The sequence below is a fragment of the Phyllostomus discolor genome, chromosome 1 (genome assembly GCF_004126475.2).
Source record: "Phyllostomus discolor isolate MPI-MPIP mPhyDis1 chromosome 1, mPhyDis1.pri.v3, whole genome shotgun sequence".
NCBI lineage: Eukaryota > Metazoa > Chordata > Mammalia > Chiroptera > Phyllostomidae > Phyllostomus > Phyllostomus discolor.
Window position 1 is genome coordinate 46083230 of NC_040903.2, and position 65497 is coordinate 46148726.

Consider the following 65497-nt stretch of genomic DNA (forward strand, 5'->3'; position numbering starts at 1 on the left):
AGAAAGCAAAGAGAAACTTTCCTTCATGTGATAGATATTCATTAATGTATTCACTAGCACTGTTTAGGACCCCATGTGCCATAGGATTCACGAGGTGTTCAAATAAACCTTGGCCATGACTCTGCCTTCAAAAGCATACTGTCCAGTTGAGAAAGCAAGTCTACAGATGGGACAGAGGTGCAGACAATAACATATACAAGCCAGCCTGGATGTGTAAGTCCACCTCTGTGTCTTGGTGAGGGTTTATATCAAGTGGAGGTTGAGATCAAAATCCTTAATTAGGGTCTGAGAATTGAAAAATAAAGATCTTATTGCAACTTATATAGCACAAAACTAGAAACACCCTTAAAATCACCAATAAGATATAGGTTGGACAACTGTTAATGCCATAGAATGTCATACAGCCATTAAAGAAAATGGGACATAAGTACACTGAGGTGGCATGCAAGGATGGTGAAGACATACTTTTGAAAGACAAAAGCTGTATAATGACTCCATTTATATAAAAAGTTCTATGTCTATCTCTATGTACATATGTATATCCCTGTGTGTTCTGTGTGTCTACATATATGCATATGTGTATATGTAAATACAGACAGAATAGAACACTAAAGCCAAGTTATTATCAGTTGTTACCACTATAGAGTGGGAATGTGGAGTAATAGTAAAGAGAAACTTGCATGCTTTATCCCACATGCAGTGTATGAGTCTTTTACAATAAATTATGTATTTCTCTGTTAGACCAAAAAGAAAGGGAAAAATAACCATGCTGGCTCTTGCTTTGGGTCTATTCAAATGGCAGAAACAAGTAGTTTATTTTATAGCACAAAGGAGGATGAGTTTACTTCTACTTTCTAAATAAAATGATAAAAAACAATATATTTTGAAGACAGAAAAGTCCCCATAAACTAATATGCAAAGTGAGGTTTTGTTGGTAATTCATTTATGTTATCCACATACTGCAAACAAATCCCAACATTTATCAACAACCAGGAGAAGAGCATCTACTTTCCCAGGCAACTAGAAAAGGAAGATAATTCTCTTTTTACAGTCACATATTTATGTTTTCAGGTACTCATAAATTATCTATTAGGCCTCATATAAATTATATTATAGGGAAGGAGGGGCATATTACATAGTTACACAAAGAAAAGATATGTATTTCTGTCTAGTTCTCACATAAGTGCAGTGTTACATACGTGTAGGGGAGACAGTGCTATGAAATAATACATAAAGTGAAATTTAGCAGGAACTTTGACTTGCCTGGCATTTATCTGGGTTGAGCACAACTTAACCACCCTTATACATATATTACCACATGATCTCACTCCTCCCATGCCCCCACTGCCCACACCGCCAGTCCCTATCCTTTTTCTCTTTACTGGCCTTGAGGGAGTGTGTATAAAAGACATCAGGAGAGCGTGAAAAGCTACTTAGCTGCAGACTCCTTGGCAGCCATCCACCCTCACGCTGACGTCTCTTCACTTGGGAGCAACTCCAGCTCAGCTCTCTCCACCATGGGCTTCAGACCCAGCACCAGCTCCTCCTATGCCCATGCCAGCCCACTTCATGTTTTACAGGTGTTGCTGCCACTATCACTGCTCCTGATTGCGCTGGTTCCCTCCACCATTGGACAAAGTAAGAGAATTTTAGGGAAGGCTGACAGTGGAGTTCCTGCTTTCCCTGTGGCTGTGGCTGTTTCCACTGCAGCTGTGTCTGGGGGTGGGAAACTAACAGGTGAGCCTTGGACTGAGGAAGGAAATTATACTAATAACTCTAAATGGAGGGGCTAACATGTACCAGGCTTTCTGCTCGGGTACGTTATTGAAGGTTTCAGATCTTATTCTCAGTGGCCTTGTGAGAGAGCTACCATTCTCTAGGAAGGGGACTGAGGAATCAAGTCAATAGACAAGAGCCTTAAGGTAATCGTGACCACTAATGAGTACCTCCGTTTCTATCCCAGTTATGAGTGTGGATAAGGAGCTGTACATTGAACTTCGCTGCAGGTGTGTAAAAACCATCTCTAGCATTCATCCTAGTAACATCCAAAGTGTGAATGTGATCAAGTCAGGACCCCATTGCAACAGAGTTGAAGTGATGTAAGTTCCTGCTTCTGTATTATTAACTCATTAAGGAAGCCCTCTGCCTCTATGCCTTCAGCCCCATGGATCCCCTCTGAAAGGACAGGATACTCAAATAATTCTATTTTCCCTTGCAGAGCCATGTTGAAGAATGAGAAGAAAATCTGCCTAGATCCAGAAGCTCCCAGAATCAGGAAAATAGTCCAGAAAATTTTGGAAGGTGGTGGGTCAGCTGCTTGATCACTTTCTGTCATCCCTTTTTCTCTCCCAGGAAGAGTAAGGGTTTGAAGCATTAACTGTCTAGAGTTTTTATTTACTTGGAATGCTTTCCATTCTGTCTCAAAAAATTACATTTTATTCTGAGAAGGCTGGCTAATAGATAACAGAGAGAAGAATGGAAGTAAACAAACCTGGTTTCAAAATAAAATATATGGAATGCTCCCTAACTCATAGTTAAATGTCATATTGTACTTTGCATTTCTTTATTTAAAAGCTTCTGTCCTAATAGCTTTGTATTGACTTATCTTGCTCTACTTCACTGTTAAACTAGATATGCCCATGATGATTGATAGATTTCATAATGATCAATGATATTAGGATCACATAGAGCCCAGCATAGAGCACTTGCTCAATAGATGTTGTTCATATGTCTGGGGACTTAATGGAGTTTTTCATTGTCTTAGTCCTAAGTTGTCTTGTTTAAGAGAATTCTTTAAAAAAACATTTCTAATGTTTGTTTTAGCTTTCAAATCCTAAAATTAATAAAGTTGTAGAATATAAGTTTTTTAAACACTGGTTATTTACTTGAAAGTGAATATATTTAATACTAGTAAGCAAAAGAAAAATACATAAAAAAAATTAACAAGCTCTATCAAAACTTCCAGTATTTTTTACAACAAGAATAGTAATAATACAGAGTCTACCTGGTATAAAATATTTTACCTTGGCATGTTTGTACATATTTGATTTGCTCTGTATTTGCAAGGTTAAAATTTTAATATTAAAAGCAGCCTTCCAAATAAGTGCAATAATTAAAACTTCACCAGACTACTAATTATTATTTTATAATCAACAGAACTTTCATTTATTTCTTAATCCCTTAAATTTGCACCACACTATTCTTACAGAACTATTAGCATGAAATCAAAATTTGTTATTACTTTGTTATCACAGATTAATTTTAACAGAATTGTTGAGGGGAAGCCTTAATTATCCTTTTCTTCTTTTTTACACTTTTGTATTCACAATATGACCAACAAAAGGCACTAGCTGATAATCTGTTCCATTTTTAATGTACTATAATGATAGCTAAACTTTATGAACAACTTTTAATATGCCAGATATAATAAGTGTTTTACATGTAAGAAATAATTCTTACAAGACAGATATGACCTGATTGAATGTCCTCCAGAGAAAGAATATCTGGGTGACTCAGCTCTATCCCTTACTAGCTCTGCAACTTTGGGCAAGTGGCTTAACCTCTCTGTTCCTAAATTTCCTCTCTACAATGGGATAATAATATTGCTTATCTCATAGAGTTGATGTGACAAGTAAAAGTTAACATATTCAAGGTGTGAAAATACAGCATGTCACACAACTACCCACTTAGTAACATTAGTGATTATTTGTTAAATCAGCACTCTCCAGTATTACAGAGAAGAAAACTGAAGTTCAAAGAGGTTAGGAAATTCTCCCCAAGATCAGATAACTAAGTAGGTAACAGAGTAGAGATTTAGAACTGTGCTCTTAACCACCACACCACACCACTTCCCTTGATTCTGATTCTTCTTTCACTAATAAAGAGATTATATCATATATCACACGACATTTTTGACACAGAAAATAAGGCTTGTAACATAAATAGCCTACTGCACAGACTACAATAATTATAGGACAGTAAGTAAGTTCACCTATCCCAACTTGTACATGGAATTTCAGACACATTCATGTATTAAGCATTGTTACTTTACAAACTTGGCCTTGTTAAGGTCTCCTTTTGTAATCTTCTCATCATTATAAGGTCAATGCCTTAAAATGCTTTGTCCACAAAATAAATGCATTTATTAAGTAATAGTTAACTGAAAATATGCATAAATAAACTTGGGATTAAGCAGTAAATGAAGATTGTGGTCATTGTCAGTTTTTCTCTAATAATTCAAAATAGCTCAGCATCTCTTTCACTTCTCCAGTCGCCTGTTGCTGAAATCCAACAGGAGCAGCTCCTGAGACACACCATAGTGTTTGTGCTCTGCTGGCACCTCCTGAGATATAGATGTCTTTGATTTTTGTGTACACATATAGAATTGCTCTATTTAGATGCAGAAAAAAAGTGATTTGACACTTACTACTTCCTGGGTTCTTTAACACTTCCAATATTGAAATTGGAGGGTAAGGTTGTACAAATCCATTATGTTGCCCATCCTTCTCCAAAACCACTCTTCCTATTCATTCGCTTTGCCACTAACCTGACTTCAGAGTTTCAGTCTCATGAACATATTCTGTACCAGCCATTGTGTTGAATGCTGGATATTCAAAATCATGTAAGTCACAGAGAATTGCCCTTGAAAGGGATCACTGTCTGGTGGGAGAGGCAGAGTATTTGTCACATAAGCACAACTGCATGCAACACTTACTAATATAGGGCTATGCTCCAAATGCACGAGGAAACAGACACATGAACAAGTCAAAGCCTCATCGTCATTAGTTTCTACATTTATTATCTTCACTAACTGTGGTAACTTTATAGAGTCCCTGTAGTACACCAGTCTGACAGTGATAAACATTATGATTTCTCACCTCATACAGCATACACACACACACACACACACATACACATATCTGCACATAATATATGTGTGTGCATTCTCATGATGTGTGAGAAATAAGAAAAAGAGAGGGTGCCATAATGCACAACCACAGGGACACAATTAGCTTCAGCTGTCAGGGAAGGCCGTCTGAGGAAGTCATATTTAAGCTGACACCACAATATGAGTAAGACTTAGCCAGCCGAAAGGGCAGATGGTGTGAGAATAAGAGAAAGAACATTGCAGGTCCAGGAATTAAATTGCATGTTCCTGCAGAAGTCTGTTCCTGCTGAGCACTGAGAGGCAGCTGGCTCCATGCGGCGGGCTCCTGGTGGCCTGCACCACTGTTAATTAGTGTAGCAGAGAGCCTCTGGCTATGAGATGAGGGTGTACTTTGCCCTGATCAAGAACCAAAGCCATTCTTTTTCAGGGAGGGGAAGGTGGTCCATAATGATCTCTGGACCTTTCCTATGTGCAGGATTCTGATGTATATTCTCCACCCTCTCTCTCCCACACTACTCCCAGATGCTCAGTGTCCTGAGAGCTCCACTGGCCCTACTAACAATGCAGCCCAGCTCACGCTATCCCTGGGACTGGCCCAGGCCCCAGCAGGCGCTAGAAGATGTGCCCTGGAAATTCTCCTTCTTGACCACTCTTCTTGGCTGAGCAGATTGAAGAAACTTCCGGCACCACATTTTACAAAAAGAGTGCATTCAAATGCTACTTTTCACAGTTTTTTTCTCAGACTAAGAGGATCGATGAGGATGATAGACCTTGCTTCCTAGAGTATATTGGATGATGGGCTGGTAGAGCTGGTGGATCCCTTGCAAGAAACAGAGGAACCCTTTCACAATCAGGTGAAATTCAGAACTGAGTCGTTACCTAGAGACCGAATTCAACCTTTTGGTAGCAGAAAAAAAAGACAAACTATACACCTTTAACACAGAGAGACACTAAACTCAACCTAGTGGTAATCAACAAGATGGGGAGGGAGGAGCAGATGAGCAGTTCTTTTTAAGGCTACTGACTGGAAGATGGGGAGGGCACAGAAACTGTCTGTCCTGAAGGTACATGCTGTGTACATTGCAACGGGGTGGCTCCAGTGAAGTCTACTGTTACACATAACAAAGAACATGTCTTTTATAAGGTTCAAGTCCTGTTTCTAATTCCACAAATGTGCATGTATATGAAAACGGGTTGGGGTGTGGATCCTGCTACCGGCTTGCAGCCAAGACAGATGACCCAGGCTTTTTTTTCTGTTCCCCTAATCTTGGCTGGCCAGAGCCCAACTCTTGTGGGCTAATGCACGGCAGCTCCTCAGCCTCCACCCAGGCTTCCGGACTGGATGGACACTAGGGATAAAACAGGCCTGGAGAGTCTCAGGAGCACTGCTCTGCACAACGCCGGCTCGGACTGCCCTCGAACTCTGGTCTCCGGTTGGCACCTCGGCAACATGAGCCTCAGAATGGGTTCCTGTGCCTTCCCCATCCCCGGGCTGCTGCTTCTAGGACTGCTGCTCCTTCCAGCTGTGGTTGCCAGAACAAGCGGTGAGAACAGAAGCAAGATATGGAGGGCTGGGGTGGCGTTGGGGAGAGAGGCCGGGAACTCCCGGGGCTGTGGGAGAGTCTGTAAACACCCTTGATATCCATTCTGCTTCACTGAGCACAGTTGGGTGTGTGCGGGCACTGTGCCAAGCGCTGTTCCGAGCACTTCACCACCTAGACAATACTTCTTTCTGAGGTTTGTGGACAAGGAAATGAAGGCCGAACCCGGTGAGATCCCTAGGGAGCCATTCTAGGAGTCACCACTCCTCTGACTCCCATGGCTCCCCTCCCCCACTGCCCACTTCCTCTGCAGAACCTGAAGAAGGAGAGGGGGACCTGCAGTGCATGTGTGTGAACACCACCTCGCGAGTCCATCCCAAGCACATCATCAGCCTGGAGGTGATCCGAGCTGGACCCCACTGCCCCACCTCCCAAATGATGTGAGTCCTGAACTTACTCCTATGCCCACCCTCTGCCTCCACCTTGGCCTTTTGCCTCTCTACCCAGAGCCAAATCCTATGTTCAAACCCAGCAACTGAGGGGCTGTCTTCTTCTCCTTTCCCTGGCAGAGCCACGCTGAAGAAAGGGAAGAAAATTTGCCTGGACCCTCATGCCCCCATATACAGGAGAATAATCCAGAAACTTGCTGGAAGTAAACCACTAGCAGACTGAACCTGCACATTTACCGTATAGTGCATTTTGCTTCCTCCCCTCCATTTTCAATTTATCTGTGGAAAAAATCTGACGTTTTACTATCCTTCAAATTCTAAATAAAGAAAATCAACTGCATTATGGTAGAGTCAAAATATTTCCTAATTGAGCTAAGTATCATAGTATTACATAAGAAAAAATTCTCCAGAATTTTAAGCAAAAATATTTAGGAAGACTTGGTTTAATAAACACTGGTTTTGCTTGGTGTTGTGTGTTGACTCAGAGATATTTGCATATTTATGTGATTACATTACTTATGAGATGCTTATTTACATGTTAATGCTATAATTAGTTATATCAATAAATATTAATAGCACTTAAGCTTTACTGGGCTGCTTTGTAAAAAAATTAAATAAATCACACTCTGCTTTTATCTCCTTAAGTTTTATACTATAACCCTACCCAGCATTAGACAATTAATAAAAGTAAAACCAGAATCTCTACTACTTAATGGAAATATATCGATATTTTCCAGAGAATATTTTACAGTATTTTAGTGTTTAGTGATCCTTTGACAATGTTGACATTTCACAAAAATGAAATATTAAGAACAGTTCTCATGTCCACATTACTGCCTGCATTTGACAAACCTAGAGAATTGATTATATTCCAATTGTATACCATGAGCATTGCTCTAGGCATGCAAATGCTTTGCATAGCTTTTTTCCTCAGTATTCTCAGGTTCAGTGAAACCTTATTTTCATTTCTATGAATCCCTCAACACTGGAAATATTGAGATTATATGTCAAACAGCTGTGATAACCTGGAGAGACGTAAGGTTGTGTTTTCATTCATGCTTTGGGAAGATACTACTGTACTTTGAAGAGAAAGGATGGTGTTGCAAGACAGCTGTGTTAGTTTTCTATTGCTTCTGTAATCAATTACCACAAACTCAACAGCTTAAACAACAAAGATTTATTATCTTACAGTTGTGGAAGTCACGAGTCCAAATTTGGTCATGTGAGCTAAACTCAGTGTCCTCAGAGCTGCATTCCTTCTGGAAGCTCTAGAGGAAAATCTGTTTCCTTATCTTTTCAGCTTCTAGAGGTGACCTACAGTCCTCAGCTTGTGGCCCTGTAGGGTAAGTGGAGGCAGTCTGGCTTCCTCACCCAGGTATCTGGGTAACTAAGAGGAGCAGTATTCGCATAGCCTTGGAGGGGCCTGATAGCCAGTGTTCTCATGGCCTTGAGACTGGGTCTGATAAACTGTTCCCATAACACAAAATGAGCTCACATGCACAGAACATGTTATATTATGTTATGTTAGGTTAGGTTTTGGCAGTGTTCTGGCTTTGTTCCCCTCTGGTACTTACACAGGTAGGGGTTCCCACTAGAGAGGCACGCAGCTTGTGGCCTGAGTGGTTTCCCACTGGTAAATAAAGGCATGTCAAGCATCACCGCAGCTCCACGCATTTTCTTCTGTCTACCGGAGGCAAGAATGGATCTGCCCAGCCTTGATCAATTGCAGCACAGGCCCCTTCCTCTGTCTTTCCAACCTGTTGTCATTTATTTTTATACCCTGCCTGCTTCTTAAAAGCACTCTGGTGATTATGTTGGGCCCGCTGGCATGGTCCAGGATAATGTTCCCATCCTATGACTCTTAACACACATGAGAAGTCTTTTTTTTTGCCATACAAGGCAAAATTTTCACAGGTTCCAGGGATTACAGTGTGGAAAGCTCAGGGGGAGGGGTCATTATCCAGCAGAAAGGCAGAATCTAGTTGAGGCAGGAGAAAGCTGCAGACCCTCACTCATGAGCTAATGCCATGTCAACCGAATGTGGTAATGTTTGTGTAGAGGAAGGAACTGAACTGTTGAGAAAAAATGTAGAATGGTGCAATTTAGTTTCCATGGGAGGGGGAGAGAGAGGGCAAGGGGCAGGAGAGGCTTTGACAAACAACTTAAAGAAACATTATCTATAGAGACTTTGGAGTACCACAGTATCTATTGTCTAAATTTCCACACCCACTGTGCCTGGTAGGTAATATTATTCACATTGTAATGTTGAGATAATCTCAAAAGGTTAAGGACACTCCCAAGGCCACAGTTGTTAGAGGCTGCGTAGATTAGTCTGACCACCAACTCCCTGCTCTTGCTTCCACACTGCACTGGCTTTTTACATGGGCTAGTGGCACGTTAGCTAATTATTCGTAGAGAAACTATTCCTTAAACCAGCTCTTGAAGGTGGAGTAGGAATTTGCCAGGGAGACAAAAGAGGAGAATGGAACTGCTCCAAGATGAAAAATAAGCAGAAAGACACAAGATCAGCAAGTGCTCGGCACGGTTATTGTTCCTCTGAGTTGGAGTGTCTGTGGGGAGAGTGAGTGATCGTCTCCCAACTGGTTTTTGCCCATTTGATTTTTTCACTTTCAATTCACCTTATGCATAGTTATCTGAATTATCTTTTCAAGACACAGCTACTTCCCTGCATAAAACTTTCAAGGTCCAAAGTCCTGAGCATGACACTCAAGTCTGTGCCCCAACCACTTTGCTTCTGTGCCATAGTTTCCCCATCTGTAGAGTAGGGACATTATGAGTGCCTGCTTCAGAGATTACTGTGATTACTGAGATGATATGTGTGGAGCTCCTGGCATAGTTCCTCATACTCAGTCTGTGCTAGAAAGTAGCCTCTCTTAGTTATTATTATTGCTCTCAATCGCTCTCAATTCACCATTTTAGTCATTTTGGAGTATTGAATAAGTCATTTGACAGAGTAATTCTTGGTGATAAGTAGCAAAAAAGGTTGCAATGGCAATAAACTTTCCTCAAATCAAATGAACTTTGGGAGACAAAGCATGGAAAACAGAATGTGGGTGGTGAAATATTTTTCACTTATTTTCCTTTTACTGCCTGCCTCAAACAACACACCTCGGTGTGACTCAAACGGCCAAAGGACCAAAACAAACTTTTCCATGTCAACTTAATGCTGGTGCTTTGTAAGTAAATCCTCACTTCAGAATTACCTTGGCTAAAGAACACTTTCCAACTGCCACCTTTATCAGCAATGGGATCTGGAGAGGACATTCCTGCTGGGAAAGGGCCAAGTCAGACGTAGTTTACTGTAGCTGCCTGCTGTTATAAACATTTATGGAGTGATAAAGACTGAAGGTACTTCAACTTACTTATTTTTATTTTTTTGATGATGTGAAGTAGTTGGCAGAAAACATTCAGAAACTAGGCATTTAACTGCATAGTCGAGAACCCCATCAAAAACAAAACCACTGAAGGTTATTTTGTTCTTGGAAGCTGCACCTCACTTTTCTGCTTTTTGTTTTTTTCCCCCTTTCTTCAATGCATAGATCACTGAGGACTTAGCTGGTTTTAAAGATATATACTTTTGTTCTCATCATGAAAGACAAAAAATGCATGCTCATGATAGATAAAAATACAGTGAAAATAAGAAGCAAACTTTAAAAAATGAATTCCTCTACTCAAAAATATTCTTTGCCTTTTTGAAAATATTAGTCATTTAATATTGTTGGGGAGTGGGAGAGAATTCCCCCACTTTAATCTTCTTTAGTTCTTATGACTGGACCAGTGATAAAATAAGAAAATGGACAGAAGACTTGATTAACCGATGAAAAAAACAGTTTAATATGTGCACACGGGGGAATCACAGCTTGATGCTGACATCATGAAATGAGGCTCAAAGAAATGATTGAACTATGACCTTTTTATGCTTTCCAGACAAAGAAACAATAAATTAGTGAGAAATCAACAGGACAAAAAAAGCGCTCACTAGAAGGGAATTTATGCTGAACTGGGTGTTTGTTCGTAAGGAACCTACACAAAGCTTGGGTGTTAACCGTATTTGTTTAAACATGCATTTTTGACTCTGGATTTTATAACTTCTGTGATAAGGTTACCTCTCAGTTCTTCAGGAGCAGGGAGAACACCTGTTATAGAGATGTATTTCCTGTTTTTGAGGAGAGAGGGGAGAGCCAGAGAGCTCTTCATGCTTTTGCTGTTCTTCAAGTGACTTTAGTTCTAAATAATCAACATGCCATTGTGGGGTATTTTGGGTCAGCTTCCCCCGGGCCCTGACAATATGGTTTTCAGGTGAATTACTGATTTTCAGCAAAAATACTATCGTAAACCCTCATTAAGGACACACTTATTAATGACTTCATTGAATTGACATTAGTTAGGGAGCATTTCTTGTCCCAGGCTGGGGTAATAAAATAAGTTTTTCCATGGCCAGAGAAAGCATTTACTTACACACATATAGGTACAATGTATAGTTACTGTGTGTTTACGTATGTGTATATGCATGTATATATGTATTTATATGCACATACCTCCCAAACAAGCTCACAATACTTATACTTGCTTTGTACAGTGTGTTCTGATATTTTATTTTCTATATTATTAGCTTATCTTACTTTATCCACTTTTTAAAAAAAATGGCTACAAGCCTATACATTGATTTCATAACCCACTGTTGAATCACAACCTGTAGCTTGAAAACATTGCTCTAGTTCTTTCACTAAAGCATCAAGTATTAACATTCTGTGTTGCAGTCCACCCTCTAATTAGTGTTTCCCGGGATACTTAGGGAGTCCACAGGGGCAGGATGCTAAGGATCAACAGGATAGTTAAATCCCTCCTCCTGTAGTCTACCTTCAGTCTCAGCCTCGAGACTTGACCTGGGGTTGGAGCCTTTGAGAACCCCATGAAGAGCAGCTTTTGAAAGGAAAATGTAGCAGCAAGTAGGGTATTGTCTGGATTGCTGAGAATCTGTATCCGTTACTGGTTTGGGCTCTTGGTTATACTCACTGCCCACTCAGCTTCAGCCTTGCACACCCCAGTTTGGGGTTTCATACAAACTGATTTGAGGGTTGAAAATACATTGCTTCCTAGGAAGACTTGGAAAAAGCAAACACACTCAGTAAATTCAATGCATATTTTTATAATTATTTCTTCTTCCCCATATAGCTCTTTTCCTTATCCCTGTAGTTTCTGGCTTTAGCCCACTGGGTTATTGAATAAGATAATCTTGGGCCACATCTCACTTTTGACTCTGTGTGACCCTGAGTCTCCTCAGTTTCCCCATCTGCCAAACAAATGCAGTACTATCCACCTCACAGGGCTCTGGAAAGGAATAAATTTTTTATCATTGAACCCAGCATGGGTCTGACTCAGAATTAAAACCAAATAAATACAAGTTACTCTTCTTCCCTTTCTTCAGAGTTTTACCCCCAGAACACACATTTACAAACAGTGGTGGCCGCCATTCTTGAGCCAGGAAGCAATTCATTAAGGCCACAGCCAACAAGCCAGACTGTCCCTCTGCACAGAACCACAACCCAAAGCTTGGATGCTGATAACTAGTTAAGAAAGAAAAATGTTTACCATGATAGACACAAAGGCGTATTGTCCATTCATGGTAACAACTAAAAGAAAATCAAATAGCAAAACCACAATGTTTATCAACTGGCAAATCTATAAGCTTTTAAAAGCTTTCGGATTAGAAGCCTGGTGATTAGGAGCCTGGCTTAACTGTCTATCTATGGAAGAAAACAAGAAAAAGAAATAAACTTTGATGTAACGTTGTCAAATATTTATTTCATTGATGAAGCAGGCACAACATGGGGATTTCGCTACTGTTAGCTGCCTCCTTGTGGGGAGAGGCAGTGAAAGTGGGAAGCAGAGCAGTCATCAGGCAGAGGTGGAACGATCAGCTCTTACTGACCAGCTGTGTTTGGAGATTCAGTCTTTTTTACTTCAGTAAGCTAGAGATAAAAATAGACTCTACTGGGAAATAAAGAATAAAGCAATCTATACGTATCTTCGCAGAATATGATTAAACTGACCTGTAATTACTTGTTTGTTTTCCTCCTTTAGATCAGGGAACAAAGATCATGCCTATTAACCTCTTTTCATCCTGATTTCCAGAAAAAGGATGGACAAAGGAGGTGCTAAACAAATGTTGAATATTAACTGCATGGAAAGAAATGCTAATGTGGTTAGCTTATGAAGCAGTTGGGTGCTGGATACCGCACCTAGCCAACAGAAAGTTGGTTAACGATTGCATTCCCAACTCTTGGCCTTGTCAGGCTCAGAGACTGTGCTGAATTATTCATAGACATTATAATGCACTCATGCCATTTGCCCCATTAGTGATTTGTATGATTTTTAGTTGGAGTCACATCTGTAATGTTAAAGAATCTGTTAAGACTTTCCCTCACCTCTCCATTTCTCAGGCCCTGCTCCCTGGCAATCACACACATATGCTATAATATGTGCTCATTAAATGTTATTTGATTGTGGATAATTAACATTTGATGTGTAACATACATATATGTAAAATACACACGGCCAAGCCATTCTTTCTCCATTTTCAACATATCTAATTGGATTTCATATTTATTTAATGTCCTCAACTACTTTAGAAATGGCAGTCAATGTAGCTCAGTTATACCCTTGCAGAACTATCCCTTTGAAATAAATATCATTTCAAATTCTCTGCCTCTAAGATTACCTGAGTATATGGACAGAACCTAGAAAGAAAAAATGAAAACAAATATATTTCTGGTCAGAAAATTAAGGGGTAATTAGCATTAGAAAATACTGCTAACATTATGCTCAGTATCAAGCTTTCATGATTATTCATAATTTTTCTAGTTGAAATTTGTTTCTTTATGCTTTGCATTCTATTTTCTTCCATAGTTTACACTCATCTCTCAACTTCCTAAATTTTGTTCACATAATGTCATAATGCCATAATACTGTTTTCATCTCCAGTACAAATTTCTTATATGATTATTTCTAAGAAAAGTTTTTTTCCATTTCCTTATTTTTTTGCAATTTTGGCAATCCTAAATTTCTTGCTGTTACACTACATGGTCATGAGGTCATTTGTTTAGTGAGTACCACTTCTCAGAAAGTTCAGGAAACAATTTTAAGAAAATGGAGATGAAAAGCCATTTAAAAAAATATTTTTAAACACCAATAAAAATTTAAAGACACCTGCTCAGAGCTAATATAGCAAATGGTTCTCAATGTTAATTGAATAATTTAAAATATATGTAGGCTGATCATGTCATTATATCATGATGTTAGGAACAGAAAAATAAATAATCTAGCATCGCAGAAGAAAGTAAACAGGCTAAAGGAAGAATTTTATGTTAAATTTGGACTTTATCAAACTTATACCTCCTACTACACCTATCAGTTTGTGTTACTCACATGAGTAAATTTTTAAGAGGTATGGGATGAATAGCTATTAGCCCCTCTCTTTCTGTCCAGACCTTGTATCTAATTAGCTGGATTCTCCTATCTACCATGAGCCAGACAGTCCATAAAGGGAAAACGTGCTCCAACTCCATTTGTGGAAGTCAAGCAGGACTTTCTTTGTTTTATTCCTGACTCTGCTGCCATTTTGTTTTAGATCTGAGCACCTCAGGTACTCTGGCTTTGAGTATATGTATAGGTTACAGTTGTATTCTTTGAACTTGCTGGCAGACCTTGGCCTCAGAACTTTTTAAGGACCTCAGTTCAGACTCATTTCTCTGACTGACCCAGGTAGAATAGTCTTCCCCAGCTCTTACACACAATCCAAACTCTGGCTCATCTGGGTCCACCTATACTTGCTCAGAGGATTTATTCACGCTGAGTAGTAAAAATAGAAACAAGAAAGTAAGGACAGTTTAGGCTCTTGCAATCCTTCAAGGACAATTTCCTGGTGTCCTGGTCTCAGGACACATTGGTTGTAGGAAACAGTGGTCTGAAACGATTTGTTGTGGCATTATTCAACACACATATGTCGAATGCTTTGTATGAGCCAGGTACATCTAGGAGATGGGCAATGTAAATGAAGTGAGATATGTTATCTCCCTTGCAGAGTACATAATCCTGCATGAGAGTGTGTAAACCAATTGTCCTCCGCAATGGGATCTGTATCCAAGGGACAAGGTAACCACTGGGATGAAGTTATGGGCTTTCTGATAGACTTGGCACTTGAAATGGCTCCTGAGTAACAAGCAGGAGCTTCTTGTGACTGGGCCATGCCTGTCTTCCTGCTCTATCTCTCTATACTCCCTGCCTTAGTGTGAGACTCGGGTTAAAAAAATAAATGACTTACTTTTATTTCTGTGTCATACCACACTGCTTCTAGCTTTCATGCTTTTGTTCACTTGGTCTTGTTTTTCTGTAATGGGACCCCTTACCCACTTACCTTAGGTAGCATCCTGTTCCTGGTACACACTCATGTCCTTGGCTTATAGGGGTAGATTGACCCAAGAATTTAATGTCATGTTCCGAAATCTTCACTTTTATTCTCACAGAACAGAGTCATTAGAGCATTTTAGGGAAATAGAGATGAAAGTTGTGTGGGAATAAGTTCTTAGGGCCAGCTAGGGGTAGAGCAGAGCTCCACTGCCCATCCCTGCCTTCTGACAGTCAGCATGGCTAGTTCTCAGGGTGCAGCAGTGTCTTAGCCTAAGTGCCCTCAAAAGAGCAGATCCTAAGTCATCAGCCTGCCACACAGACATATTTATTTGGGAAAATGTCCCCGATGTACAGGATTGGAAAAGAGTGAAGTAGGAAAATAGAGTATGGTGACTGGGATTTAATCCTACTGGGTACCGTCTGAGAAATGCCTGAAACATGAAAGAAGAGGAAATATTTATTGATTGCCTCCTGTTACTTGTTGAGTCTCTCGTCCCGCAAGATACTTTCTGTGGTAATGACCGAGAGACTTTGGGGCAGAAAGATACCTGGCAGAGCTGAGGTGAGGAGTTGTAACTTGACCTTTGCACAAGGGTTGGTGGTTGCAGTAACGGTAGGGGTAAACGGTGGGTCCAGAAGATGTGATCATCCTGTATTGTACTAAAGCTGAATTCTGAAAGATTCAAAATGATTACAGGGGAAAGGGAATTTAATCTTCAAAGCTTCCATTTTAAAGATTCTTTCATGTCTTAAAGAGTCATTTATTGCATAGGTTCAAAGATTGTGCATAAAAACCTGGTGGTCAACTCTTGCAAAAGTCATTGTCTTGGAAAAACACTTGCTCAAACAAGAGAATAAACACTAGACTATTCATCCCTGTGCTTATAAATATTTGCAGATTTTGATTGATGAAGATTTAATGGATTCAAATGTCATGTTAGGAAGAAAATAACCATGATCCGAAAGAAAATTTTTATTTTTCTTTTATTTCTGAAAACAAGTGACTTTGATTAGGCCATTTCCAGAAATCAACTCTACACAATCCAAAAATGTTGAATGCTTCTGGACAGGCTTAATTTGCTTCATATTTTTGGCTGCTTCTGTACATAAAATGGAATGCTAATTTCCCTGTGTGCTCCTCATTTGCGTCAGTTATGGGTTGGATCTGTAGACCATTGCAGCAGACACTCTCTATTTCTTCAGTTCCAAGAAGTACATGACAGATTAAGACATCATGATTAATGCTGAAGACAAGCTATTTAAACCTATGAAACATGATGAAGTGTCCAAACTGGGGAAGTAGATATTTTGGATTGTCATATTTGAGCAAATATGAACTCAACAAAAATTCAATTTCCTTTCTAGGACGCCACCAGGTAAAGCACACATGTGCACTGATTCTGTTTCGGTGCTATTCGAAATTGATTGAGAAAGAGAAACTTTTTTTTAAAGAAACAAACTTTTCATTTTGAAATAATTTAAAATTCACAAAAGGTGCAAAATTGTACAGTTTCGGTGACCCTTTCATTGAGTTGCCATTTTGAACATGTTACATCACCATGGTAGATTATTTGTCAAAACTACGAAACCAACAATGGCACGTTACTATTCACAAAACTCCAGGCTTTGTGTGGGTTTCACCAGTTTTCCCATTTACTGTCCTCTTTCTGTTCCAGGATGTGGTTATTTGTCATGTCTTCATACTTTCTCCTGGACTGTGTCAGTTCCTTAGCCTTTCCCTATTTTTCATGCCTTGACACACTGAAGAGTACTTACTAGTCAGCTATTTAATATTCCTCAACTTAGTTTTGAAGAATGTTCTCATGGTTAGATTTGGCTTATAAACTTTTGGGAAAAAATACCAAAGAGGTGATATACCCTTATCATCATCATATCATACCAGGGGGTACATACCATCCACCTGACATCACACGGATGATATTAACCTTAATCATTTACTGAAGGGGAAAAATCTTTGCCAGATTTCTCCATGGGTATCTCCATAGTAGAATAACTATTACCATGATCACAACAGACACTATAAGAAAATCTAACAAACAAAACAATGGAAATGCATGCCTATTTTGCTGTGTTTGTATTTAGAATAAGCAAACATGAATCATACCACCCAGGGAGTAACAAACAGATTTTTAAAAATTATTTTTCTCTGAAAGTTCTTACTTGTACATCACAGAGCATTTTCATTGCAGCATAATGGTTACAAGTCATTCTCTCCAGTTTTGCAAACTAGTCTCAATGTTCTGTGACCTTAGAGAAGTTACTTAACTTTGCTGTGCCGCAGTTCTTTATCTGTAACCTTAAAGGCCCATAATATTTACTTTATAGGGAGCTTTGGAAGATTGAATGAGTCAATATTTATAAAACTGCTAGAAAAGCCCCTGGAACCTAGCACAAAATAAATGTGCTGCAGTTCGGGGTGAGTGCAGAGATTAGATAACTTGCCCATGCTCTGTGGCAATAAATAAAGAAAGTGACCAATTTTATATTTATGCAGAATTGTGGACTCTTATAACTTGTCAGCTATTATGTTTACTGAAGAAAAAAGAAAACTTCCTGGGACCAGTTAAAGTTTGTTCCATAAACAGAAGTTAAGAGAGATTAGAGGTAAAAAAAATTTCTTTACGCCTTTCTGACTTTTATAAACTTTATAAAATGAGTCTGTATTACATTTACAATTAGAAAAAAAACAATACATCTTTCAAGTTTTAAAGAATAGCTTTTGTACTTCTGGGCCAGTTTCCCATCAAATCCCAGAAACTGACTGATATCAAGAGGAATAACTACACAAACTCTTGATTACTCATGACCTAGTCACATATTTTATAAGCTTTAGATTATCTCTTGTTTCCTGCTGCTTAAGACAAATTTTAATGTCCCTTTAATTTCCCTAGTATTTCTCTCAGGAACATACTGATAAACACTAGAGTATTTTTAAAAATAGTCATTCATTTTGTAAGTGATTTCCAATAAATAAGATGAAGAGTCTTTAATTCAAACTCCCTTTTTGCATATAAAGTAGGACTGTGGTAGAAATCAATGATAGAAGTCAACAGTAAGAAAAAAAACAAGGTAAGTGCATCTCCTAGTAGAGTTCAGGCATGCCTTGCTCTGAGAAAGCCTGATGCAGAGAAATTTAAATGTGAGAAGAAAAATCAAGGAGTGAAAGATTCATTACATTGTTTTTTTCTTTATAGGATTCACACAGGTTGAGCTTCTGTTTAGGCAATGTTGCAAAGAGTTATTTCCATTTTATTTATTTAACACACATTTATAAGGCATTTAATCCATGCTGGCTCTCAAAAATGACTCATTTCTCATATCTGCATTGGGATAGGCAAAGAAATCTTTAACTCGTAGGTGAGAGGTGGCAACTAAATGCAGGCTGCTTCACTGCACCCCCAGGTGGCTGGCTGTGGGGTACAGGCTCTGATCCACGGAGCTGGGCTGCCTGGAGCGCTGTCCCCGGACATCCATCCTCAGGCCAGAAGCCATTCCTTTCTTCTCTCTCATCTCCCACCATATTCCGTGTCCCCTAGAAATCTGAATCCAATCTGGATCATTACACTTAAACCTTCTATACCTAATGTTGAATCAATCATTGTTTTACTATTTGGAAAACAGTAAAGGCATCAGGTTAAAAGATTGAAATTCTTGGTCAGAAAAGAGAGACCTGTCAATGTTTCTAAGGAAAGGGGACCAACACTGAAGGCCTCGCAGTTTCTGTGTGCTGTGGCTTTTCATATTTCATCCCCCCACAACCAGGGCAAGGGCGCAGCCGGTCCCTCCTCTCTAGTGCTCAGGACCTATTTTGTCCGAAGATAGTCTTGAAAGGCGAACCCATAAGTCTGCCCTACTAGCCCCTCTGCAGCTTCAGAGTGACCGCCAGTCGAGTGTGTCGTAGTTCAAACCCGAACCCCTCCCATGGGAAAGAAATCTCCCGGGAATTTTGGCAGTTCAACACGACAGAAAGAAGAAGGAATTTCAGCAGTGTACGAAAGAGGTCACACTGAGAGCCCTCAATTTTCATTGAAATTAACATTAGATTCAGCTTTTGACACTGCTCCCTCTTATCACCAAAAGGAAAATAAAACCAAGACAGTCGAGGTGTGATTTGAGAACATAAAGCAAGGGAGCCAGAGATAACTACGGTATATTTACAAAGAGCATTCACTTTGTATATACGGTATACATATAAATATTATACATAGATAGATGATAGATAGAAAGGGAAATAAAATGTATCCCCTCACCCCTCCTTGATTCCCCAGGTCTATTAATTAAAAGAGACAACTCTTTCTCGCTAAAGACGTGCCACCTTGCTGGCGTGGTTTCAGGGATCCGCCCCAGCCCCACCCCGCTCCGCGCACTGGGGTCACCGGGCGCCCACCGTCACCCCTCGCCCGCAGCAGCTCCTGCGTGGTGGAGACTCCCACCACCCTCTTTGAGGATTTGGGAGGAAAGAGAACTTCGCAGTCCGCCGAGTCACGCGGGAGGTCATCCTGGGCGGCACCCTCGGGTCCCCCACCCCAACTACCCTCAGGGGCAGGGCCACGCCTTCCTTTCCGACTAGGGAACGACCTGCAGGTCCGGGAATTTCCCTGGCCCGGGGGCTGCGAACTTCCCTCCCCTAAAGAGGATAAAAGGGGTTCGTCCGTCTCCGGGAGCCACAGATCGCTCTCAGCCAGCTCTCTTGCCAGCTCTCGCGCTCCAGGCACCGCTGCCCAGACCCACCGAGCTGAGCACCATGTCCCGCACCGCGAACGCCGCTGTCCCCGGACTCCTCCGAGCCGCGCTGCTGCTCCTGCTCCTGGTCACCTCCTGCCGGCACGCTGCAGGTGAGACTCAGCCCTGGGATCCCAAGGGCGGTAAGGGGGATGACAGCCAGGAGCCCTTGGGGACAGCTCCTCTCACCGAGTCTGTTGTCCCCACAGGGGCTCCCGTGGCCAATGAACTTCGCTGCCAGTGCTTGCAGACCTTGCAGAGAATTAATCCCAAGCTCATCCAGAGTGTGAAGGTGACAGTCCCAGGAGCCTCCTGCGACCAAACCGAAGTCGTGTAAGTGTTGCCTCCATGGTTCAGATGCTTCCACCCTGACCCGCATCCTGCCCACTTGTCTCACCTGCATTCTCCCTTCTCTCTGCAGAGCCACGCTCAAGAATGGACAGGCAGTTTGTCTCAACCCTGAAGCCCCCCCGGTTAAGAAAATAATCGAAAAGATGCTAAACAAGTGAGTTGTGTGAATAAAGTCATGGATGACAGATACTGACATCTGCCTTGTTATATGTAACACGGCAGAAGATTATACCAGGGAAACCCAGAGTTTAGTTGAAGGAGTGAAAAGTCATTATTTTACAATTAAATTTGCCATTAAGGTCATTAATCTGCTCTGGTTCAGAAGGATATTTCCAGGGCTCTCCATCCCCATTCATATGAATGGATTCATTAAAATTCTCCTTGGTGTTGGGCAGTTATGCTAAAACGCCTTCCGCCTGTTACAAAAAATAGGCATCCTCCCCACCACCCCGCCCCATTCTTTCTGGACTTCACATTGGAAAAGCAGAGCCCTTGTTTCTCTGCAACACAGGCCCTAAAGCTTGGTTAGTGGTGAAGAGCAGGAATCTTGTAGTGACACTGTGCTGAGTACAAATCTGGGCTTGACCACCTGTTAGCTATATAACTCAAGGACAATTCTTTAGCTCACCTGGACTCAGTAAAGGGTGGGGAACAATAGTAACCACCTGGGGTTGCTCTGAGGCTTACTAAGGCCTAATGTGACAGATGATCCAATGTCACTCCCCTTGGCACTTACTTGGCTGTTAGCAGCCAGTAATTCAATAAGGACCACAGAGAGCGCCCCACCACACACACCCCAGCATTCCTAAATCAGAGCATTCAAGAGCCAAAAGGTCTCAGCCACCTAGTCTAGAAGCAGCCACTTCACGCCAGGCTGGGGAAGCTAGATTCAGAAAGCTTTGGAATCTAGAGGGTGGGACAGGGGGCAAGAGCAATGCAGGTGGCTTTTCTGAGCAACTTCTAGAGACAACCTTTTTCTCATTATAGAGATAGCTCCAACTAACCAGAGGAAGCAGGAAGCTGATTGGTGTCATACCTGACACAGACCCTGCCTTACAAAAATCAAAGAGGAAAAAGAGGAATCATCATCAGCTCCCAGAGCCACCTGGATGGAGCTTCGAGTGCTTGAGCATCTCTTAGGAGAATTCTTCTACTTATTTATTTATTTATTGGTTGGTTTTCAAACATCTATGTTAATATTTTACATGTAAAATCTTTAAGGATTTGATTGACTCTACTTGTGCATTGTACTATTATTTTTATTGTTTATTTTATGTCAAACCCGTTAGTCCAGTTCTGCTTGGTATTTAATTTGAAAGTAAAATGTTTGCAAATGTTCTCTAGTCATTCAATTAATATTTCCAAGGAGTCCACAGTAATGCCAGCTGCTATGACAGGAGGTGGGGGATCCAAGCAATAGTGAGGTCATTGTCAGGGGAGGAGAGTGCATGTGGGCACCTATTGTAAGTGTTTAAGAGAATTTCAGTGGTTATTTATTGGGACAATTTCACAGTATGTGCTCAGCATTCCTAATGTTGAAGCTTTAAGAACTACGATGTTCTAAACATCCCTTGGACATTTCATGTCTTTTTTGTAAGGCATAATGCCTTCTTTAGTGTTAATTATGCCATGTTTGTGTCTTAAAACAAAGAAATTGATTTATTGATGCTTTTGCAAAAAGAAAAAGAAAATAAAGTATTTCAAAATAAACAATGTTTCTTTTTTCTGGGAAAAAAGCAACTATCTTTACTGGATAATTTGATGACTTACATCAATATTTCTCAACATTTTTTTTTCTCCTGGACATTCAATGGGCTACACATATAGATCAAACTATAAATTATGCTTAACTTCATCTGGTGATAGCTGTCAATCCCCTTGGCTCTCCCCTACCCAAGAATGTGGTTTTCCAACCGTGAGCTGTCCCCTCATTCAGTTCAAGAGTCACTGAAATACAGGGTGGACAAAAGCAGGCTTACAATTGTTTGTATAGAAAAAGACATTAATTAATAACAATAATATAAGAATAAACCCTATGTTTTGTGCCTTCCAAACTGTAAACCTACTACTTTTGCTCATCCCTCTATATTACTCTTTTTTATAAGGAACTCCATGCTAACTTGCCATTCAAATTTACCTCCTTAAAAACATTTATATTTTTATAGTTATCATAACAAGGATTTCCATTTCATTGTTTTTGCTGAATAGCTTTTCTAACAATTATTGACAGTTTAATGAAGCTGGCAGTGAAATGGTGGTAAAGTAGGACAGAGGAGAGTAATGGGGGGAAATGGGGACAACTGTAATTGAACAACAATAAAAAATAAAAAAGAAAAAGTAAAAAAAGAAATGGTGGTAAAGTGGATTTCTTCTTCAAAATGGAAATAATTTGCATTATCAGTAGAGGCAGAAAACATGAATGTCTGAGTATTTCATCTAGGAAAAGACCTGATTGATAGTTGGGTTCAATTTATAATCTTCATTTATAAGGAACTACAAGTGAGTTGAATGCTTATCTCAATCCTTTATGCCTATTTATCAAACAGAATGATTTTAAGCTATGAATGCATTAGTTCCACTTTTCCTAGTGCAGTTATTGGGGTACTTGATAGATTGTGGAGCTTGAGGACGTCCTCTGGAACTTGGCATTCAACACTGCCCCGTGTTGACTGCAGCACTCCAGGTTTCCAAGACAAACACCACTGCTATGTCAAAGAAGGAAAGACTCCTATAATCTATAAGAAATAGATTATAGGAGCACACTCCAAACCTTAAAAGCAGGGATATTTGTGGATGTGTGGGGTGTGTGCTTGTCTCTGATTCAGGACTCATTCAGGAAATCCTGAGCCCTAGGTAAAAGCTTTTAGCAGAGGCAAGAAGGCAGGACTAGCAGCCAGAACACTTGAGATCAGGTTCTGGCTTGTCCCAAGTCACTGGGTAAATGAGGGGTCTAAGTAGCAAGAAACAACCTCTGTGAGGTTTTCTTGGTTTCTTTTTTAATATTTTATTTATTAATTTTAGATATAGGGGAAGGTGGGGAGAAAGAGAGGGAGAGAAACATCAATGTGTAGTTGCAATCATATGCCCCCTACTGGGAACCTGGCCAGCAACTCAAGGAATGTGTCCTGACTGGGAATCAAACTGGTGACCCTTTGGTTTGCAGGCTAGCACTCAAACCACTGATCCACATCAGCTAGGGTGGGGTGGTTTTTTTTTTTTTTTTGCACTTAGAAGAGTTAAAAATAATAATCTCTTCATCACTCCAATGTTATTAGTTATAAATGAGAAGAAAATTTGTGAACTGTACAGAAATAAATAAATGCAAACCATTCTAGAAGCTCCATAAATGCCATTCATTCCCTAATCAAGAGTCAAAGGACACTAGAAAATATTTACAAGTAGTACTACAAGGGCTCTATAAGGCCCTCATATACCTAAGACCACTTCGTGCACTCAAACATTGTCTTGATCCTTCTGAACTGTCCACTTAGCTCTTGTTGATATGGAACATGGAGCATAAAGAGAAAGGAGATGTTTCTGTTTATATGATGGTTAAAGACAGGTTTCAAAGAATCAAATAAACTTTGGAGTAAATTTCTGCTCTCTTAGAACTTGTTGACCATGTGATCTTGGGCAAGTTTCTTGACTTCACCTAACCTCATTTCCTCCTCTGTAAGATGAATATAATAACAGAATACACTTTCTGAAGTTGTTGCTGGGATGGCTTCAGAAACATGCCATTGGTCCTCAGGCCAGCCCCACGGACATCATCTCAGTATCAGTCCTGCACTGACTAGTACAGTTTTCACACCAAGTTGCCCAGTCTTTACATGTACAATGCAGTCTCTCATCAATAGTATTATGTCAGGAAATGGGACACAAGGGTGTGTGAAGTGTGGTCATGGGGTGAAGGAAGTAAGAAAAGAATCCTATGTGACACATCACAGCTTTGTAGGTCATCAGCAGGAAAGAGCAAAGGAAACAATGACTGAGGTTTCCTGAGCGGTGTTACCCAAAGAGCTAGAGTCAGAAAGAAGGAGACATGGATGACCCTATTGTGCCCTTGTGAGTGCTTCTGGGTGAGATCTACTGAGATGTCTTCTCAGGATTTCCAGAAGTAACTACAGAGACACAGGGGGATGGCAGAGTTGGCAGACCAGCAATAGCATAATGGGGACAATTCAGAGTAACAGGTGATGCTGTTTCTCATTTTTTCTCTTTACCCACACAAAAAATAATGGGAAAGGCTAAGTCCTGTCTTCACCATGGATGCCCCACCCCATATCCCTCCTACATAACAATTAGTTCCACAGTTGCAATGAACAACATCATTCCTGCTGACAGCTTCTCAGCTGAGTCCCCTGCATCCTTCTGATTCTCTCCTTGAGGGCTCTCTTCTTTGGACTGGGGAAGGGGGAACTAGCAGAGAGAGCTTTCTCAGCCCACAGGCAGGAGGGCCTGTGATGTTATGCCCTTGGTGGCAACCCTCACTGAGGGGCAAGAGCCGGTGGATGAGTACTCTATTTTCCAGTCTCCATTGGTTGGACAGGTTTAGAAGTTATACTATGTATCTATTTCTATATCAATATCTATATCTAAATATATATCTATCTATATTTGTATCTATATCTACATCTATGCTTATGTCATCTACATATATCTGTATCTATCTATACACTTTCCAATTCATGTTAATTTTACATTCTCTTCTAAACCCTCGAACATATTTATAATAGTTATTTTAAAATTCTTGTTTACTGATTTGATCAGTCTATCATTTCTGAGTCTATTTCTCCTGATTAACTTTTTCCCCTGGTTATGGGTCACACTTTTCTATTTTTTGGCATATATAGTAATTTTTGGTTGGATGAAATCTTGATCTTGTGTTGATGAGTGTCAAGATTTTGTTTTTGTTTTTTGTATTTTTAAAAATATATTTTATTGATTATGCTATTATAGTTGTCCCATTTTCCCCCATTCACTCCCCTCCACCCTGTACACCCTCTCCCACCTATATCCCCGCCTTTAGTTCATGTCCATGTGTCATACTTATGAGTTCTTTAGCTTCTACATTTCCCATACTATTCTTACCCTTCCCCTATCTATTTTCAACCTACATTCTATGCTACTTATTCTCTGTACCTTTTCCCCCTCTCTCCTCCTCCCACTCCCCTGTTGCTAACCCTCCATGTGATCTCCATTTCTGTGGTTCTGTTCCTGTTCTAGTTGTTTGCTTAGTTTCTTTTGGTTTTGCTTTAGGTGTGGTTGTTAATAATTGTGAGTTTGCTGTCATTTTACTATACATGTTTTTTCTTTATCTTCTTTTCTTAGATAAGTCCCTTTAGCATTTCATAAAATAAGGGCTTGGTGGTGATGAACTCCTTTAACTTGACCTTATCTGAGAAGCACTTTATCTGCCCTTCCATTCTAAATGAGAGCTTTGCTGGATAGAGCAATCTGGGATGTAGGTCCTTGTCTTTCATGACTTGGAATATTTCTTTCCAGCCCCTTCTTGCCTGTAAGGTCTCTTTTGAGAAATCAGCTGACAGTCTGATGGGCACTCCTTTGTAGGTTACTCTCCCCTTATCTCTTGCTGCTTCTAGGATTCTCTCCTTCGTTTTTACCTTGGCTAATGTAATTATGATGTGCCTTGGTGTGTTTCTTCTTGGGTCCAACTTCTTTGGGGCTCTCTGTGCTTCCTGGATTTCTTGGAAGTCTATTCCCTTTGCAAGATTGGGGAAGTTCTCCTTCATTATTTGTTCAAATAACTTTTCCACTTGTTGCTTTTCCTCTTCTCCTTCTGGTACCCCTATAATTCGGATGTTGGAACATTTAAAGATGTCCTGGAGGCTCCTAAGCTTCTCCTCATTTTTTTGAATTCTTATTTTTTCATGCTTTCCTGCTTGGTTGTTTTTTGCTTCCTTCTGGTCCACTCCATTGTTTTGAGACCCAGTTTCCTTCCCATCCCTATTGGCTCTCCGCACATCTTCCTTCATCTCTTTTATGGTAACCTGCATTTTTTTCCTCTAATTTGTGCCCAAAATCAACCAATTCTGTGAGCTTCCTGATAACCAGTGTTTTGAACTGTGCATCTGATAGATTGGCTATTTCTTGGTCGCTCAAGAGGATGGGTCCTGGGGGACTGATCTGTTCCTCTGTTGGAGACATATCTCTCTCTGTCTCTCCTTTTTTGTTTGTTTGTTTGTTTTTCCCCTGTCTGGTAGCTCTTGTTACGGTGAGGGACGGAGCCTTAGGTGTTTACCTGGGCTGGGCACTCCAGTCGCTAGATTGTGACGTTGTATATGGGGACGGGTGCAGGGGCGGGAGGGAACAATGGCGGTAGTTCCTTTCTCCTGGGATCACAGTCCCTTCTCTGGGATCCTGGGTTGCGCGCTCTGCCCTGGTCCACAATCGCTGCTTCACTGGGTCCGCCAGCCGCTGCTTGCGTACTCAGGGTCCACTGCTGCGATCTTGCGCACCTGGGAGGGCTTACGCGCCAAGTTCACGCTGAGTCCTCCCCATCCCTTGCCCACCTGGCTCCACCCCTCCTACCAGTCTGGTTGACCGGGTCTACTTCTACTTCTTGGCTGTCCGACTTCCATTCAGATAAATTCTCTATCAGTTCTGGGTATTATTCTGGCTCTAAATTGTTGTTCTAATCTTGGTTGTACGTGGAGGTATAGGTGCGTCCACCTATGCCTCCATCTTGCTGGAAGTCTAAAAATGAAATCTTATGCACCTTGGTCTTAGAGATGTTATGCAAGATTTTGTTTTCTTACTTTAGAGTCCTGATTTCTGTTCCAGCAGACAAGTAAGTTACTGGAGCAGCAACTTGATATTTCTGAGGCTGTTTTTCAGCTTTCTTAGGGTGGTCGAGAGAGAATTCTTTGCCCTAGTGTTGCATTGCTAAGTCATATCCCGTCTATGTCTTTCTTGAAGGTCCTGAGTATTCACAAGTTCTCTCCACTCTAAAAAGTCAGACTTCAGTTATCTCCCTGACCCATGTGAGGCCTGAGAATTGCTCAGTTTCACCTTGTGCATATGTGACTTGGTATTGATCAGAGATCCAATGGAACCTTGATGCAGATTTTGGACCTCTATTTTTTCTGAATGGATGTCTCCTTTCTGCAACTCAACTCCATAACTTCAAGTCACCTCAGTTTCCCTGTGTCTCCTCAATTCCTCAAGACCTATTACCTTAAGGTCTTCCTCTTGGCTCAGTGCTCCGGAATTGCTTCGGCAAAAAGCTGGTGTAATCATGGACCTAAACTTCTTAGGTTTCTTTTCTTAGGGACCCTAGTCTTTCAATGACTGTTGTCTAATATCTAAAAACAATAGTTTCATATATTTGTTGCATTTTCTAGTTGTTTATGGCAGAAGGTTAAGACTCCCTTTTACTCCAGCATGGCTGGAAATGGAAGTCTTGGTGGAACAATTCTGAGGAACATTTCTCAGAGATGCCATGGCAAAATTAAGTTCTAGTTATCTATAGTGGTATCTCATTTATGACACAGACTTTATTAGCCTTTTTCTCCTTCTTATTCCACATCCCCCCACTTCCTCACTTGTTCTTCCTATAATCATTTTTGAGATAAACTACTGCATGCAAGGGTTTTTATCAGAATCTGCTTTTGGAGGAATCCAAATTAGATCCCTTGGAGTCCCTCAAAATTAAGTATGAGGGCTAAGACTGTTGTAGTATTTTATTAAGAAATATAATACCAGAGAATCTGGAGGGAGAACAGTGTGAAATGGGGCAGAGAAAAGTGATAACAGGAAAGTGCACAGCCATACCTACACTGACCATCATGAAGTACAACAAATTTCCTCACTTCCCAAGCAGATATTGTGTTTGTTTTCTTATTCTGAAGAAACTATAAAATTGACTCAAAATAAGAAGTAGGAGTGGCTAGATTTACATTAGAGCGTCATAGATCACCCAAGCAGCAGGGCATCAGCCTCTGATTCTTCTTTCTTGGCTGAAGTTGAAGTCAAACCCTAGAAGCCATATCTGTAAGGCCCTAAAGTGGATGTGGTTGGGGGAAGAGTTGACCAAACCTACACCCAGGACCCAATTTTTACCTGTGAAGAGGATGCTACTCCTATTGACATTTTGTTCTCCAAATTAAATGTGATTTTTTTAAAAAAAGTGAGAGGTAATTGCAATTGTGCCTTTTGCTTTCAACAGTTCGCTGAGGAAGAAATCACATAATTTGGAGAGCAAGAAACAAGTCAAATGTTAAAACCAGGAAGTGATCTTATAGCAGCCAGGCAGGGGCTTGTTCAGTTCAAATTCTAAGAGATCATACAGAAAAATGGTTCTTTCATTTTATAAATGGAACGGTAGAGGCTCAGAAACCACTAAGTAATTGCCAAATGTCACAGAACCATTTTATTTAAAAATGGACTAGAACTTAGCTTTCTGATATTTAGTACCAGGCTGTTTTTATTAACTAGATCATTCTGGTAATTGTCAAAGAGGATTATTATCTTGAAATCTTGATTCTAGGACTGGCTTTCTAAAATTTGGAGAACAAATCTCCGAGTGCTAATTAATAACCAACAGTTGATTCATACCACATGCTAATGTTGGGTAGTCTAAAAGAAATATGATGAATATTGTGGCCAAACAATTTAAAGTAAAAAGTGGGTTCAGCCACTTTGTGTGATCTGCTAAATTACTTTCTCAGTTATCTATTGTCTTCCCAAAATGTAGTGACTTAAAACAATAACCATTTTGTTCTTGCTCATGACCCCACAAGTCATCAGTTTAGGCTAGTTGATGCAAAAGTTGGGCTGGGATCACCTGGGTGGTTCTTCCGATAGTCTCTTCTGCAGTCACTCAAGTGGCTATAGTCATCTGGTGACTTAAGCAGGACTGCTTCACTTACATGGTGGTTGTTGCTAGCTGTTGGCCGGGCATCACGTTTCTATCAGATGAATTCTACTGCCTTCTTACAGTGACAGCAGCATTTCAAGAGGGCAGGAGTGGATGTTCCTAGGTTATTTGCATTTCTGACCTGGAGTATCCACATCACTTTTACCACATCCTATTGGCCACAGCAAGCCACTAAGTCAGCACAGAGCCAAGGCATTTGGGAAATAGATTCCACAGCTTTAGGTGAGTAGCTGCTAAGAATTTGTGGCTATTTTTAACCTTTTACAATTATTTAACATTTCTGAGACATTCAGCTTCCTCAACTATAAGAAACATGCCTTACAAAGTTTCTAGATAATATACAAAAAGTTCATAAAGGTTTATTGATGGAAAGCAAAGCTCAATAAATGATCATACTATTATCACATTATAATGTATCTCTATTAGTGTACATAAATATTTTTTGAGATAATCTCTTTTTGTATTTCTTTTTAAAATTTTATTTATTTATTTTTTGAGAGGGAAGGGAGGGAGAAAGAAAGAGAGAGAGAAACATCAATGTGTGGTTGCTGGGGGCTGTGGCCTGCAATCCAGGCATGTACCCTGACTGGGAATCGAACCTGTGACACTTTGGTTCGCAGCCCACATTCAATCCACTGAGCTACACCAGCCCGGGCTAGTGTACATAAATATTTTAAAGAATGGAACACAAGATTACAATTAAAAATAGGATTTTTTTAAGTGACTTACTCCTTTGTATAGGTCTCAGGCTTGTGAAAAATTCACCTAATAAAATACATTGTCTATAAAACCTTAGAAGTTGACAATCTGAGCATTTTAAACAATCTAGACCTAATTGTAAATTAATTCTGCTCCAGTTCTAGCATAGATTTTAGTAGGTCTAGAATTAGACCTACCCAGATCTTTTATAATCACCTGCTTAACAAACTTAACACCTACTATGATGTCATAAGCCCGTCTTTAAAGTTTTAAAAAATGAAATTATTTTGGGTCTTTCTACATTGCTTATCCTATCTTTGTATACTTCCATATTACCATCATGATATTTACACATGCTGCTGATAGCATTCATGACCTCTACTTAGTACAAAAGAATAATGAGACTCAGAGAAATTAAGGTTATATCTGAATAGTGTTTCTAACTGACTTGCAGCTTTTGGGTTTATAAAAAGGCCAAGACCTGATCAGTCAATTGAATGTTGGCAAGTTATATTAAAATGGACCTCATTTTGAGACTGAAGTAACTTTTTTCCCTTCCTTGGCATGCCAAGACCATTGCCTTAGTCTGTAACTGCTGCTATAACACAATACCCTGGACTGGATAGCTTCTATAAACAACAGAAATTTATTTCTCCTAGTTCTGGAGGCTGGAAGTCCAAGATCAGGGTGCCAGCATCGCAAACTAGCCCTCATGCCATTACAGAATGGAAGGGTGTAGAGGGCTCTGTGGCAGCTCTGTGACCAGGGCACTGTTCCCATTCCTGTGGACTCCACCCTCACGAGCCTGCAACCACCTCCCAAAGGCTCTGCCTCCTAACACTGTGGCTTTTGGGGTTAGGATTCCAACATGTGAATTTGGGGGAGACAAACATTGAGACCATAGCAACTCTTAACAAACCTGTGCCTCTTTGCACATTTCTCTGTCTGGAATGTTTATCAGCCTTCTGTTACAACAGGCATCCTTTCGTTTCTAACCATTCCAATGTTACCTGTAGAGTCTTCCCTCCCCTCCTCCTCTGGCCAAGTCTAACCTCCTCTGCCTCAGGGTGCTTCAGGTGCCTAACTAGTATAATACAGATCACCTTTTGTGTTTAATTTGCTTACATCTGTCTTTCCAAACAGGCTGTGAACTTCTCAAGAGGAGAAACTCAATTTTTATTCTTTAAATGATGCGGACCCAAGCTCAAGGGGTCTGCCACATTGTGGATAAGGCACAAGAAATCCACACACACTACTGAGTCCCTTTACAGAAAACAAAGGAGATGCTGCTGCTAATCACATTACAGAAGAAGGATATTTGCAAATGCAAAGGGAAAAGTGGTTGAACCAGTTACATTCATCCTTGGAAGGTTTAGCATGGATTTTAGGAGGTTACTTTGCAGTAAATGTTTGCTGCCTCAATTCAGGGCAAAGGAGTTTTAGCAAAAGCAAATCTCATAGCAGTCTAGGTACAATGCAGGCCTGATTCCCCATGGGAGAACCTATCCATGGGCGTGGGTCCTATGCATCTCCAAGTGGGAGCTGGGCCCATGCCATGCAGAATGGTCTCCTGTATTTAAATATCTAGTTCCCAGCAGGTATTTAAGGGCCCTGCCATGTAAGAAATGCTCAATGAGAATTGGAAAATGTATCGTATTATTCAAGTTGGGTTTATCTTTGGACTATTACTAATTCTTCAGTTAAATGCTATTATGAGTTGAATTATGTTCCCCTCCCAAATTCATCAGTGAAAGTCTTAACCCCTAGTACCTCATTTGGAAACAGGGTCTTCACAGATGTAACCAAATGAAAGTGAGGTCATTTGGGTGGGTCCTAATCCAACATGACTCATCTTCTTATGAAAAAGGGAAATTCAGGGACAGACATATGTACACAGTGAGAACACCATGTCAAGCTGAAGATGACTATCTACCACTGAGGAGAGAGGCTTGAAACAGCCCCCTGTCTCACTCACAGCCCTAAGAACATATCAGCTTTGCCAATACCTTGATCTTGGACTTCTACCCTCTATAACTGTGAGACAGCTTCTGTTTTTAAGCCACCTAGTCTGTGGTACTTTGTTATGGTAGCACTAGGAAATAAATACAAACACTTTAGTGTTTGATTTGCTAATGCGAAAAAATGTATTAAGTATGGTATAATTAAGGTCTCATATATCTTAAGGAACAAAAATTGAAGCTCATAGTTCCCTGTTAGATAATTCAGTTTCATGTGTGTTGAAACTGCTGCCTTCAAACCAAAAGTTAACTGTACTTTGCTGTTTGGAGGACAAGGGTTAGTATAGTCTGAACTTCAGTTTCTTTGCAGATTATTCATAGTGCACATATAGTTAGAGTTTGTAGGTGATTTTATGACTGAGTTGGATTATGCAAATAAGCATAAAAGCCAAAAGCAAGTACTTGCTGTGGAAAAGCATCTTAATTTCCTACTTTGTACAAGTATAACCTTTGAAACCTATATAGATATTCTTGTGATTCCATCCTGCAAGTCACCATTAACTGCAACTGGACCTGAGCCCTTAACAATTGCAAAGTTTCATTACTTTCAGAAACAATAGGTTCCTTGTTCTACTCAACAAATTCACCTCAACCTACCCCAACCCCCAAATTAAACAAAACTTGAAAAACAAACCCTGCTTCCTTTTTGGCTTGTAAGTGGCACTTACAAAGTGTCACTTTGCAAACGTGGCACTTGGAAATTGCTTCTTTCATTCTTCAATGGAAAGAGAGAATGCAAGAAGCACAAAAAATTCCCAGGGCTACAGAGAGCACATAAAAGGGGGCTGTAGTGTTGATTCCACCATTTAGACAAGGATCAAGGTCAAGCACAGACATGGCTGCTGAGAGCTCACGAACATACCTACTTCTGGCGGTCCTTGTCCTGGGTATCTTTGGTAAGCCAATCGTGTCTTTTGTCCTTTCTGTCTAGGCAGTAGAAAACTTCAGAGACAATATCAGATCTAAGAGATTGTGTTTGGCATCAGGCAAAATGTAGAAACTGAAATCAATTCCTAAGCAGAATGTATATTTAGGTTTCAGAGTGTCATGAAATTTATTCAATTAACTTAATTTTTAAAAATCTGTTTAACTTCCTAGAAATATATGACCTAATGGTCTGTGTTTTTCTTATTAGAGATGACAGCAAGAACATTACTGCAAATAGGTTTAGGATGTTCATTTAATGATGGTAGGCAAATAGAAATCACTACCTTTAAATAATAGAATTCACACAAAATCCTTATGTTTACATCTCTTCATAGAAGGAAATCAAGTTGACTTTACTATTAAATAAGTTTTTTATATTTTTAAGCAATGAATTATTGATCTAGTGTAATTACCAGTTTCTCAAACATAGTAGATGCCCAATAAATGTTCATTGGTCAGCAGCACAGCAGATGATTAGCTGTATGATTGTCTCCCTAGATATTTCTATCAGTACTTATTTTGTGTGTTGACTACCCTGCTGCATTGATTTCAAATTTCAGGTAAAGAATTAAGCATCATGGCTATCTTTGTTCTTACTTAGGGTTTTGTTTTGCTTTTCTCCAACAGCTGATCCCTGTGAGAGCCAAGAGTTGCGATGTCAGTGTATTCAGACCCATTCTTCTTTTATTCCTGTCAAATTCATCTCAAAAGTTCAGCTGATCCTTGAAGGTGCCTCCTGCAGCAGAAAAGAAATTATGTAAGTAGTGAAGATATGGGGAGAATAGAAGCCTCTAATACCAGACTTTCCTTTTTTTAACTTTTCCCCAGTTGTTTTGAGATATAAGTGATATACATCATACATTTAAGGTGCACAACATTATGGTTTGAGATGGTATATTGTGAAAAGATTATTGCAATAAGTTTAGTGTCCATCAATTCATATAGATACAATCAAATACATATAGTTACATATAGATGTAATAAAAAGAGAAAGTAAAAAAAGAAAAAATGTATTCTTCTTGTGTTTCTGACTTAAGAGAGTAAATCTTAAGAATTCACATACATCTGAAACATTTATCTGTCTATCTATAACCTCACATCTTCTTTATATATTCATCCATCAGTGGACACTTAGGTTGTCTCTGTGTCTTGGCTATTGGAAATAATGCTGATATGAACATGGTAGAGCAGTTACCCAAGTATAGTGGGTTTTTTCCTCCTTTTGATATATTTCCAGAAGTGGAATTGCCAAATCACATGTAGTTTTACTTTTAACATTTTGAAGATCCTCCACCCTGTTCTCCATAGTGGCTGTGCCAACTTATATTCCCACCAGCAGAACACAGGGTTCCTTTCCCCACATCCTCGCCGGCACTTGTTTTCTCTCATCTCCTTGATGACAGCCACTCTAGCAGGTGTGAAGGGGTACCTCACTGGGGTTTTCATTTGCATTTCTCTAATGATGAGAGATATTGAACACTTTCTCATGTCTGTGGACCATGTGTATATCTTTGGAAAGAATGTCTATTTGGGTATTTTGTAGTACTGTGCTTTTCAAAGTGGGCATGCACTGACAAATGTACTAAATTGAGAGTATAGGAGACCAGGCTCTGAACGTTATCCCTGCACAGTGTGGGGAGATAATTGCCCAGTGTTTATGCTCTCATTTCTAAAAAAATCATGTACCTGCTCCAGAAATAAAAGGCTCTCTAGTGGGAACATGATTAGGATATGAATTCTTCTAAGTGGATGTTGAAGTCCATGAACATGAACAATAAGCAAAGATACATGGTCTTCTGTAAGGATACATGGATAATCTTGACTGTTTGAAAATCTCTCCGTTACACGTTGAAACACACAACAAGTCCAATATGGTCTAATGGCTCTGGAGGTCAGCTTGACAACCTTTCTGAAGTATCAGCCTACAATTACAGAGCTTAGCGCCTGTGGGAAACACTTCTGTATTTTATCAAAACTTTTTTTTATTGTGAACTATACCATGCATACTGTTTTAGTTGTTCTTTGCTTAGTAACACTTTGCCATGACTTGGTGACTTAAAATAAATCTATTTATTATCTCATTGTTCTGTAGGTCAGCAGTCCAAGTGGCTTCACCTCTACCATGTCACACAATTATCATGTTTTTTTGTTGTTGTGAGAACTCTTAGGGTTTCATAAGGGGCTAAAGTCAAGGTGTCAGCAGGGCTGAAGTCCCATGTGGAGGCTCTGGGTGGGAATCCATGTATAGGATTATTTATGTGGTTGGCTGATTTCAGCTCCTTGAAGTTGTAGGACTAAGTGTCCCTATTCTTGGTCCAGGGTTGCTCTCAGCTCCCAGAAGCTGCTTTCAAATCTGTCTCTTGAATGTGTCTCATGCTTCTAATCTCTCTCACTTCTGCAGAGACAACTCCCTGCTTTTAGGGACCATGCATTAGGCCCACCTGAATAATCACACTTTGTTTTAATTCAGTCAACTGCGTAGAAACCTTAACTATATCTGCAAGATCCCTTTTGGTATGTAATGTGACATAGTTGTGGGTTTGATATCCCGTCGAGCTCACCTTCCTGGCAATTAGGGAGAGAAACTCAGTGGGCCTTCTTAGGATTCTACTTAAGCATAGATGCAAAAGAGTGTATGAATACATATCTATAAAGTTTAAAGAGTAACAATACCCCACTCACTTGCCACGCAGGCAAAAATCTAGAACATAATTATTACATATAAAAGATCCACATGTGATCTCATGTTATGGGCTGAATTTTGTCCTTTGCAAATTTTTATGTTGAAGTCCTAATCTTCAATACCTCAGAATATGACTGTTTGGAGGTAGAGCTTTTCAAAAATTAAGTTTAAGTGGGGTCATAAAGATGGAACCTAATTCAATATGACTGGTGTCCTTTTAAGAAGATGAAGAAACACCAGAAATGTGTGTACAGGGAGAAAAGGCCTTATGAGTACACAGAAGACAGCCATCTGCAAGTCAAGGCAAGGGGCCTCAGAAGAAACCAAATCTGCCAACATCCTGATCCATAGCCTCCATCACTGTGAGAAAACAAATTTCTATATTTTAAGGCACCCAGCCTGTGTTATATTGTTATGATAGTAAACTAATACAACTCTCAAATCATATACTTACCCCAAGCCAAAAAGTAACTGCTGTTTTAAACTATGATATTTCTTGCATTTAAAAATCTTTTTAACACCAGTGTATAAAACATAAAACAGCCGTGGCTGGTGTGTCTCAGTGGATTGATCACTGGTCTGTGAACCAAAGGGTCGCTGGTTTGATTCCCAGTCAGGGCACATGTCTGGGTTGTTGGCCAGGTCCCTGGTGGGGGATGTGGGAGAGGCAGCCACACACTGATGTTTCTCTCCCTCTCTTTCTCCCTGCCTTCCCCTCCAGCTAAATAAATAAATAATCAAAAAGAAAATTAAAAATAAAAACCTAAAACAATTACTATTTATTTTGTCTGTGTTATGGACTGAATGTGTTCCCACACCCCACATTAGTATGTTGAAATCCTAACCCCTAATGTGGTGATATTAGGAGCCTTTGGAAGGTGGTTAGGTCATGGAGGTGGAACCCTCATGAATGGGATTAGAACCCTTACAAAAGAGACCATAGACAGCTCTTTTACCCTGCCACAGTGGGAGGACACAGCAAGAAGATGGTCATTCATGAACTAGAAAGTAGATTTTCACCAGACACTAAAAGTGCCTGAACTTTGACCTTGAACTTCCCAACCTCCAGAATTGTGAGAAATAAAACAAATATTTGTTGTTTAAGTCAATACTTTTGTAATAGGAGCGGAAATGGACTAAGGCTGCTTTTGAAGTTTAGGTCAAAGAAATCACACCAAATGTATTTTTTTTTGTGACTTGCTTCTATTATTCAATATTATATTCTTCAATACACACATTTTGATGTGCTTAGATGTAGTTAATTCAATGTCAGTGATATTCATTGTAGGAATATTAAATCGATAAATACAAAATTCTTTTATCCAATCCACAATTGGTGCACATTTGGGGTTTTTCCAGGTTTTTCCTATTATCCACATTTTATATCTCCTGATTCATGTATATGAGAATATCTGAAAACTATTGCTGGGTTTAGGGTGTTCACATCTTCAACCTTACTAGGTATTGCCATACTATTACAGCTGACACACTTTCCTGCATTTAATCATCTGGTGCATCACATACTGGCCAATAACTGGTTCTGGCAATTTGATGGGTAGAAATTGCTATCTTTTATTTTCCCATTAACATGTATCTATTATTAATGAGGTTGAAAAATTTTTCATATATTTTGTGCATTTGTGTCCGTGAAATTACTATCAACTTCTTTGCTACTTTTGCTGTTTGGATATTATCGTTTCCTCCATTGACTCACAGGTTTTCTTTACGTAGTCTGGATATTAATCCTGTGTCAGATATTTATATTAAAAAAACTCTCTTTTCATTTTGGGATTCATAGGTTCATTCTTCATATGGAATTTTCTTAATTAACATAAATGTACATTTAACAATATGCTCTTTTCTGGTTAGCAGATTTAGTATTTTGTCTCAAAAAAACTTCCTGTCACAGAGTTTATAAAAATATACTTCTGTTTCTTTCTTCTAAAATTTTTACAGTTTGGGGGGTATTTAAAAATTTAACAAACCCAGAATTGATTTTTGTATATGATGTGATGAAATTATCAAAGTTTTATATTCTATATAGTTTATCAATAGTTCCAACACTATTTATTAAAATATCATCATTTGCCCACTGATCTACAATGCTACTTCTGCTATAAGTTGAGTTCTCCTAGTGTGTAAGGGTGGTTCTGACCTCTTTATTGTCTCATTAATTGATTTGTCTATACTTGTACATCATCTTTATTATTAATACTTTATAGTAATTCTTAACATCAGGAAAGGAAAATTCCCCCATCTTCTTCAGAGTGGCTCTTCTTTTCTTGGACTTTTGCTCTTCCTCATCAATCTCAGAAGCAGCTTGCAAATTTGCACTAATTAAGTGCAAATTGTGTATAATTGTGAGTATAATTTCTTTGAAATTATAGATTAATTTGCAAATTATTTATATCTTCATGAGTCTGAGCTTTCTATTTCAAGAACATAGGGTAGCCCCCATTTATGGGGGTCTTTTATAATGTCTTCAAAGTTTTACGATTTTTCTCTACAAAAACCTTTTATTCTTATTATTAAAAAACATCAACTGTTTACTTGGGTAGTCACATCTTTTGGGATTAATGACAATTTAATTTTCCTCTTTTGAAAAAACTTGTACTTTTTATTTGCCTTTCTAGCTTGGCAGAAATGGCCATGATAGTAGTAGGCACCCTGTCTTGTTTCCGCATTCAAAGGGAATACTTCCAAGTTTTTACCACTCTTCATGATGCTTTGTGGCTATCTTTGTATTGGTAATTTGCTAAGGAGCTACTATTATATTATCATCATTATGTTTTTATAATTGAGTATTAAATTGTGTTATTTACTTAAACGCTCAGTGTAGTAAGATGATCTGTTCTTCATGTGATGAACTTCAAGGGAGTCAAGCTTTGTGGTTCTGTAAAGTGCAGTTGAAAACTACAGAATTAATTTAAATAAGCCAAATAAGCAAAGTATGTTCTGTCTCTTCCAGCAATAAAGGAGACTTATTGTGAGACTAAAAACTAAAAAAATTAACATATATATAATTGTAAAATACACAGTAAGGGGTTGATGACTGGCAGCCTAGAAGGTATTATATTTATGCAGATTTTCCAGAGTTTAGCTCCGTACCTTGTACATCCTAAAACCAATAAATGTTTGCTGATTAATTCATATCTAAAAAATCTCTATGAAAAGATACTATTTCAGTTGATTAAAAGTAATTTAGTTGTACATACTGATGTGATTAAAAGTCATATTCTAATAATATGATTAATATATTTTGAGAAAATTGTGTGCTTATTTTAAACATATGCATTAACTTTTGCAGATATTCTAATGAATAAATTTAAAGCATTATTGAGTACAGTTATTATTTAAATAAAACACTCTTTTCTTTCCAGAGTCACACTGAAAAGTGGAAAATTAGTTTGTTTGGATCCTGAAGCTGAATGGGTGAAGACCATTATCAAAAAGATTTTAGACAGGTACAATTAATACCAGGGATACCCTCATTCATATCCATGCTCTCTATTTTCTTTTAATTAAATATGTATTTAGAAAACATACAAGCTCTTCTATACATTAGAATAAAATTACAATAAGATTAGAATAAGTCTATACTACAGAATCCAAAAGTGTGGTCCCTAGACCAGCAACATAAGTGTCACCTGACAATTTGTTAGAGATGCAAATTCTTAGCTCTTATCTCCAACCTACGGGATCAGAAACTCTGAGGTTGGGCCAAACAGTCTATTTCTTATTGTTGTTCAGTTACAGTTGTCCCCATTTTTCCCCCATTACTCTCCCCTGCCCTACCCACCCCCCACTTCCCACATTCAGTCCTAATCCCAACCCACACTCCTCCCTAGCCCCCCCCACACACACTTGTCTTTGTCCTTGGGTCCTTTATACATGTTCCTTCATTTGACCCTTCCCCTTTTTTACCTTGTTATCCTCTTCCTCCCTCCCCTCTGGTTACTGTCAGTTCTTTATTTCCATGTCTCTGGTTCTATTTTGCTCACTTGTTTGTTTTGTTGATTAGGTTCCACTTATAGGTGAGATCATATGGTATTTGTCTTTCATTACCTGGCTTATTTCACATAGCATAATACTCTCCAGCCTACAGTCTATTTTAACAAGCTCTCTAGGTGATTCTGATGCATGCTCAAGTTTAAGAGCCACTACTCCACACCTTCTATTTAACATAATACCCAAATACCCTCCTTGAATGTGAAAGTGATTGGAAATTATTAGAAGCTGTCTTATGCAGCCCAGCTAGGCAGATGATAGACCAATTTGATAAAAGAAATATAAGAGAAAAAAATTCCCCCCTTTGAAAAAAATGTATTTCTGACAGCAGTTCTAGAAACGAAACCCCAAGTGGAATTTGCAAACTGATGGTCGGAGCAGGTGTCATGGGGACTGGCAGGTGATGATCAGAGCGCATTTGGATTAATTTATGAAAAAAAGTTCGGTTTTTTTGAAGTTTATTATTTTTTTAAATTTTAATTGTTGTTCAAATACAGTTTTCTGCCTTTACCTCCATCCCAGCCCACCCCCTGCCCTTCCTTGTTTTGTTTTGTTTTGCTTTTTTAGATTTTTAAGTCATAGCAGTGGCATAAAGAAAGAGGTGATTGATCATGATGAAAAACAGCCTAAATTTTGTCATTTTAAAATTGAAAAATAAAATGGAAAACAAATTAAGGGTTTGTGAAGCTTATGATTCACCTGAGGGTCCTCTTAGTAGTTGAATGATGTCAACTGCTAAGGGGGGAGGACCTTGAGCTTTTTGATCCTGTAGCCAGGGTTCAGTGTTCCAGATCCACCAGCTGTAAGTTGTGTCATTCTGGATAATTCACTTAACACTGGGGATTTACATACTTTAATTTTGTTCTTATTTTGAGCTATCATGGGAGAAATGGAGATAATACACATAAAGTATCTAATTGTGGCCATTATTAATTTTCAATCTACCAAATACATGGACTTTTTTCTTTATGTTTTTTCTTACAAACGACTACACATGAGTCATCCTGTATGTCTGTATAGTGACACGTCACTCTGCTTATATTATAGAACCTCTAACTGATGGTCAGCACAAGGAGCATCATATCCCATGGATATCAAGAGCCCTTGGTTTCATCGTGAGCTTGGACATCCTTCAGAATTTTCTTTAAACTCGCACCAATTTATGCCAATTTAGGACTATAATGAACTGCCTTCTCTATGCTGCAGACCTAAAGGTTGTTTTCAATCAGGTGATTGGCTATGTGACAGGAGAATAATGGAAGGAAAGGCCATGTAATTTCTGTTATGCAGGAAAGGTAGTCCCCAAAACTCATAGAGTTGGTACAAGGTTTCTCTGCTAGGCTCAATATTTTACCTCTCCACACAGCTCCCCTACAACCCTTTGGTCCACTTAATTTCCTAGCTAACTCTGGCATTTTACTACTGGTTTTCTCTCTACCCCATCTTTTGATATCAACCTTAATAACATCAGTAAGTTTTTTACAATTAATTTATCAACACTCCAGTCTCAATGCTCAACCTTTTGAGCCCCAAAGATCTTAACCTCCACCCCATTGTAGTCACCCACAACTTTGGATCTCAGTATAAAGTAAGATTACTTATCTACAGTGTTCAAAACTAAAATACTTCTTTTAGAGGAATTTTTCATTCATTATAAGATCTAAAATAGACTTCATTAAGAAGAAAATGAGATGTCATACAGCTTTACATAAAATTTCCTTAACTTTTGACAATTCACTTTTAAATTAAGCAAGCTTAATAGATAACATCAGCCAAGAGTAGAAGTGATCCACCCTAGGAAATGTAAGGAGGAGGGGGATGAAATTCATGACCACCAAGACCCAGGAAAGATCACGGAAGGAAGAGATGGGAAACACAGAGTTAAAATAATGGTCTAATTATTGAACTTCTTAAAATTTCTGCATATGTGACACCATATTAAGTCAAAAACCATAATTTTTTCTTACTGTTTCAAGAGAAATGTGTAAGCGGATGAGTGATATTTTCATGAAGTCAATGAATAAGAATGCTTCTTCAGAAACTGTCTTTGTTATTTAGGGTTACTATAACAAATCATCATGGACTGGGTGGCTTAAACAACAAACATTTATTTCTCACAGTCTGGAAGCTGGAAATCTGAGGTCAGAGTGCCAGTGTGGTCAGGTTTCTGGTGAAGGTCTTCTTCCTGTCCATCTTCTTGCTGTCTTCTTGTGGTGGAAAAAGAGAGAGCTAGCTCTCTTGTTTTTCCTTTTAAGGACACCAATATTATTCATGAGAGTTCCACTCTATGACTTAATTTCTTTCCAAAGGCCCCACTTTCACATACCATCACAAAGAGATTAGGATTTAACATATGAACTTTGGAGGGACACAGATATTGACTATGTAGCAGAAATGGATTCAGCACATAAGCACTAGAACCCTCAGAAATTTTCTTAACATCTGTTATGTCTTTGCCTCTCTCTGCTGGCTCAAGTTTTCCCCCCCTTTCTTTCTGCTCTCCTAATCTCTATAGCAAGTTGTCCATGAATGTTGCTTTCCCTAAGGTTCAATTTCCAACTCTTAGGATAGAAGACCTTATTGGCCATAATAATTAAGGTATCCACACAGGTCCAATCAACTGTGGCCAAGGGACCATGGTTACATGGTGCTAACAAGGCTACCTGGGACCCACTGCTGTAGAATGCAGAAACATTTTCCAGAGAAGTGAGAGCTTTTTAATGAATGAATTGGGCAGGTGCCTCCACAGGGTTCTATCACTGCATACATGCATCTGCATATGCAAGGGGGAAAACAAAGCCAGCTAAGCTGAAATAGAGCCCTAGGCAAGAAAAGATTTGGGCTGTATGATTCTGAGCAAGTATCCAAACATCTCTATACTCAGTTGTGAATACGAACACATGGAAAAACAATACTAACCAAGGTATCTCTATCCCTTGTAGGATTGCTAAAAGGAGATAATAAATTAAAGCTGCTTTGGAAGTTAGCATAAAATATTATAAAGTGTTGCCATTGTTATAAAGCCAGTTTTATGGTACCTGTTCACATTGTCTTATCCAAAATATACAGACCAAGTCACTGAAGCAGGTGGCAAGTTTTATTGCTGTGGATCATGGCAAAAATAATAATTATGTTATTCAGCTGCACACTAACTATTAGCTCTAAGGTTGAACTTAATAAAAGAACTATCTTGGAACCACAAGTAGATGTTTCAGAGTATTTTAAAATACAAAATTCCACATTTCAAGAGGAAACTATCCAGTTAACACAATTGAGTCATGCAACCACTTCTGGTTTAGACACCTGTAAACACACTACCGAGACACGGCCACCAGGAGCCACCCCAGGGCTAGGCAGGCGATTTCCAGAGTAGCTGGAAGAGTACTCAGGGGCCTCTCTACAACTCTGAGAGCACTCTTCTCAAAACTAAGGGAAGTTTAAATGAGTACGGTACTTCAGGTTCCAGAAGGTGCTTTTTTATTAATTAAAACATTTTGCTTGTTTGTTTGGACAAAATAATCTAGAAACCCTTATACTACAAATCACCTAGAAATACTAGATGAGATAAAATATAAGTCTTTTCAGATGAATAGCTTAATTCTCCAGAAAGTGGGGGGGGGGGGGAATCCTTCAGGATCTTCCCCAAGGCCCTTTGAAAATGAAAGAGATAGAAGAGAGGACATTTCATAGATAAGTGAGTTAAGTTGTGCAGGGTGAGGACTGGAGGTAGTGTGATCAATAACCTAGATGTTGACATTTTAATCTTACATTAGGACAGATGACATGATTGTGCATTTTGGTAAGATAGAGTTGTAACAAAGATCGTTGCATAAAATCAGAACCTTCAATAAAAATCATAGGTTTGTGATAAGGAAACATGTCTGCCTCAATACAAACAATGATTGGGGAAAAAAAAACAATTTTCCCCCTGAAAAGTCTCTACAGCTGAATCTAATCCACAGTTGCTTTTAAATGCATCCAGGATGCAGCAGAGATAAAAATACAGATGATACAAAAAGGAAGTTAAGAGACTTCAAGACTAGTTAGTATAAGAATATCCAACTTATCTCTCAAAGGAGTTCAGACAGTGAAGAGAAAGAGAACGGGCAAGAGGTAATTAATATTTGAAATGTTAACGATTGCAATGAAACGCCCATACTCAGGAAGCCCAGTAGAATCTAAGCAGGGCAGAAAAATAAAATTCGTACCCAACTACATTTTAGTCAACTGACAAGAGCCAAAATACAAACAAAAGACCATGGAATGAATAAGCATGACCTACTATGTGGCCAACGCTCCAAAAAGTGAACTCAAAAATCGGTCTTATCTGAAGCTGGCCTCCAGAAATATATACATGGTTTTGCTAAGATGGAATTGCTCTTGGTGAATTAGTTGTAGAAGAAAATCATATTGCTTTGTTTTTTTTGTACATTTGTAATAAATAATCAGGGCTACCAAATCTTATCTGTGTTAATTATGCTTTAATATGAGACAGTTTCTAAAGGATATCATAAATTACTAAGACAAAACAAGGGTTAGTGACTCATTGATCTCTTTGACTGTTTTGACAAGCAAATTTTGCTTCCTTATGTTTCTGGTTCAAACATTATATAGCTAATAACCCACACATATTACATTTGTTTTTCACTGTAATTTTTGTTTGTTTGTTTAGGTTGAGGCTTTCAAAATGTAACCTGCCAGATACATTGAGAAAAGTATGCTTTCATTACTACTGTACCCACTCACCCATCTAAATATATTAATGTAGGGAATTGATAAAATCAATAGTTAAAACATGATTTGGAGCACACAGACCCCACTAGTTTGTCTACTTATAAGATATGTGATTTCAACCAAGTAACCGTTCTGAATTTCAGTTTCTTCTTTTATATGTGAACATTAATATCTACTTTAAAGGATGATTGCAGGGACTGAAGAAGTACATTTCTTTCACCTATTTATGCTCTAGAAGTCATATCCTATTACTTAATAGTCTTCCTGAAGGTATTATTCTATTTCTTGGCTTAAAGCTTTTATTCATACTGTTTCCTCTACTTGGACCTGTTCCCCTCACGCTGCTTTCTTACCTTTCCTTCAGCTAACCGAACACTTAAAGGAACTAAGATCTGAAAAATGATTTTAGTTTTTATACCACCTCCTCCATGGAGCCCTCCACACCCCTCAAAATCTGGTGCATTTTCTCCTTGACTGTACAGGCTGTCAAAATTACAATTGCTTCACATTTTACCCTTTTTTCACAGAGGATTAAGGTAACACAAATTTAAATGACTTGTCAAGGATCATAACACCAGCTAATGGCAGAAACAAGGTGTGATGCCAAGATTGTTGTCTCCATTTTCTTCCACTGCTGCCGCTCTAGCCAGCTCCACCCTGGTTGCACCCAGCCTCTGTGGAGTGCTGAGGCATAGAACTTCCAGAAAGAGACCCTCTGTGTATTTCTGAGTGAGGTGCATTTCTTTCCCATGACGTGGTAATTCATCAGGCTAAGACATCCTGACTGCTACTCTTTGCCAGCTCTACCAGCCGCCCTTCACTGGTCATCTGGTGCTTTAATCTTAGTCAGGACCAATGCCTGTCTTCTGCAGTTTCTTCTTGGCAAAAACAAAAATGTTATCTTTTAAATTTAGCCAAATCTCCTTCCAGAATTCATCATTCATGTGGAGATTTTTCTCTTCTTTTGAGGCTCAATAATTGTCACTGCTGAAAAGAATTGTCTCCCAACCTCTCACCACCACGCCCCACCTGAAGCACACACATTTGTTCCTGACTATGCTCAATCCCATGGGCTATGGAGCTCAAGAAGGAGGTACATTCATTATCTTCACCAAATCTACTGTTCCACTGTTTCCATATTTTTTTACATGACAGTTCATCCAGTTGCCTAAGTCAGGCCATTGAAGATTAACCCTCTCCCTCTACCCCACAACCAGCCAGGTTTGAGGTCCTGCCATTTCTCCCTCTACCCCACAACCAGCCAGGTTTGAGGTCCTGAAGGGGTCCACCCTTTCAACCCTCATGTAATCCTCTTCTCTCTTTCTTCTACCACCAACTTAGTTCTGGCCTTCTCAGACTTTTACCTGTATCCCTGAGATCCCTGTATCTCCTAACCAGTTTCCATGACTCCAGTATGTCCCTACTTTAGTCATTCTTGGTCCCTCACTGCAAAGTTATTATTCTCATATGCTAATCTCACCAGGTGAGATGGGTCCCTAATCTACAAGATGGATCAATCAATAATTAAGAAAGACAACTAATTAGATCCTTTATGAAAATTATTTGTTATTCTTTAGATTTGTCTCAAAACACATTGGTTAAAGCTCAACTATAACCCAGATCTCTTGGAGTCATTCAAAGTAAGATACTCCTGGGACAAGCTGGTCAAAAAAGATATCCATGCTCCTACTATCACATCATTTTATTTAATTTGCTACTTTTTTGCAGATTTTGTTACTATTCTTATTAATACGCTTACCCTTTGAATTGAGGTATCATGTGCACACAGCATTTTGTGTGTGATACATATAAAGTTCAATGAATTTTTTTGACAAATTTAAAACATGTATTTAAAATACAATTTATAAAATGCTTAATCTGCCAACTTAGGAGCCTGCGGTGTGGGGTGTGGTGGGAAGCTGCCCACTAGACCAGCAGAGCAGGACTGCAGGGGTGCGGCCCTCCCTCCCATGCCGTTCTGTTTAGATACCCAAGGGGCCCGTGTGCACCCTTGGGGTCACGTGGCCAGGAAACAGGAACCCATAGGTTTCCAGAGTCTCTGCTTACCAGGAGGCTAGAGCAGCCCTACTGGCCCATCCCTGAGCAGAGCATCCCCTGATCGGGTAGAGCAGGGTATGGCTGGATACCCTGCCATACAGGGTATGGCAGGACAGGGCATGGCGGGGCAATGGGCTCTGGAAGGGGCTGATGGTAGCAGATAGGATGTTGCCTCCTGCCTGCAGGGGGAGAGCACCCCCTGATTGAGTGGGCTGAGAAGGGTTGGTCACCAGGCCCAGACCCCCAGCTCCTTTGGTTATAGGCTGACAACAGAGTAGTGGCTCATGGGAAACAGTTAGCTGGGAGGTCTGAGGCCTGGCTCATGGGGTCAGGGAAGGGCTGGGGGAAGGGGACAGAACCATGAAGGCAGATAAAGGGGCAGCAGCCTCCAGTTTTCCAAGCCAAAGCCTGCAGCTTACTTTAAAAAAAAGTTTAAAAAAAAGCACTTAAGGAAAGTTTCAGACAACTACCCCCCAAAAAGAAAAAAACAACACACACACAAAATCCAAACTGTTCTCCCATTACCCCTCCAACCTCCCCCAATAGTTTCCTGTTTTCATTTCTTTAAAAATGAAAAACTTGCCTGCTACCTCTCCATCTGGGAAACCAAGGATATGACTGCTAGTGGGTGGTGACAGGCACACAGTGGGCAGAGCCCCATCTTTGGCCAGAGGGAGGTGGGAACACCAGTCCCTACTACATCCTCAATCCACAACCACCCATCAGCCAGTCTTCCCTCTGGCTCCATTAGGGGAGGGTGAGAAGGGCAAGAACACGTGTCCCAATGGCTGGGCAATCTGCACTTCTGGCCTTCCACCTGGCCTACCTCTGTACCTTTCTCCAGCTGAAAGGACAGTCTCACTTTGGGCTAGAAATCACCATTACATGAGGGATGGACACTATACATTTAGAATGAGGAAACTTGGTCAGGGCAGTGGAACTGTAAAAACAGCAGCCAACCTTCTCCCTCGCCTGTTCCTGGGGGTAATTCCCCCAGGCTCTGGGCGTAACTCAACACCCTGTAGGTTCTTACCAACTGAAGCTCTGTTCCAGCGCTACTACTCACAGATGATTTCCTGGCTTCACACAGCTGTACGACTGCACTATAGACTAGTTGCTGATTCAATGGGCAGCTGGCCCTTCTAAGGGGAAGATGTGATGGGATGAGGCTTACTGAGCCTGGCCTACCTTCCCACAGGGCAAGGCCGAGAGCCAGGTGAACCAAAGGTGGAGTGAGCCCCCGAGACCTAGTTTGTCACCGTGGGCACTACAAGCTGCTCTAGTCACAAATACGTCACACCAGCCACTCCAAACTCATTCACTGAGTGGGGAGGCTGTCTGGCTGGCTGAGGGATAAGGCACAGTGCAATAGAAGAGAGCAGACAGAGCCCCAGAGGAGCCAGACTGCACACACCCAGCTGCTCTGGGCGGCTGCCCTTGCAGTCTCTTCCTCCTCAAGGAGCCGAAGCAAGTCTCTAGGCTCCAGGGACAGAGGGGAGACTGCCTTCATTCCAGGCCCTCACTCTAGAAAAAGAGTGAAGGGTAGCCTAGGTCTATGGGGAACTAGTCTGTTATCACCAACCTTTGCAACGCACAGCTTGTCCTTTCCCATATGTATTCAGAACAGTCGGTTCCCAAGATAGTGATTTCACAAAGGAGATGTACCAGCTATAGTTACCCAGCTGATGCCATCAACCGAGATGGCCCTCCACAGACCCCTTCTGATTCTGACACCCTCCTGACACACTAGGCAGGAAGCTGACTCCTGGAGCAAGACTCTCTCCTGGCTTCCTTGTGCTGACAGCAACATAGTGAGCAAGTCTCCCATCCCTTCCTTCCAATCTCAGGAGTGCAGTCTCACTCCCCGCTCTCTTCTAGAGGTAGCAAGCCTGGCTGGTAGGGAACCACCCTGAGGGGAATGGGAAGGGAAAGTCTGTTTACTTTCCCCATCTCCCAAAATACTAGAGGTGGGGTTGGCACCCTCTCCAGGCTCTCTGAGCCTATAGAACTAGCCCAGTCTCCAGGCAGGGCCATGATGCCCTGGGACTTAGCTGGGGGAGGGAGGTACAGGCATGGGGTGTTCAACTGTCCTGGGGGCTACAGACCCCTGCCCCTTTTCTGGGCGGCAGTAGGAATACAGAAGCTAAGCTCACCAAAACCTACTGGTTAATGTTTCTAGTGAATTTCCCAGAAACATTTTTAAGTAGACTACCAAACTACCCTTTCTTAATTAAAAATTCATTAAACTGCTAAAACCCCTCCCATGCACTTTTTCCTGAAAATCCAATATTTGTATAAACAAAAATAGGAACAAAATGAAAGGATATTTTCCAAATGGAACTTGCTGTTAAGTGATGAAGACATGCACTTGGGGGTGTGTGGACGGGAGTTCTCATTTGTTTTAAAATCCCAAATTAATGAACATGATAAACTGTTATTGCTGCCACTAGCTTTACCCCAAGTGGCCAAGTGGCACTGTCTTGACTCTCTACTCTTAAATCCGCTAATCCCGATCCTTTCCCTTTCCATTGACTTGGGACAGCCCTTGTAGACATGCCAATCACAGTGGGAAGGGGGGGAAAGAGGGAGGTCACAGTGCATGGGGTTCAAGGTCACAGTGGGCGGAGCAAAGGGGATCGCTTTGCAAGTAAATCAGGTCCTTCCCTCTGCTCAAGTCCGGCTGTCTGCCACAGGAGTGCAACCCATGGTTGGACAACCCAGGAGGCGATAACGGTGGCAGCAGTGGCATCCTCTCTTGCTCGCATTTATTGGCACTGTTTGAAGCCTTGTGACCCATCAGGACCCAAAGGCTGTCTTACCACATTATTGGGCTGCCTGCTGTCTTCTGGTTGGGAGATCCTGGTTGGCCTGTCGAGGATAGGTTTCTCTTGCTCCTCCTTGGGGGCTGGTGCTGCCTAGGATTCACTTACCAGCTTCTGAGTACTTTGCCTCCCGCTGTGCCAGGGACTTGACCAGAAGGGCTGGCCTGCTGGTGGAGTTGGGGCTGTTGACCACTCCGTTGCTGGTGGGCCTCTTGAGGATGCGGGTCTGGGGGGTGGGGCGGGTGTGGGAAAGCTATCATCCTGAATCACAATGGGCACTTGGGGAGGAGATTTGGATTTCCTGCTCTCCTCTTGTGTGATCTTCAGTTTTTTTTCCAACTGTCTGTTTCCCCGCTGTCTGCTGCCTCCTCCCAGCTCTCAGCAACCTCCTCATCTTCCATCTTACTCGCCGCTTACCCTCTTCCCCCCTCAATGAACCTTTGTAATCGAATTTATTGTGGTTACATTGGTTAATAAAATCATATAGGTTTCAAGTGTAAAATGCTATGATACATTATCTGTGCTTATCACCCAAAGTCAATTTCTTGCCCATTGGCCAAAACTTACAACATCAAATGGGTACATGTGTTATATTTATTGAAAAAAGAACATTTGCATAATAAAAATTCAAACAATGTAAGGAGTTATATGGGTTTGGTTTTTTTTTTTTGAGAAAAAAGAAGAAATAAATTTTCCTTTCACCTCAAATCCTGAGTTGTCTAACTTACAATAGGAATAATGATTTTTACCAATAATTCAATATATTCCCAGAAATGTTCTTTGCATGCATCAGCATATTTATGACATAATAGGAGCATGGTTTTATTTCAGTCCTTCTCCTTCCCTCCTTCCTTCCTTTTTTTCTTTCTTTACTTACTCATTCAAGACATGGGATGGGAGTAGGGTATTTTATTGCAAATACGTACCGTTGTTAGTTTACCAGTTTATTCTGATGGATGTTTAGGTGATTCCCAATTTTTTATACAATAAATAAAGTTTTAGTAAATATTTATATATTTATTTTTGTGTACATTTTATGCAAGTACATCTGTAGGATAAATGCATAGAACAGAAATTTCTGAGTCAAAGAGATGTGCTTTTTACAGTTTAATAATAATTGCTAAAACTTTTCCAAAGAATTTGTACTAATTTAAATTCCCTCTATTAGACTGTGACAATGCCTATTTCTGAGCATCCTAGTGATAATGCTGCATGTTAAGTTTTTTGATCTTTGTCAGAGTGCTAGGTGAAAACTACTATTTTGTTGTTTAAATTTGGATGTCTCTAGTGAGAGATGTTGGGATTCTTTTCAATTTTTTGCAGCCACTTATATTTTACTTTCTGAGAATTTTTTTCTATTGATTATTGGTCTTATCATTTATTTGTAATAGATATTTATGTACAAAACAAATATTTTTTCTGCAAAATAAATCACAAAATATTTATTTTGTACTTTGCATTTGTATTTTAATTTTGTTTCAGTTTTTCCCCACCAAAGATATTATTTTTCAGTATTGTTAATTCATGAAATTATTTATTAATGACATCTCTTTGTGTTTTGTTTCCGTAGCACTTTCCCATTCCAAAATTCATTTTTTTCCAAAATGTAGATGTTTCAGCCATCTGGAAATCATTTTGGTCTAAGGAGTCAGATAACAGTTAGCTTTATGTTTTTCTCAGATGGTTAACCATTTGTTCCCAGCTCCATTATTTGCTCATCTTTTTCCCCGATGGCTTTAAATGCCTTCTTTAGCATATATTTAATCTCTCTGTGAATTTAGTTCATTATGTCATTCACCTGAAGCCTATATAATGTTATAAACCAATGCTATCTAAATAAAAATAAATTAAAAGAAAAAAACAGCAATGTTACCAGATATATAGGTGATTATTATGTGACTATTTAGGAGTGGCATCAACATATTTGTGGCCTTAATCATATTAAAAAGTAGAATTGCAGCATAAATACTACAGAAAGAAACAAAAATTTTTATCCCTTTATAGTCTTCAGTGTTTGGTGGCCTTCACCCTCCTCTTGTGACTCTCCGTTTTCAGTGGCTCCACGGCATCTTCCCCAGTGTTTGTTTTCCGTGTGAACTTCAGGATTGCTTTGCCGAATTCCAATGAGAATGAAAAGATTTGTATTATTGAAGCTATACATATAGACATTAATATAGATTAATAGATTAATATAGTAATGTAATTTATATTCTAGGTTAATTTGAACAAAACTTATATAATATAATATTGACTCTTTCAGTCTAAGAATTGAGTATATCTTTCCCTTAATTCAAGTATGTGTGCATGTGTGTGCACATGTGCACCTTGGTAGCACTACTAAACCTCTCTGAGACTCAGTTTCTCCCTCTGTAAAATAAGAAGAAAAATAATAGCCACCCCGACACCACCACTGACAAGATTGCTATAACAGATACATATAAAGTGCTAACATAAGCACCTGGCATATAATAAGCTTTTAGTAAATGGTAGTGATTATTGGTTGTTATTACTATTATTTTTCATACAAATATTGTTAAAACTCATCCTTTTACTCCTTTTGGTTAAATGCATATATCATTTATCTTTGTATACATCTGAACAATTTGCAAAGCTTAATTCCTATTATTCTTATTGTCTTCATCATTATACATTAAATAATGCCTTATTGTTGTTTGGCAGGGTTGTGTTGGAAAGTAAGTTACAGTTTTCCTTTTCCCAGGAAAACCACCTTAAGCCTGATAACTCAATTTTCAAAAGACTTTCTATAGTCATCTTTTTATCTTATCAAAAAATCCTGCTGGATTCCCTTTACCTACCAAAAATATGCTAAATAGGAATGTATTGAGATAAGGAAAAATAAAGCTGTCTCCTACTGTCCACCCCTCTCCTAAACATACATCCTCTAGTTTCTGGTTTTGGAGTGCTGGAACAAAGACTTCTCAATGAGTGGGTCACATATGTCATATTTAAGAATAATGAATCCTCATTTAAAAGATCTTTCAACCTGGAATGTTTTAAAGTAGTTCATGTTTTAAAGTGGATTAATATATTATGGAAGTGTCATCTGGGAAGAATAAATGTAACTTTAAACTTTAAACATAGGTATATGTGTGTGTGTTTATTATACACATTTATGTTTGTGTATGTATATATTAAGTAAATACCAAATATAATATTTTCATACTAAATACATCTATGTACCTTAATATTTTGTATTTTATACAAAAAGACCATGTACATACTTGTATCGTATACCAAATATATACAATACGATATCGTATATTGTATACCAAATATATGATATGCATTTGTATACAAAAATGCTATATGCCTATAGTTTTTCACTGAAAAAGACCTTTAGCCACATTATAAGATATTTTAGATAATAGATGAGAAAATAATTACTTAAGTCAAAGTATATTAATATAACTACTGCCATCATTTTAGTATATCTCCTTCCAGTCTGTTTTACCATGCAAAAATTTTTACTTATAATGGCATAAGTCATCTTTAAGAGGCATTACAAAGGGCTCTCCTGTTAGATCAAGAAAACAGCAGCAGAAGGAAGCGGCGGTAGAGTGCCATGAGGAGAGAAGTTAGGGGGAGGGTCTCATAAGAAGTAAGGTGGAGTCTGCATCCCCACCCCCCGCCGTTCTACCAAGGAATAGAATGGTGCAGAGTATTTTGTGTAAGAATATTTGGAGAAGTAACCAACATGCTCATGAAAAATTAATGTGCAGCCGCTGTAAAATAATGCTACCAACCAGTATTAACCCAGAAAGAACGACAAAAGCACCAATTAAGTAAAAAGAAAAAAAATTACTCTCTTTCTCTGTAATCTCTACTACTGTTCTAATTCTAGAAAATACAGGAACAGCAGAATGAGAAGAGAAGAGGAAATTAAAAGCAGAGGAACAGAAAAAGAATAAATCTTGATTTCATCCAGTGTCCTGTCTTTAAATATCATCTATGGCTCTATCACTCCCAAACTTATAACTCCATCCTTGAACCCTCTCCTGAACTCCATGCTTGTATATCTAACTTCCTACTCCACATCTCTGTTTGAATATCTAATAGATGTCTCAGACTTAACATGTACAACACCCTGATCTGCCTACATTGCTCTCCCAAATGGTCAACACCAACTTCATCTTTTCAATTGCTCAGGCCAAAAATTTTGAAGGTTTTCTCGACTTCTCTTTACTCACATATTGCATATTATTTTTGTCAGGAAACCCTGAGGTATCTACCTTTAAAAATATGTAGAATCTGACCACCTTCAGCTTTTCACTACTATTTCCCTGGTTTAAGCTACCATCATCAACTATAAGCAATTGTAAAAATCCCTACGGAAATAACAGATCTGCATCGTGATCAGTAACCAATCACAGCACTTCTTACAAAGTCTGTCAATGTGATTAGTCACTGCACACCTGCTATTAGTGTGCACACAGACAGCCACAAGGGGAGCTGGGATGCTTCCCTGTCTTCCCTGTAGTAAAAACACATGTACTATTTCCCCAAATGGATCATCAAAAGAAGGAATTGGCCAACAAAGTACAGAGTGCTGTAAATTAAGTGAAACATGATAAATCTGTGTATGAAATTAAAGTCAAACATAAATGGACTTCTAGAAGAAATAGCAGACCATGGGAATGTTGACACTGTTGCTTTTGCAGAAATTCCAGTGATGCAGCCAGAGCAACTGAGCGAAGGTGAATTTATGGACATCCATGAGGACAGTGGCTGTGATGCAAAGGATGAGGACATCTCAAAGGAATTGATGCAGGCAGAAATTAAATAATTAATTAATTAAAGTCACTCCAGAGGATAGATAAAGGATCAAATGTTAAATGCACATTCAAATTTAGATAGGAACCTAACAGCCACAGTGTAGAAAAAAATTAGTTGTACAACAAGAAGACAAGCTCTGTTTTAGCTACTCCTAAAAAGCTTTTTTACAAAGAATAAAATATGTTCATGCTCACTGTTTATAAAATTTAAAATTACAGTATACTAAATAAGCTTTAGTTTCATTACTTTTATTTCCCTATACATTTATAATTGATAATAAGAGAGATTTTAATGTTTTGACACAAATTTTAAGGGTAATAGAGAAATTGAATTTTTCCCATAATTATTGATATCACTTTTGCCTACTCACAGCTTGCAGTTATTTTTGTGGCCCCAGACCTCCATATAAAGTGAGAACAGAGCAGTCTATATCAAATGGAGTAAATACTACGGTAACATTTAATGAATGTCCCCATATGCCAGATACACAGAATGAGAGTAACCCATTCCTGTTTAAAATAAATATACACAGAAACTCTAAACTTAAAGTAACAACTGTAGTATTAATGGCAATAAATAATAATTATTGACCATTTGCTATATGCCAGCTTCTCAAACACTTACATATCACTATTTAATCTCCACAACAATCCTATGAAGTAGGTAGTTTCTGTTATTGTCACCACAGGAGATGCAATAAGATGAAGATAGTTAGTAATCTTGCTATGTAAAATGAACAAACAACTGCTTTTATTAAGTTTAACTAGTTTCCAAAGCCAGATTCTAGAAAATGGAGAAAAAATAGATTCTTTCAGTACCTGGGACCAAGCCAGTTTAAAGTTTTTTAGTAAATAAAAACTCTATTCCATGTAACCTAAGAATCTGGCACTCTTGCATTCATTCATTTATTCAATAATTCAACAGATATGTGTTGAGTGCCTCCATTTGCCTGGCCGACTTCTAGAAACTGAAGATATAGTGAGCTCTGTCTTGGTGTTGCTGATATGCTAGCAAGGGAGGCAAGACAATAACAAATAAACAAATGTATAACATAATATTAGGTTATATTATGATATAGTTTAATATTTATATTAGAAAAATGAACCCTGGGTGGTGTGACTCAGTAGACTGAGTGCTGGCCTGTGAACCAAAGGGTAGCCAATTCGATTCCCAGTCAGGGCACATGCCTGGGTTGTGGGTCGGATCCCCAGTAGGGGGTGTGTGAGAGGCAACCACACATTGATGTTTCTCTCCCTCTCTTTCTCCCTCTCTTCTCCTCTCTAAAAATTAAATAAATAAAATCTTTTTAAAAAATAGAAAGATGAGATAAGGCAAAGAAGAAACAAAAATAGGCAAGGAAATTGCTAGGATATTCCAGAAAGATTTTTATGAAAAGGGGTGTCATTTGAACAGAAAAAATATTAAAATGAGGGAAGATGTCATGTGACTGTCTAGTGAAAGAACGTTCCTGGCAGATGGAAGAGCAGGAACAACATTCCTGAATGAAACTGCAAGTGGCAAGTGTAAGGAGGAATAAGAAAATAAAGGTTGAAATAGTGGAATAAGTGAGAGGAGAAGTCTCACAATGAAGCTGGAGAGGTAGCCAGGAGCTCTAATAAAGGATTTTGCAGCCATGGAACAAAATTTAGATTTTCTTCTTAGTGTAGTGGGAAGCCATTGAAAGACTGAGAGTAAGAGAGAAAGATGCTTTGTTTCATTTTAAAATATCAGTCTGTCTAGAGTGTAGCAGGGGCAACCAACCCACGGCCCACAGGTCACATGTGGCCCAGGACGGCTATGAATGCAGCCCAACACAAAACCATAAATTTACTTAAAACCTCTTTTTGCTCATCAGTTTTCATTAGTGTTTGTGTATTTAATGTGTGCTCCAATACAACTCTTCTTCTTCCAGTGTGGCCCAGAGATGCCAAAAGTTTGGACACCCCTGATCATAAAGAAGACTGAGGATGGAAGGGCAAGAGTGGAAGCAAAGAGACAAGTTTGGTGGCTGTTACATTAAATATGACACACACAGCAATCGTGGCTTGTACTAAGCAGTTAACAACAGGAGGAGTGAGAAATATTGAATGAGTAATATATTCTGAAGATAGAGTCAACAGGATTTGCTGATGGGTTTGATGCAGAGTGTGAAAAAAGTGAAGCACCAAGGCAGGCAACACAGTTCTGGTTTTAGTAACTGAGTGAATGGTGGTGCCTTTTACTAAATAAAGACTGGGGATCAGTAAGTTTGTGTTGGAGGATAAACAGAGTTCTTTTTGGACAAGCAGGATTTGAGATGCCTGTTAAGCATCTATGTGGAATTGTGGAACAGTTGCCACATCTGTTCAGATGCCCAGAGGAAAGGTGATGATACTCATGGAAGCATCATCAGAATACGAGTGGTAACTAAAGCTGCAGTGGTGGGTAAAGTAATCTCGGTCTTGATTGTAGGTCCATTGAGAAGAGGTCACAGGATTGACTTGGGCCCAGGCCAGCATTTAGGAGTCAGAAAACTGAAGATGATCCAGCAATGGAGACTGAAAGGAAAAACATATTCTGTATTTTATACTCATATATTTCAAGTGGCTAATGATCCTGGTTACAGCCTGAATGCACCAGATATGTGACATCTCACAACAGTCCAAATGATTGAGGGGAAATGTCTGTCATACCCTCTAAGGAAAATTGCCTTTTTATTTACAAGTTCTGAAAAGATAATGATCCATGGTTACTATATTTTGAAAACAGAAATTCTTTGAAAGGGCTCACTACTCAATGTTGAATACTATGAAAGAAACTATTTCATGGTAAGAAAGATGTGTAAACAGGATATTCTTGATTTAAATATTCACCCAGTACTTTATTCTGAGAAAATTACAAAAGCAGGCAGATTCCTTGTCATTAATGGTACCAGTTTAAAAAAAAAAAGTAAAAGCTACAAGTAAAGTATCATTTTATAGTGCCACCAACACACATACACACACTCAGTTTCTACATGGATGCGGCCATATACTTACTGGCAGTAAACACAGTGTATTGAACTTGATGTTGAGTTCCTGTAAGCTGCTCATTCTTTCTCCAAGTCGACTTGTGCTCCAGATCACTACCAGTCCAAGTCCACCTTAAATCTTAAAGTTTAAGGTTTAATATTACCTGGACTTAACCATTCAATGTGCAATATGGTTGAGGGCTAGTTTACACTTGTTTTTTTTATTCTGTCTGTGCATCCTCCTGAGTTATGAACTTTTTGAAAGCAATTTTCTATTAGGCTGGTCATAGGTGGGAGATCAAAATTAAAGTTCCTATTTTAGAGAATTAACAAATCTTAGGAAAAAAAGGTTCTTCCCTGCTCCACTTATATTCTGAGTTACTGATTTTCTTTAAATCTTGATCTAATAATTCATTGTATTTTGGGCTTTTGTAACTTTTAAAATACTTAAAAATATCTTATCAAATCTCTATTTTTTGTGGGACTGTGACTCCCAATAACCTAACCTGACGTTATCGGAAACCACAAGTCTCAATCCCATCTGTACTTGAGAAAAGTTTACCTATGTTTTGAAAGCTCTGCCATTTGTTTCCACTATGCTCTTCTTGTTTATCTCATACATATGTGATTTCTTCCTTCTTTAAAACCACACATCATTTCTCTGAGCCTGTCCTATCTATTACTCATGAATGCACTCAGAATTTTATCATGTTAGATTCTTAATGGCAGGTAGCATGCATTATCCCCTGAAGCAACTGTTTAGTTTACGCTTTGCACAAAGCAGGCATTTAAGATGTATTTAATTGAAAAAGATTTCAAAGTATTGTTTGAGAAACCAACTGAACAATAACTTTGGTTTTTTCCCACATTTCTCACTTGCCACAGGAATCTTCTTGAGCAATAAAAAAAAGTTCCCAAGCCTTTTCCCTCACATTCCACTTAACTAGTTTACATCAAGGAATGTGCAAAACTAAAGGGCTCAGTGTCTGGAACATTTAATCACATTATTAGTTCAACTTGTGATAATAAACATGTTTCCTCAAGCTACTTCATACAACTCATAAGGTAGCTTTAGTTCACAGGGAAAGAAGGATTTGGCTCCCAAGGATCATAATTCTATTCAGATGTGGTCATGCAAGACTGAATGCCAAACTGCATGACAATATGTGAAATGATGTGGAAAAGGGAGGAAATCATTTGCATAAAACAAGAAATTCACGTTGCCTTAACTGCCAGTAATCTCCATGCATAAAAATTAGGTGAATAAGCATGACAAAAGTATGGACTGCCTTAAGGGGATAGAATGACATTTGGAGCTGGGGGAATCAAAAAAGTGCAGGAGATAGGAGATGTTCTAACCAGTTTGAACTACAACTTCATCTGACATCTTTGCAAGAGAATGGCACTGGCCATAAAGGAAGGATGCTTGTTAAATCTCTCTAACATAGGGATGTCATAGTCATCAATTAGAAAGAGAGAAAAAATGCTGTTAAGAAGCCAAAGCAAGACTTGGTGCACACCAAATACAAATTTTAGCATAAGACTGATTCTGTTTGCGATGATTTTAAAAATATTATTTAAGAGTTCTTTAGAAGACCTTGGATTTAATTTATTGCAATGTGCTAGACAGATATTAATTTGCAGTGGTACAATACAGGTAACATTTTACAGAGCTTCTCTTTTCAAATCAAGATGGGATAATTATAATTACTTCATAGGGTTGTTATATGGGTTAAATGAAGTAATTCATGTCAACGGGTCTAGAACAATCTGACATTTAATAAGCACTACATTTATGTTCACACACACACACACACACACACACACTTTGGAGAGAAGCAAACATAAATGAACAAAAAACGCCTGGTTTGTGCTAAGCCTACAAAAGGCACTTGGGGGAAAGAGCAAGGGACCCGGAAACAGATAACCCGGTGTCCAATTCCAGGTAAATGATTTCTTAATCTTTTTGAGACTTTCTCTTTCTCAGTGAATTAGAAATGATAACAATACCTATTTCCTAGAGCTATGAGGAATTTATTTAGATAACATGCAAATTGTTCAGCAAAGAGCCTGGCGCCTGGTGATAGCTCACAAAAGGAGAGATTTTATTATCAAAAAGTATACATGAAATGAGCCTGCAGTCTCCTAGCCCTTTGTGTGGTCAAACTACCATGTGATGTCAAGCAGTGTGTGTTCCCAGGCACAGTAAGAGAGTATACATTTGTGTGGTTTTCTTAAGGAGTTTTTCCAAAGCAAAGCTGAGGAAGTAAATAAATGAGGTCCAGACCAAAAATAGAAAAATTGTGCCCATTTCTGGTTCATTCTGAGGTTGGGCTTACAGTCAAGAAGGAGCCAGGCTGGTATGAACTCACAGAGATGACTTCTTTCTCTTACAATCATGTATGAAGAAGGTCCTCTATGTTCCACAGCCTTCAGTGGTAGCCCCACCTCAGATCCTGAAGGGAGCTGAAAGTGGATACAGATCCATCCAGCAATACAACTGAAGAGCATCACTCAGGAAATTTCCTTTGGTTGTCTTAAAGGTCACACTTTTTTGGTGTATACACTCAGCTCACGCAGACAAAAATTTTGGAAGGGTTCGATAGGTGAACTCATGTCATCTAGAAGAAGAGAAGAAATTAAGACTTGATCACTCTCAGAGTGGAGAGATCAGTTATAAGTTCTCTTGCCAATGACTAGCAGGAAATCTTCAGAAGAAGCAACAACTGCACTTGGTGAAATGTTTGATGCAACTGGCTCTACCCTTTACCACTGCAGTGAGAAATCTCCCTTTCCTCTCCTTCCCTTACGTCCCTCAAAATCATGCCCTGACATAAAAAGGCAACATAGCCAGGGGTAACTTGAACCACAGACACCAGGAAAATCTGTGGAATCCTTTTTGAGATTTTTCTCATTAAAATCATCCAGATTCAGAATATTACCAGAATGAACATTTATAAAATCCCAGAAATAAGCCAGTTTTTACTAAAGGCATTTTTGCAAAATCTATTACAGTTAAAGTATTATAATGTGCTTTATCAGCAATTCAATTTTATTTTTAGTAATAATAGGTGGATAGAGAAAGTCTTTATTCTGAAAATCAAGATGTTTATAGCATTGTGAAATATTTTTGTACTTTTAGGACAAAGCAGAAAGAACCTATGACTATTTTGTCTAAAACCAAACACTCTGAAATAATTCTAATGGTCTTAGGTCAGACTTAAAACGATAATTTTTGAATTTACTATTCATACTGCACAATGATCTTTTAAGAGGTTCTATCTAACATGGTGACATGAAGGCGGCCACAAATTTTATTGGAAGAATTCAAAATATAAATACCAAGTTGCTGCCTGAGACTGCTCATTCTGAGCCACTGTAAATTTTATACATGTTTAGGGAAATCCATTGGGGCAAAAGCAGTGAAACCATCAAACCTCATTTAATTCCAATCATAGCTAATATATTCATCATATTAGGCTATTAGGCCTCAATTCAGTTAGAATTAGTCTTTGGATAGAAGAGTTTGCATTTCTTTCCACTCAAAGAAGCCTGGTTTGATAAAGAACTCAGATTATTTTATTTTGCTTTGCCAAACATTTCACACATGGCATAATATTTATCTTTGGGCAAAATAAGCACCATGGCATTTAGAAGAAAAGGGAACAAGCAAACTAGGGAGGGACGTAGTAGAATCTAGACCAGTGGTTTCCAAAGTGTGATGTGGGGACCCTTAGGAGGCCCTGACACCCTTTCAGGGTGTTCGTAAGGTTGCAGCATTTGGCAATACTAAGATGTTATTTGCCTTCCCTCCCCCTGATTCTCTCAGAGTACATAATGGAGTTTTTCAGAGACCACATGATTATGACGATCTCATTGTTCTGATGGCTAATGGAATATAAGTTGGTATTTACATGTTTCTGTTTAAAATTCTGATAAAACAAATATTATTAGTTATAATTCATATTTTTAAGAAAACTCTTGGCTATCCTCAGTAAATTTTAAGCATTTTAAGGATTAAAATTAAAATTAAGCATTTTAAGCATTTTAAGGGTCTCAAGAACAAAAACTTACTAGTCTAGAGTAGTACTGTCCTAAAGAATTTCCTGTGGTAATGGAAGTGTTCTATAAGTCTGCACTGTCTTGTACAGAAGCTGTTAGGCACATGTGACTGCTAAACACCTAAGATGTTGCTGGTGGCTAATGTCGCTAAGGAATTAATTTTTTAATTTTTATTTAATGTAAATTAAAATGTGAAGAGCCACTGCGGGTGGTGGCTCCCACACTGGGCAGTGCAGACCTAGACTCTCTGTGCCCTGACTCCTGATTCAATGCTTCTCCTGATCTTTTCTTATACAAGTTATTTTACACTTAGAAAGATCTTTTCCCCTGCTCACTGTTAAACTCTTGGCTTGGCCTATGTGGTGTGTGAAGGGTTTGTTTACAACAAACATGCAATAAGAGAATTATTATTAGCTCTGAAATATGAATAAATTTCAGATCAAATTTTTTATTCAAAACAAAAAAGAAAATAATTTTTAAAATCTTGTGGTTGTCTCTCTGGGAGTTACATAGAATTCAGAACAGTGTTTCTTTATGCCACACCTTGAATTAACTACACAGGCTTTAGAGCAGGGGTGTCCAACCCATGACCCGTGGGCCACACGTGGCCCAGGATGGCTATGAATGTGGCCAAACACAAAATTTACTTAAAACATTATGAGATTTTTTTGTGGTTACATTTCACAATGTCATGTAAAATACATGTACGTATGCCCTCGCTATTTGTAAGCATGCATGGTTTCAGTTTTATGGTGGTGTGAGGCAGCCAGTGTGTCTTCTAAGCACAGACAGTAGAATTGACACCATCGGAAATTATGTACGCTTATGGTGACTTAGCTAGGCAGTGATTATCAACAATATTTCAACCTACCAGTGCAATGTTAAGTATTTAATGTTATTTAGAAGTCAGGTAAGCATTCTTATTTGATTGTGAAAGGTACTTCCATACTTCAGCGGTGCCTCACACGCAGCCTGCCGTGCTTTACAATAAGCCGTCTGCCTCACCCTGCAGCCGAGAGGGCTGTAGAAGGGTCCAAACCTTGCTTTCTGTTCTTCTGTTAATTAATTTTCATAATACAAGTAAAAAAGTCCCTTTCTATTATTATTTTTTAAATCCCAGCATGGCTTCTAAACATCTCAAAAGATAAAAGAACGCCCCCTCCCCGAACGAAAAATTATGAATGAAGGAAGATTGTTCAATGAAAAGTGGACAGATCACTACTTTTTTGTCATGGCAACTATTAGGGAAGTCTGCTTAATTTGTAGGGAATTTGTGTGAGTTTTCAAAGACAATAATTTGAAAAAGGCGTTACATGCAAAAGCGTGCTGCCAAATTCAGTGCGTATGAAGTATTGTGTTGTAAAGACAAGATGGTGGAATTGAAAAAAGTCTGTCTTCTCAACAAAAGCTTTTTCAAATAGTTACAATTTGGGCAGACTCCATTGTAAAAGCTAGTTATATAGTCACATATTTCATAGCAAAACATCAAAACCATTTACTGCTGGTGAGTATATTAGGCAACATATAGAAAGTGTGGCAGATATAATTTGCCCTGAAAAAAAGGGGGCTATTTCTAAAATCAGTTTTTCTCACCAGACTATAGTCAGGCAAATTGAAGAAACTGGAAAATCTATTGAAAGAAGTTTAGAAAGTAAAGCTGCTAATTTTTAACTTTATGCTTTGGGGATGGATGATAACACTGATGCTATGGATTTGGCTCAACTTGCCACTTTTATTAAAGGTATTAATGACGAACACAATGCCATTAAAGAAATGGCTTCTTTAATGCCATTAAAAGACACAACTAAATCAACAGATTTATATGAAGCAGTAAAAAATATGTTAAAGCGATTTTCTTTGTCCATTGTCAACATATCTGGTATAGTGACTGATGGTGCCCTAGTGATAGTAGGTAAAAGAGAAGGACTTGTAAAATTAATAGGAGATGATGCAATTGCAGCCCAAAAGTCATATTTGATGAAGTATCATTACATTGTACATCCAGAAAATGTATGCACAAAAGCATTAAAAATGGATAACATCATACAAATTATCATCAAGACTGAATTTCGTAAGAGCCAAGGGACTGAATCATCACCAATTCCAGGAATTCCTTAAAAGTATGGATGGTGACTATGGCAACATCATTTACTTTTCAAAAGTAAGATGGTGAAGTAGAAGCCAAATGTTGAAAAGATTTTTGATTTGTAACATGTTATCAAGTTGTTTATGGTATCAAAAAACAAATTTGTGCTGGAACTTGATGATAAAAACTGGCTTACAGGTTTAGTATTTTTTAGTGGATTTAACCACTCAGTTAAATGAGTTAAACATGCGCTTTTCAAGGTGAAAACCAACTTACCAATACCATGTTTCAAACCATAACACTGTTCCAAATGAAACTGAAATTATGGCAAGCTCAAATTAAGGCAAACAATTTTATGCATTTCAACACATTGGCTAAAAACAGTCTTGTGAACAGGGAAAAATATGCAGCCTTGCTTTTTGATTTGATGCAAGTATTTGAAAACAGATTTCAGAGATGCCAAAACGTTGATCACCCCTGCTTTAGAGAACAGTTTTTCAATGATAAACGGTATTGCTGTTGCAGTCACACACAGGCAAGAGGGTAAGCATTGCACTTATGTAGGAAGGTGAGCTGGGCATTAAGGCCTGTTATTATTAAAACTGGCCTGCTATGGTGTGGTCATAATTCACTAGGATTTGAATCTCAATTAGTAGAATCGTGGATTTCTCAACTAGAGCTGCCTGGTGCTGTGTACCTGACTCATGCTAACCACACTGTCTAGAGATACAGGAGAATGGAGCACAGTCCCTACTTGAAAATATAAGCTTTGAATTGTGCAGCCCTGTATGAGTGGTGGAAGCTTGCTAAACCTGCTTTATCCTAGAAAAATGGGGCAATTGTATTATTATTAAGTGCTTTCTCTATATGTTGTTGAGAAACTTAAATGAAGTGCTGTATCTAAAACAGTACAACTCTTACAAATTCTCAACATTCAATGGCAATGATTTTCCAAATTATTACTATGAGCTGTATTTACTTAATAAATCTTTACTGAATGTCAGGTCAGAGCCAGACAGTGTGTCAATGCCAAGGAATAAACACTCATGATCCCTGAACTCGTGGAGCTTACAATCCAGTGAGGGAGAGAAACAAATAACCACAAAAGTTAAAAAGAGTTCTAGATGGTGCTGAGATTTCTAAGAGAAAAAAGCTGGGTCATACATTAGGATGTACAAGGAGAAACTGTCTAGATCCAGAGGTTCGGAAAGTCTCTCTGAGGAAGGGATATTTAAGCTGAGACCTGAAATACCAGTAGCATTTATTACTAGTTGAAAAGTGCTTCAGGGTGTATTAGTTGGAGATAATGATTAATAAATGGACTCTAAAATTCAATGACTCACCAGTACAGAAGTTTATTTCTTTGTCACTTAACAGCCCCAGGTCATTAGTCAGGCTCTGCTCAGTCAAGTCACGGAGAGGCCAGGCTGAAAGGGCAGGTCTGTTGTCCTCACCTGCAGACTTCTTTAGTTGTTCCATTGTCACCATTTCCAACCAGCAAGGGGATGGACATCTAGGAAGGATTTTAAACAGATGACCTGAAGTTGCCCTTATAGAGGAAGGTCAGCAGGATGTTCATGTGGGCTACCATGGACCTGGCCTGCCTTGGTGTGGTTGTCATTCACTAGGACGTGGATCTCGATTATAGAAGTCCTAGAACTGTCCTAGAATAGGCTTCTAAAAACTTTGTAAACCGTATCTTCCTTGTGAAGTGGAATAATGATAGAATTAGTGCCTTCTCTATTAGTTGTTAAGAGGGTTAAATGAGATCATCATTTTCACTCGTATCCATTCGGTTTTGTAATACCGCTACACCTTGATGAAAGGGCAAGTAGGAAATGTAGTTTCTCACTAGACAGTTATATTCTGAGTGAAAGGGAAAACAAATCACGGTTTCCCCTGAGCACCTAACACACAGGCAGAGGAAACTAAAAACATAAAGCCCTACCATGGGAAAGAGCTTGGCATGCTAAAGCAATTTAATGGAGACTAGGATGGCTTGGGGAAAGTGCTATAATATAGGCCTAAATGCCAGGATTAATTTGTTTTCTGAGGAGTTTGTGGAGAATGAAACAGTTTAGGTGGCCCTCTGTGACTCAGAACATGGGTGTGAGGTGATGGATGGGGCATGGAAGGAAGATGGAGAGCATTTGGACAGAGCAAAGTGCAAAAGCAAAGGCAAGGAACCAGGAAATATACATGGTGTGTCCTAAGAGAGAAGAGCAGTAACTTAAAACATTATCAGAATGAGAGTTTTCCTCTGCTACTCTTAAATATACCTCAAAGGGAAATCGTACACTGTTGGACATTCAGTTA

At 39.1% G+C, this 65497-nt stretch overlaps 4 protein-coding genes, 2 long non-coding RNA genes and 1 pseudogene across 9 annotated transcripts; 4 read left to right on the forward strand and 3 right to left on the reverse strand.

Moving 5' to 3' along the window:
• Positions 1-1374: 1374 nt before the first annotated feature.
• On the forward strand, positions 1375-2770 carry LOC114493018 (pro-platelet basic protein). 2 transcript variants are annotated; one of them, XM_036022002.1, is made up of 3 exons: positions 1375-1638; positions 1952-2099; positions 2219-2770. In XM_036022002.1, the coding sequence occupies exons 1-3, from the start codon at positions 1518-1520 to the stop codon at positions 2319-2321; spliced, it is 372 nt and encodes a 123-aa protein (XP_035877895.1). In that variant the 5' UTR covers positions 1375-1517; the 3' UTR covers positions 2322-2770. The 2 variants fall into 2 exon arrangements, with proteins under 2 accessions (XP_035877895.1, XP_035877903.1); XM_036022010.1 differs by having other exon boundaries at positions 1964-2099.
• Positions 2771-6135: 3365 nt separating this feature from the next.
• On the forward strand, positions 6136-7351 carry LOC114493019 (platelet factor 4-like). Of its 2 annotated transcripts, none has more exons than XM_036021991.1 (3): positions 6136-6432; positions 6740-6869; positions 6999-7351. In XM_036021991.1, the coding sequence occupies exons 1-3, from the start codon at positions 6231-6233 to the stop codon at positions 7099-7101; spliced, it is 435 nt and encodes a 144-aa protein (XP_035877884.1). In that variant the 5' UTR covers positions 6136-6230; the 3' UTR covers positions 7102-7351. The 2 variants fall into 2 exon arrangements, with proteins under 2 accessions (XP_035877884.1, XP_028363499.2); XM_028507698.2 differs by having other exon boundaries at positions 6156-6432; positions 6743-6869.
• Positions 7352-12686: 5335 nt separating this feature from the next.
• Positions 12687-19651, reverse strand: LOC118499772. Its single transcript, XR_004902307.1, has 3 exons — positions 19580-19651; positions 15857-15981; positions 12687-12871 (listed from the first exon to the last, which is right to left on the reverse strand). It is a non-coding gene; the product is annotated as an uncharacterized LOC118499772 (long non-coding RNA).
• Positions 19652-19923: 272 nt separating this feature from the next.
• LOC114491878 (growth-regulated protein homolog) lies at positions 19924-22082 on the forward strand. Its single transcript, XM_028506206.2, has 4 exons — positions 19924-20164; positions 20261-20384; positions 20473-20556; positions 21390-22082. Exons 1-4 carry the CDS (start codon positions 20074-20076, stop codon positions 21403-21405), a joined length of 315 nt encoding a protein of 104 aa, XP_028362007.2. The 5' UTR covers positions 19924-20073; the 3' UTR covers positions 21406-22082.
• A 10658-nt stretch (positions 22083-32740) lies between these two features.
• LOC118499766 (C-X-C motif chemokine 15-like) lies at positions 32741-41490 on the forward strand. 2 transcript variants are annotated; one of them, XM_036022041.1, is made up of 4 exons: positions 32741-32914; positions 33573-33702; positions 39009-39092; positions 39968-40072. In XM_036022041.1, exons 1-4 carry the CDS (start codon positions 32854-32856, stop codon positions 40038-40040), a joined length of 348 nt encoding a protein of 115 aa, XP_035877934.1. In that variant the 5' UTR covers positions 32741-32853; the 3' UTR covers positions 40041-40072. The 2 variants fall into 2 exon arrangements, with proteins under 2 accessions (XP_035877934.1, XP_035877938.1); XM_036022045.1 differs by lacking the exon at positions 39968-40072 and adding an exon at positions 40684-41490 and having other exon boundaries at positions 32746-32914.
• Positions 41491-44054: 2564 nt separating this feature from the next.
• Positions 44055-46205, reverse strand: LOC118499781. Its single transcript, XR_004902318.1, has 2 exons — positions 45660-46205; positions 44055-45614 (listed from the first exon to the last, which is right to left on the reverse strand). It is a non-coding gene; the product is annotated as an uncharacterized LOC118499781 (long non-coding RNA).
• A 1141-nt stretch (positions 46206-47346) lies between these two features.
• LOC114493200 lies at positions 47347-49651 on the reverse strand (annotated as a pseudogene).
• Positions 49652-65497: the final 15846 nt, after the last annotated feature.

Excerpts from the sequence above, each read along its gene's own strand:
- LOC114491878 (XM_028506206.2), top strand. The coding sequence starts at position 20,074 with ATGTCCCGCACCGCGAACGCCGCTGTCCCCGGACTCCTCCGAGCCGCG. Across the intron at positions 20,165-20,260 it reads CTCCTGCCGGCACGCTGCAG|GGGCTCCCGTGGCCAATGAA; the intron begins GTGAGACTCAGC and ends TTGTCCCCACAG. Across the intron at positions 20,385-20,472 it reads TGCGACCAAACCGAAGTCGT|AGCCACGCTCAAGAATGGAC; the intron begins GTAAGTGTTGCC and ends TTCTCTCTGCAG.
- LOC114493019 (XM_036021991.1), top strand. The coding sequence starts at position 6,231 with ATGGACACTAGGGATAAAACAGGCCTGGAGAGTCTCAGGAGCACTGCT. Across the intron at positions 6,433-6,739 it reads TGTGGTTGCCAGAACAAGCG|CAGAACCTGAAGAAGGAGAG; the intron begins GTGAGAACAGAA and ends CCACTTCCTCTG. Across the intron at positions 6,870-6,998 it reads TGCCCCACCTCCCAAATGAT|AGCCACGCTGAAGAAAGGGA; the intron begins GTGAGTCCTGAA and ends TTTCCCTGGCAG.
- LOC114493018 (XM_036022002.1), top strand. The coding sequence starts at position 1,518 with ATGGGCTTCAGACCCAGCACCAGCTCCTCCTATGCCCATGCCAGCCCA. Across the intron at positions 1,639-1,951 it reads TCCCTCCACCATTGGACAAA|TTTCTATCCCAGTTATGAGT; the intron begins GTAAGAGAATTT and ends TGAGTACCTCCG. Across the intron at positions 2,100-2,218 it reads TGCAACAGAGTTGAAGTGAT|AGCCATGTTGAAGAATGAGA; the intron begins GTAAGTTCCTGC and ends TTTCCCTTGCAG.
- LOC118499766 (XM_036022041.1), top strand. The coding sequence starts at position 32,854 with ATGGCTGCTGAGAGCTCACGAACATACCTACTTCTGGCGGTCCTTGTC. Across the intron at positions 32,915-33,572 it reads CCTTGTCCTGGGTATCTTTG|CTGATCCCTGTGAGAGCCAA; the intron begins GTAAGCCAATCG and ends TTTCTCCAACAG. Across the intron at positions 39,093-39,967 it reads ATCAAAAAGATTTTAGACAG|TTCTAGAAACGAAACCCCAA; the intron begins GTACAATTAATA and ends TTCTGACAGCAG.